At 38.7% G+C, this 60948-nt stretch overlaps 6 protein-coding genes across 8 annotated transcripts; 2 read left to right on the plus strand and 4 right to left on the minus strand.

Annotated features, from left to right (window-relative positions):
• Positions 1-1004: 1004 nt before the first annotated feature.
• LOC137190651 (SLA class II histocompatibility antigen, DQ haplotype D beta chain-like) lies at positions 1005-2442 on the minus strand. The gene is made up of 4 exons (XM_067600172.1): positions 2274-2442; positions 1748-2029; positions 1203-1314; positions 1005-1068 (listed from the first exon to the last, which is right to left on the minus strand). Exons 1-4 carry the CDS (start codon positions 2440-2442, stop codon positions 1005-1007), a joined length of 627 nt encoding a protein of 208 aa, XP_067456273.1.
• Positions 2443-5674: 3232 nt separating this feature from the next.
• Positions 5675-10436, minus strand: si:ch73-31d8.2 (H-2 class II histocompatibility antigen, A-U alpha chain). Its single transcript, XM_067600107.1, has 4 exons — positions 10027-10436; positions 9268-9525; positions 7361-7645; positions 5675-6050 (listed from the first exon to the last, which is right to left on the minus strand). The coding sequence occupies exons 1-4, from the start codon at positions 10079-10081 to the stop codon at positions 5920-5922; spliced, it is 729 nt and encodes a 242-aa protein (XP_067456208.1). The 5' UTR covers positions 10082-10436; the 3' UTR covers positions 5675-5919.
• Positions 10437-11915: 1479 nt separating this feature from the next.
• On the minus strand, positions 11916-24815 carry brd2b (bromodomain containing 2b). 2 transcript variants are annotated; one of them, XM_067600681.1, is made up of 12 exons: positions 24676-24815; positions 19904-20192; positions 19502-19639; positions 18403-18547; positions 18018-18181; positions 17276-17773; positions 16841-16969; positions 16487-16732; positions 16116-16369; positions 15634-15950; positions 13767-13895; positions 11916-13662 (listed from the first exon to the last, which is right to left on the minus strand). In XM_067600681.1, the coding sequence occupies exons 1-12, from the start codon at positions 24705-24707 to the stop codon at positions 13532-13534; spliced, it is 2472 nt and encodes an 823-aa protein (XP_067456782.1). In that variant the 5' UTR covers positions 24708-24815; the 3' UTR covers positions 11916-13531. The 2 variants fall into 2 exon arrangements, with proteins under 2 accessions (XP_067456782.1, XP_067456781.1); XM_067600680.1 differs by lacking the exon at positions 24676-24815 and adding an exon at positions 24260-24353.
• Positions 24816-26171: 1356 nt separating this feature from the next.
• On the minus strand, positions 26172-37704 carry tap1 (transporter 1, ATP-binding cassette, sub-family B (MDR/TAP)). Of its 2 annotated transcripts, none has more exons than XM_067600683.1 (13): positions 37602-37704; positions 33169-33501; positions 32549-32777; positions 32050-32164; positions 31342-31472; positions 30917-31122; positions 30449-30646; positions 29958-30086; positions 29601-29795; positions 29334-29507; positions 27703-27862; positions 27266-27402; positions 26172-27179 (listed from the first exon to the last, which is right to left on the minus strand). In XM_067600683.1, exons 1-13 carry the CDS (start codon positions 37671-37673, stop codon positions 26952-26954), a joined length of 2307 nt encoding a protein of 768 aa, XP_067456784.1. In that variant the 5' UTR covers positions 37674-37704; the 3' UTR covers positions 26172-26951. The 2 variants fall into 2 exon arrangements, with proteins under 2 accessions (XP_067456784.1, XP_067456785.1); XM_067600684.1 differs by lacking the exon at positions 37602-37704 and adding an exon at positions 34399-34574.
• Positions 37231-44473, plus strand: LOC137190941 (uncharacterized). The gene is made up of 6 exons (XM_067600685.1): positions 37231-37457; positions 38351-38458; positions 38562-38711; positions 40517-41146; positions 41946-42848; positions 43040-44473. Exons 1-6 carry the CDS (start codon positions 37412-37414, stop codon positions 43081-43083), a joined length of 1881 nt encoding a protein of 626 aa, XP_067456786.1. The 5' UTR covers positions 37231-37411; the 3' UTR covers positions 43084-44473.
• Positions 43882-56615, plus strand: notchl (notch receptor, like). The gene is made up of 12 exons (XM_067600682.1): positions 43882-44615; positions 45149-45521; positions 46679-46823; positions 47452-47784; positions 48954-49174; positions 50813-51137; positions 51987-52162; positions 52474-52535; positions 52858-52981; positions 54511-54608; positions 54853-55184; positions 55317-56615. Exons 2-12 carry the CDS (start codon positions 45470-45472, stop codon positions 55825-55827), a joined length of 2379 nt encoding a protein of 792 aa, XP_067456783.1. The 5' UTR covers positions 43882-44615; positions 45149-45469; the 3' UTR covers positions 55828-56615.
• Positions 56616-60948: the final 4333 nt, after the last annotated feature.

Raw genomic sequence — 60948 nt, forward strand, 5'->3', positions numbered from 1 at the left:
TTGACTCGGCTGCTGCATTTTCTCATTGGGATTAATTGATTTATCTAGATTTATCTACCTAATATTGTGTTTAAAACCACTTCATAGTGGTTTAAAACACTTCGCAACATACAGATGTGACATGTAAAGATGATGGAGATGATCCAAAACCTGACATAGTTTCTATTATAAAGGACAATTCTGACATCTTAATTCTATAAAATGATCATAATACAAACTTTGGCAAAAAAAAAAAAAGGTACATTTTTGAGGGATAAAATGTCAGTTGAGTCCTTGGTTTACAAAAATGATAAAGGGGGAGCTCTGCCATGTCAGGGGGGGCAATACCATGATGAAACAACAGCATGTCACCTTCCCACGTTGCTGTTTATCTCCTCTCACTGTAGTTCAAGCAGAGCTGACGGCATATTGAGAAGGACTATTTTCTTGTTTTGAAGGCTGAAGGGTTTTTGAAGATGGAGAGTTGTTGTGTTTAAGAAAGCTGATGGGTTACCACACACTAAAAATCACTGAGTTAAAATTTTACCCAGTTTGGGTCAATATAACATCAACGCAATACTGGGTTAATGTTACCCAGAAAGACACTCAAGACAAGGGTTGTTTTGATCCAGTTTTAGTGTTATTCTTTATTTTACTTTTGGGTTAATTACCCAAACCAAAGCTTTTTATAATCTACTCTACTCTTTTTAAACTTACATGTCACAGTTTGTTATTGATTGTTAAAAACTTGTGTATCTTGTGAATATTTATGCACATTGTTGGACAAGAAACAATAAATTTGTGACAGTTTATTGTTTGTAACACAGAGTCAGAATAACAGATTGCTGCTGAGTAAAGTTAACCCAGTGTTGTCGCTACTGGTGATATATTGATCCAAACTGGGTAAAATTTTAACCCAGTGATTTTTAGTGTGCATCATGTTCATAAGAGCTCAGTGGTTCATAAAAAATCATTCATTTCAGCATAAAAACAGCCTTTTGTTAAAGCACTTAAAGCACTCCAAATTACAACTCTGAAAGACGACGTTGAGGTGTTTGTCCTTGTCCGACTAATGGAGTGAAGTCAAACCTGAAACATGAAAAGAAAATGTTATAAAAACTGATTTTTCACAGTTTAGTCTCTGTCTCATTCTTCGACAAAACAATATAATGCACAAAAGAAACGTTAATGGTTTCATAGAACCAGCACTGACGTCAACTCACCTCTGTTTCCACCTATAATAAGCAGCTCCAGCAGCAGCTGCAGTGACGCCGATAAAGAAGAAGATGATCCCAACTGTCTTCTTCAGGTACTTGGTATCCAGTGGAGAGGTGTCTGAGTGGGAGAAATAATAGCAGTGAAATCTTAATCTGCTCATAGATCCTGTAGTATAGTAGCATACGTAGTTCAATACAGTTCTAGGCAAGGAGAACATTTATGTTGTAAGGTGACCTGAAGATCTGAAAGCAGGCCTTGGGGACAAAAAATGCTTTAGAAATAGTTAAAATGCCTAATAATGCCATAATAATTTAACTTCCTGCATTCTACAGACCAACAGGTTGTTGGTTGTTGGATAGTATTTTACTGGAGTCTAATGGTCAAAACTTAAATAAATTCCATAAATATTATTAATTCCCAATTTAACTTGCACTTACAATATGTTGTTGAGAAAAGAAGACGCAACATTCTTCAGTTGTGACATTTGTGGCTTCAAATTTGGAAGTAAGATAGTGTTTGAGCCTTTCTCTTCAAGACAAAGCCCCCTTACCCCAGTCCACCTCCAGGCTCACCCTCAGGCTGCTGTGGTCCACCTTGCAGCTCACCCTCTCCCCTCTCCTGAGTGTCAGCTCCAGGTATGAGTGAAGCTGGAAGCTCCAGTCCCCATTGGCCATGACATCTGTAGACCACACATCTGTGGTGACTTCCACCCCGTCTCTCAGCCAGCTCACTCTCACTTCCTGAGGGAAAAAACCCAGAACTCTGCACTCAAGCATGGACCGCTCCCCGTAGTCAGCTGGCTTGGTCTGATGGACCTTGACAATTGGAGGCACTGGAGCGTAGAAATGATTAGAGCAAAAAAAATTAGCTAATTGACCCGCTGAACATAGAGTGCAGAAGAAAAATTCATGGGCTAAACAGTTTTCTTCAAGCCATTTAATTAAAGAATGGGGACAGAAAGATTGTTTCCTTTTATACCAGTGAAGCAAATTAAGCCAATGAAGTGATGTGTAGGAGTATTATAGCTTCCTTCAAAATCTCCAACTTTTTTAGGAGCAAAAATCACAGAAACATACCTTTTCTATCCAGTGTGCTCTTTCTAAACAATCTTGCGTTGTATCTGCAAAGAGTCTCCACTTGACGTTTTCTTAAAGCCATTTTCCAAGCCTGGCTGTTATAATGGTCAGCATTTATCATGCCATATTCTCCAAAGCCGACATACTTTCCAACTCTGGAGTCATACATGGTGACAAGCTTCTGGTTAAATATATTTTTCACAAAGAAGACCATGTCTGTGGTGTTGTTGCCATACTCACAGTCAGTTATCATCTGATATACATAGCAACCTGCAACAGTAAGGAAACATGTTCAGTCTTTTTTTTACTGCACGTTTATAGCACAAAAGCAGTTGTTTTGTGAAATATCTCAACATTTATAAGACTGGCATACAATTTGGTACAGACTTTCATGTTCCCCAGAGGATGAAGCCCACTGACTTTGTGATACCCTGACTTCTCCATATTAGGTTCACATTTGTGATTTTTGTCTGAACAACTATTGGATGGATTGCAATAACATTTGGTGTGCTCATTCATGTCTCCTTCTGGATGAATTGTAGTGAAAAATTTCAATACTTTGGTTTACATGCAGCTCTAACGACATTCAGCCTGAGCTGTACTTTGTGTTTAGTGCTAATTAGCAAGTGTGCGCATGCTGATTAACAGTCTAAACCAAAAAGATTAAACACGACAGACATTATATGGTTTAACACCAGCATGTGAGCATTGTGAGCATTTTAATGTTAGCTTTTAGCTCAGCACTACTGTGCCTAAGTCAGTGGTGGAAAACTAAGTACATTTGCTCAAGTACTGTACTTAAGTACATACTTTACTTGAGTATTTTCATTTTATACCACTTGATACTACCACTACATTCCTCCTCCTCTACATTTATTTGACAGCTTTAAAATTACTTATAAATTACACTGCATTGTTAAAGATTAAACCAGTGGTTCCAAAACTTTTTGGTCTGTGGCCCCTTACAAAAAATTAGTGTGTGTTTGTGTCATTTTTTTGTGTTTCAGATGTCTTTAAGTTGTTTGCGGTTACACCAAAGTGACATTTCCCCTCACATGGTTTTGAATAAATAAATGATTGAGGCCCAAAGAGGTAAAACTCTCCAATGTTTCACAAAAAACACAAAGATTAAAGAAAAGTTTTTAAAAATGTATCCAAATTTATGTAGCAGAACTATGTCTTTCTCACCCAATCTATCATCTCAAGACCCCTGTGATTTTTCTTGTGACCCTGACAAAGTTGTTCAAACTAGCTCCATCTTGAGCAGCTGCAGCAATAAAATGCTGCTTATGCATTGACTCATCAGTATTAATAATGTACTTTGGGGTGGCTGTGGCTCAGAGGTAGTGCAGGTCGTCCACTAATGGGAAGATCGGCTCTCCAGCATGTCGAAGTGTCCTTGGGCAACATACTGAACCCCAAATTGCTCCCGAAGGCTCTGCCATCGGTGTGTGACTGTGTGTGTGTGTGTGAATGAGCAGGTTGGCATCTTGTATGGCAGCGACTGCCATCAGTGTATGAATGTGTGTGCAAATGGGTGAATGTTGACATGTAGTGTAAAGCACTTTGGGTGGTTGGAAGACTGGAAAGGTGCAATATGAATGCAGTCCATTTAGCAGTCCATTTTCTTTGTTAAATTAATTTAGTCACTGATTTTCTGTAAAACATGTGCTTTTACTTAAGTACTTTAAGAAAATTTAGCTGGCAATACTTCTATACTTTTACTTAAGTAGGATTTTAAATACAGGATTTTTACTTGTAATGAAGTATTTTTACATTTTGGTATTGATACTTTTACTTGAGTAAAGGATGTGAGTACTTCTTCCATCGCTAGTGTGGCTATAGACGTCATGTCTTCAACTACTTGGTTGAGAGACAACACAAACTTACACTTTCTGTGACTAACCAATGACACATGTCACATACAGGCACAATAAAATAAACACCCTCCAATAACATTATAGTTCTGTTGTGTTTGAGACAGTCAGAGGTGGTAATTCAATTCAGATGAGTAGGAGAATATGTAATATTATACGCAAATATCCAGTTAAATGTAAATAAATTCCCTTAAAAAGGGAAGCAGAAACTTCTCAAAATGAACTGTAAGCAAACAGAAATACTTTTATAACAATATGTGACATTTATTGCCTGATCTACACACAAAATATGAAAAACACATATACTATTTAAATGTTACAGATGATTTGTTTTTTGCCGGTCTCAAACAGAGCAAAGTTATGTGAAAAAAATCATGATGACATATACAGAACAGAATGTCTGTTTTGTGCCACTCATTAAACAATTCAAAATAACATAATAGTATGCATAAATAAAAGCTGAAACACAAGATGCGAATACATAAAGAAATGCAGTACCTGCTGGTGGAGTGCAGAGTAAAACAGTAGAGACTGCAAGTGTGCACAGAAAATAAAGTCCCATCATCTTCATCAAACTGAAAACTACAACATAAAGTTCATTTCCTGCTGCATGCAGAAGCCTAAAGACTCAGTAATGCTCCTAAATCTGCTTAAGCTCAAAAACTAGGTGGCATCCCTACTGTACTTTCTCATGATTAAATGTCACACACATTAATGCAAGTGCAGAGCTGAAGTGAACAGGTTTTTCAGGTTTATCATAGCTGTGGTTTTGTTGTCATGCTAAAATGATCTAATCTCCTGCACCTTCGTAAAGTAAATGAACAAAACAGAAATGAGGTCAGTCGTTTGACTAGTTTGACTCTTCCCTTAAAGCCATGCCTATTATTGTGCTTCTCAACACTGCCTGTAAATTAATTTGTCACTCAACATTTGTTCTCTATACTCTAATAATTTGTGCCCAATTGCAGTTTTAATCTTACTTAACAGAGTCCAAGGTATGAATTATTTTTTCATCATTCAATATATACTGTTACTGCAATCTCAAAGCTGCAGTATTTTCAGTTTTTGAGATTTTAAATTCATCCCTCAGAAGCTCCACACACTTCCATATTAAAATGTGGCAGCTATCTCATCCATCACTGCGAAAATAATTAGATTCAGGCCCGCGCCAAATAAATTCGGCAGAGAAAAGAGGCAGGCTGGAGCATTGCCATTCTGTGCCGGTATTAAAACACAAGCAGGCAGACATGACAAACATCATTTACTGATCCTTTGTGTCAGGCATTCGCTGCAGGAGCAGCAATCTGCCCAAAAGCGGTGATAATTGATGGTGACTCTGTGAAACGTGCCAGTGATCACACAGGCTGCTGTGATGAAGGGTTAATAAAACACAAGGAAGAACGTAATGGGATTGTTTTCTTTCATTTTAATGTGTTTTGCATGTACTTTGACATACAGTATAAAATACCGGGACAGACATTTTCAACTTCCCTTCATGTGTTTTATTTATACATGACATACACAATGAGATACAATGCCTGAAGCATTACATTTTCTTATATATTAATACATTCTATTGCAAAATGAAGGCAAATGTGTTAAACTATTTGTATCATCTGTTGATAGTCTTTTAAAGGACAATGTTGTTGCAGACATAGAAGACATAAAAAACATTACAGGTATTTCTTTTTTCTTTTTTAAATGACAAATCCATCTGGAAGATGATGACACATCTGACATCGAAATTTAGGTGTTTGTCTTGATGATTGTTACGCCTGGCAGAACTTGTTGGCTTTCAGGATGAACCAGAGCCCTGTGACAACTCCAATCAGCCCCAGGATCACACCACAAACACACACCGCTGTCTCTACAGCCTGCTGGTCTGTGTGTTCTTCAACCTCTGTGGAAAAAAGATAGCACAAGAGTTTTACTGATGATACCAGTATTATTTTTGTAGCCAACATTTTGCACTAATAACATGCTGCCTAATATCACTTTCTGATATTTAATATACAACAAAGCTCCTGAATTACCATCTATCACCTGAATGTCTCAAGCCCTATTTTCTACAAACTTATAACATATCAGAAGTGGACAGTAATTGTTAAATAAATGTTTATAATATTTGATGAATCATAAATATTTGACATGGATGATTGATTTGTTTTCAACACTCTAGCTTTATTTTGTTTTAAGCCATAACAATCTATTTCTGCTGTGAGCTAATATCCGATTTTGAATGGATCGAACTTAACTATCTGTGCACTTGTGGTACTTGATATATATACTATATAAACAGTTGTCAGTGTGCTAACATGCTCTTTATGTACAATGTTAACACACTGATTTTAGCAGCTATAACATTTACCATATTCACCATCTTAGCATTCTAATATTTGCTAATTAGTGCTAAATACAAAGTACAGCTGAGGATGATGTCATTAGTTAGTTTTTAAAGATATGTTTTTGGGTATTTTTGCCTTTATTGAACAGCTGATAGTGAAGAGGCAGAGATAGAGGCATGACATACAACAAAGGTCCCCAGCCGGACCATTTGTCTACCAGTGTGCTCCTATATCATTAGTTTTGCAGGTATTTGGTCATAAACCAAAGTATTGGACAAATTAAAATTTTGACCTAACGGTGGCCCTATATGAACTGTCAGGAGATCACAAAGTTATAACAAATCCTCCTGAGGGGTACATGTCTGAACCAAATTTCATGGCAAGTTCACTTGTCAAAACCACAATGTGAACCTCATGGTGGCGCTAGAGGAAAAGTCAGGGGATCACTAAATTCATTTGAATGCATCCTTTAGGAACTGTGGGTATCTGAAAAATATAGCAATCTATCCAATAGTTGTTGAGATATTTCAGGACCAAAGTGGAGGACTGGCTGACGGACCGGCATGACCATCCCTACAGCCACGCCACTGGCTGGCCTTAATTTGTGCTCATCTATGTGTATCTATACACATCAATCATCTATATACCATATCAAATATATACAGTGTTTGAAGGAAATGAATGGTTATAGCTGTGAAAATTTCAATATCATGCATCTTCCCTTTTCTAAATATTTTGGGTATATTTTTCAAGTGCACCATATTCACTCCTTTTCTTCTCCTGTCTCAAACTCAAAATATTCCCTCTGTTGCTTTAACCACTGAGCATCTCATAACTGGGACTCATCTTAACATGACTCGCTCACCCCAGAACCTGATGAGAGGCTCCTGCAGGCTGACGTGATCCACACTGCAGGAGTAGATGTCGCCCTCCTCAGGAGTGAAGCTCAAGTAGGACGAGATGCGAAAGCTGAAATCCTTGTTGGAATAGTATTGGGTCTGACTGATGTCACTCTGGTCCACCGGCAGCCCGTTCCTGGTCCAGGTGATCTCAACTGTAGGAGGATGGAATTCATTGACAAAGCAGATGAGGATGTTGGGGACTCCAGGCTCCATCTCCTGCCTTGGGTAGATCAGGGAGGTAGGACTAACTGTGATGTTTGACAGACACAGACATATAAAGTTATACTAGCTCTACATCTCATTCCAAAATGGTCATTTATATGCTGCAACAACAGCCTCCAAACCTCTCAGAGGGCTTTCCATGAGACAAGGCCTCAAATACATCCCGAAGGTATTGTTCTTCTACACCAAACTCCGGAAAACATTTCTTTATGTGCACAGGGGCACAGACTGTTGCATCAAGGTTGGAAGCACAATATTATCTAGGTATCATTATTTTTTGGGTGGATTAAAATTAATTGGGACTAAAGGGACATGACCAAACGTATCCACATATTTTTGGCCATGTAGTGTAACTAAAAATGAACACAATGTCTACAAAATCTACACCTTTCACAGTAACCTTTAAAAGTAAAACTTTTGCACGGTTGTACAAGTGGCCCAGAGCCATAATTCATCCCAGGGAGTGGACAAACAATACTGCAAAAAATAGGTTTACAATTTTTCAAGTCTGTCTTAAAACAACTAGGTCAGGTGCCCACATGAACGTTGAAATAGGTTTTGTTTACTGTAAACATTCCTCCTGTTCATACTGACTATTAGAAGATCCCTCTAAACATGCTTACAATGTAAGCAATGGGGAACAAAATTCACAGCCCTTGTTTGAGCAAAATTATATTATATTTAAAAATGTATTCATTTTAAAAAAAGGAGATAATATGAGGCTTCAGCCATAGGGTTAGGGTTAGGGTTAGTCAAATAAAGTGGATATCTTCCAGAGTTACAGTCTTTTTAATATAAAAAACAATCCCTCTTTGTGTCTCGACAAAGAGTTTTTTTCCTGTTCAGCCACAGTGGAAGGATTGTAACAAAAAGAGGGAATTTGACACTAAAAAGACGGTAACTTTGAAAGATATATGAACTTGATTTGACTAATTTGGATGACTTGATCTCATATTAGCTTTTAAATACATTTTTGCACAGATAAAGGGCTGTTGATTTTGTCCCTGTTTTCTCATTTTATAACAAAGATAGTTTTAGTCTAAATTTAAACAGCCATAAATAAACATATACCAATATCACTGAATGTATGCTAATTAGAGGGAACTCCCAAACGTGGAGATACGCAATGTACAATGACAGACACCTTAACCCTCACTGATAATACAAGCATGATTATACACCCAGAGAGGTTAATTGAAGCTCAAAGGGATTTTCTCTGCTGGTACCTGTTCTTCTCTCACAAACACACACACACACCAGAACACTCCTCTCATTAACTTGTGTTTAATAACACAGCTTACTCCCATTACACTGAGGTAGATTCACTAACATTTAGTGTTGGGAATTGGCTATAATCTAATTTGTGTAGTTTTGTTGTGATGGAGCCATTAGTGTGAGTCTAGTTGTTTACTGATGTTAGCTGTGTTCTTGTCATTTGACAGCTTTTATTTGCAGCCTCGGATCCTCAGGCAGAGATCTGGTATGAAGTATAAAAAATATAAATATGGAAGTATGGAAAGGTTTAGATTCTTATAGAAGATTGCGGTGAAAATGGTGCTGAGTAATGTGAAGTATGGTGAATGACAATAGGGGAAAAGTCCAAGAAAGAGAAATTCAGTGTTTCAGCTACAGTTCAATCCCACTTCACCTATGACCTCTGGAGGATTCTTTTCTCCCTTTATGGCACGTGGGATGTTGTACTTGCAGGTACCGACGGACACGTATGTGTCTTCGCCCAGTCCAGGATCAGGGGTCCACTGCTCTGCAAACTCGGGCAGACGCTGAACTGTCTTATAGGTGACGGGGTCAACGAAGAGGAGCTGATCCCCATCGAATTCAATATCGTACTGGCCGTCTCTGGGCACGTCCCTTTGACAGAAGGTCAAAAAGCGAAGCAAGTGTCCACCTGCAGTTTATTTAAAAGTAAGAAAGACATATATGACTGGTATATACTGGTGTTTGCACTGCGCAGTCAAGTAGTTCCAAATAGTCTTTGTGAGCAAAGTTGGTGTCTATGCTTGAGCTAAATATGGACTGAGGTCTTGAACAATGTGGGGAATTAACACTGGACATCACCCAAGTGAAAATTGCTAAAAATTTTGGCTCCATCAGCCACACTGGCAGGCAACCAACCATGATGATTTTTATTGTAAAAAACATAATTGACTGGCAGTAAAATGGACAAAATTATTGACGTTTTAGAAGACAAAAGCAGAAAGGATAAGTCTCTTTTATACACTGGTTATAATATATATCTGATTAAAATGTAATATATCTTGACTATTGACAACATTTGCCCACTTTCATAACCTACTGCATCCTCAGTGTAGTAATTAATTTACTATCTTTACAAATCTGAAAACAAAAACTCATCAATCATGAACAATACACTTTTACAAAGACCTACTTTGACTGCATTGTGGAAGACAAATAAGCAGCACAGGGAACAGGATCATCCACATGATGCATTACAGGTCCTCCAAACACCAAAATGAGCAGTTTTCACCGCCTGTAGTTCTTCCCTCTGATACATGAAACTATTGGATTCATTTTCTGAAATGACTTCCTGACACCACAAACCATTCAATGTGTGTAATTCGATGACAATGTTTCCACCCTGAAAGCATGGAAGGCACAGGTGAGTCAGATTTTAAAATGATTAACTGCTGCCCCCTACTGGAGGAAAGTGATCATCATAACCTGTGGAAAAAATTTAAAGTCCCTCTCCAGTAAAAAATGTGTTTTTCTTTGTGTTTTCTTCACTTGGATGTTTAAGCTTCATTTGAGTTTGAGGCGTGTACCTTCTAGGGATGTGCAGAGATCCCAGTATTTGTATTTGTATCTGTATTTGTTGAGGCAGCAAAATTATCTGCATCTGTATTTGTATTCCAATAAAAATGGAAAGAGGCTTAAAAATGTTTTTTTTTTTCTGACACTTTTAATTTTAGAAAATGAAAGTGTTACAATGAGTGTCCATGAATAAACTACCTTACGAAGGAGGTCCCCACATCGGGACTTGAAGTGGAGTCTCCCAGATCATAGACAACTCAGCTGATTACTGAACTAAAACTTTATTCATTGCCTCATGCAGACAGACCTCTACCTATTTATACACTCATAACACAGAGACAGCACATTGTGTAATGTGTAGGTAGGAAAGTTCAAAGTTAATTATTGCTATGCACTTTTCATCATCTATTTTTTACAACCTAACTTTGTGGAAATGAGAAGGGGAACAACAGTTATGGAGAGTCCCTTGGGAGCACTTTGCTTGTGTCAGTAGCTGAGCTTTATCTCTGGGGAACACCCCCAACTAATCATTTTAAAAATATTTGTATGAAACAAATATTCATATAAAACCCACTATTTGTGCTTTGCTGAATAATGTATTTGTATTCGGGCACACCCCTTGTACCTACAAACACGATTTTTGACATCACAACAACTTCTGAGCAAATCGTGCCCCAGTGTGCAACCCACATGTGTTATATGGAAACTTGAAGTCTCCATTGCATATACACTGAGAATAAACTTTACAGTGAAGTAAGAGACATTATGTGTCCAGCAGTTAAACTTTTAAATGAAAAAATATTTACATATTCATAGAGTCCAGATTTTTAATGACGTAGGAGTAGATGTCAATGTCAAGGATTTTAAAGAAGTAATTAATTTAATTTGTGGGAAAAAACAACAACAAATTACTAGTTGAGCAAAAATGTCTGGAAATCTTTCAGTTGGACAGACCATAATTGTACCAAGTGTGCAGCATTTATGTTTGTTTTTAAAGCTCTGGCATGCCCTATTAATCACGCCATATTGCAGTTTATTTTAATATTTCAGTTAATAATTTAATTCTAAAAGCAACAAAGACAAAAAAATGAATAAATTGTGCTCTATAGTGTCATCGTTATAGCAACCATTATTTTCATTAGCAATTACTACTGAATGATTAATAATTTAGTTAATATAATTTCAGGAAATACTGGAGAAGTCTTTCATAATTTCCCAGAGCATCCAAGTGATGTCTTTAAATTATTAAAATAAGTTGTTTTGTGTGACCAACAGTCAAAAATATATAAAGTTTTAAAAAAAGAAAGATATAAAACAGACAAAATAACATTTGAGGAGCTGGAACCAGAAGATGTTTAGCAAATTTGCTTGATAAATGACCTAAATGAGTAATCAGTTATCTAAACCGTGTTGATTAATTCTCTGTTGTTCGCTAATCACTTGAGTCGAGCTCGACATAAAGTTTTAAAATATCAACATGAAAGATATCACACAGTCAGACAAAAATCAGTGTTTTTACAGAACATACTATTTTAATAAACAAAGCTGTCAAATGAAAGGTATGTCTCTGAGAGGCAGCGACGCTCAGGAGAACATTCTTCAGGAAACAACTAAGACAGTTAACTGGAATGAGAAATAATAGCATGTAAAAAAGGATACAAGCTAACTGAAACAAAAGAGACTGAACAGCAGAAATACAATAATTTGTGCAACAGCAAATACAGTTTAAGTATATACAAGCGTATCTTCTTTCATTGAACATTTAACAGCTTCAACTACACGTGGACTATGAGGACTCTATCGTCTCTGTATGGGAATCTTGTAGCGTTATTCAGCTCACTTTTTGTTCCAGTAAGTGCCGAAAGATTTCTTTTTAAGAAACCTTCACTGTGTTTTCAAGTGCTACATATGTCTTCAAGATACAGTAATACAATACTTTACAAGTTCAGGACAGAATTGTGGAAATTTGAGAGTTTGACCGGCACTATAATCTGATCGTTTTCAGCAGCCTGTGTTCAGCTCTTAAGAAAAAGATACACACTTACTGTCATGAGGAGAAATTTGAAGAATATCAAAGCTGAGCTGTATGAACAGATGGCAAAATACTGAAGACAGTATTTTGTTTAGTGTCATATTAATAAGACTAGACAGTCTTAAAATGGCTGGTGGGCTTTTTAGGAGTAAAGTGCATCCATAAAATCAAAAACCAACTTTTTGAATATGTTACTTAATTGCAAACTTTGTAATTACAGTATGTTAAGCCATTTCAATACTGTACTATAAACCCACCTTTTTAAAAAAAAACAACAACCAAGAATGACAGGCTGTAAAACAGACAGCAGCATAAAGCTCACTGTCAAACTGAGATTTAACATTTGTGTAAACATAACAAGAGATGATCTACAACTCAAACTGTAATCAACTTCAAATTTGACCTGAACAAGGCAGATAACCATACAGTCGGTTTGACTTTATTCACTGCTCAATAGCTCTTGGACCTGTGACCATGAGAAGGAATCTTGGAGCTTCCTAACAATAATAATCTAACAGCTATTAACAACAATCTGGATCATTAAGGCTGAGTCTAGGGGTAGATCTAAATTAAGCGAGGCGGAAGGCCAGATGTTAGAAAAACAAGGCTTGTGACCAAAAAGCTTGCTGGTTCAAATTCCAGTAACATCTGAGGAAATATGGATGAAGAAAACAAATAAATAACACTCTCCATTCCCTCGCCACAGAGGACACAGCGTAAGGCCAGCCAAAGTAGATTTGGAGTAAGGGCCCCGTCTTTCCACATCCTTTTTTTATTACTCCACTTCCCTCTTTGGGGGATCACCATAAAATTCTTCTTTATAAAAGAAACATACATTTGTACATGTATTTACAAAGGGGAGGATGGAGAAACCAAGGCATTTAGTGTTTGGATTCTACGTTTATCCACGGAGACGTTTTTTCACATCCCTCAGTCCCACATTCAAAACATTTTAGTAGTCCGCTTGGAGTGTTTTTCACTGTAATATCTAATATCTCAGCCCACTACTGTTTTCAGGGTGTGTTTTGTCCTGGGCCAGCCCAAGTCCCTGAGTTATTAGTGTTTTCTCTCTTATCCAGCACTAAGGATCTCAACCAGAGTCCGAATCACTGGTGTCTGAGGACGAGGAGGAGGATGAGGATGAGGAAGAGTCGGAGCTGGAGCTGCTACCGCTGAGGCGAGAGGGCTGGGCTTGAGTCTCTACAGCGCTGGGCTTCTCCACTGAAGAGGGAAGAATAAGTAAGAGTAAATAAATAGAAGTATTACAGACCCACCAGGTAGAGACAAAACAGCAACCAACATCTAAAGTGTCACATGTGACTAACCTTTAGGTTTCGCAGGTTTCTTGACAGAATTGAGTTGTCCGCTGACATCTTGCAGCCTCCTCTCCAGCTCCCTCCTCTTCTCCAGAGTCAGCTCCTCTTTAGACTTGGCAATACCGCCTTTCTTTGCAGCTACAAGTGGAAAATGACAACAAGGCAGTTATAAACTTGCCATCCACACTATACTACAGTGACCTGTGTATTAGGACAGTATATCGGTGTAAATGAGCTGCAATTAGTGTTTTGAGTGAACAGTGTCAATGTCAGAAATATCTTTGACAGTTACCAGTTGATCTGGTTCATTCCTGGGCAAAACTGTTTTCAGGAGTAAACAAGTATTGTTTAGGATGTGGGCACCCTTAGCCATATGTTTTGGTCCTTTCTGTGGCCAGAGAATTAATGGACAGGGGGCTTTAATACCCTTTCAAATGTATGTGGAACAATAATTGATCCCAATCCTTTGACGGCCATATTCAGTGTGGTCCTGCAACACTTTAAGATCACCACAAACCAAAACTGCAGTTGTGGTCTTCTCCACACTGCTTGTTCAACAAATGATTCTCCTCAAATGGAAAAAGACATCTAGAGCTGCAACAATTAGTCGATGAATCGATATGACTGCTCATCAAAAGTACCATCTTATTACAGCCAGTAGGTAGTGAGATTGAATTAAACCTTGCAGAACATTAGTCTCAGAGACATTAAAGCAGTGCAGTACAGTATCTGGTAAACTCGGTTTCGTGACATGACGAACAACACAACCTTGCATGACATATCATTGATTAAATGCTTTATGCTATAGTGTAAACGCTAACTCAGCAAATTTATTCCTTCAGGAGCTTATCCAGCAGTGTTTACTCAGGAGGAAAACTAGCCCTTCACTCACTGAGACACACTAAGGGCAGAGCTGAATAAAAGATGTGGGTGCAGGACTGTACCAAAGTCAAGTGCATTAACTGGCTGAGAAGACAACATCACATGCCTGTCGGTTTGGTGTAGTACTTTGGTTACAATTTTATTTCTTTAGTAATTCATACAGGGAAAATATTACTTTGATATCAAAGTACAGAGCTGTTATATTGCTTAAAAGGATAGCAAGTATGAGCTGTGTGTTACCCTACATGCAGGTGAATCACATCACGACTGTCAGCTGTTATAAAATCTAGTTTGAAATAAAACAAACAAAGCCTTACAAAGCACCACAGCCTTGAGTTACATTGTTGCTAGGGTTCAAAACAGAAGTGCCCTTTTTTGCAACGACGCAGCTCATTAATCACAGCCTGTGTTGAAATAAAACAATAATTGCAGTATTTGAAATTCAGTAATGGTTTAGCACTTTGTTTGCACCTAGTCTGCACCTATAGTAAGCTCTCTCCCCAAAACTAGCCTGAAAGCGTATTGATAAACTGTGACCATATAAATATCAATAATAAAAATAACTTGTCTGGGGCTGCAACCAACAGTTATTTTCATTATTGATTAATCTGTGTGTTATTTTCCCGATTAACTGATTGGTCGTTTCAGAAACAAAATGTGAAAGATGTCGATCACTGCTTTCCAAAGCCTAAGATACAACCTTAAATGTCTTGTTTTGTCTCCATCAACAGTCCATAACTCAAAGATGTTCAGTTTACTATCATAACAGACTGAAGAAACCAGAAAATATTCCATTTAAGAAGCTGGAATGAGAGAATTTTAGTATTTTTCTTAAAAAAAAAAAAAAAGAGCAATTATCAAAATAGTTGGCGATTAATTTCCTGTTAATTGACTAATCGTTGCAGCTCTAAACTTTTCAATGAGTACAAAGCTACATACTAGACATTATTGAACCAAAATACACTGGTAAATGCTTGGTGGACGTTTAACTTACCTTGCTCAGTGTAGGGCTTACGGGGCTTCTTCCTCAAACAGGTCATGACGTAGCGTTCCAGCTCTTTCAGTGTCGATGGCTTCAGTGTTTCAAAGTCAATCTCGATCTCCTCGGGATTGGTGTCCCTCAGTGAGGGCTCCCTGGACTGGATGATGTGGACCACACGACCCAGCTTCTCGCCCGGCAGCTTGTTGATGTCGAGGCTCAGTTGGCGCTTCTCATCATACGACATGGGTACAATCTCCTCCTCTTCCTCCGAGTCGTAGTGCGGCAGCATGGAAGGGGCCACTGGTGGGTAGAACGGCTTCTTTGCGGTTCTAAAGAATGAAAAGGAAAATAGAGGCAGGAAAAAAGTTATCATTATATCAGCAGCTTGATAGTTTAAATGAGTAAATGGAGACACTAGGTAATCTTTATATTACTCATTATTGTGAAGCATTAAAACCTTCAAAATAGTGTGAAGAGGTAGCAAAACAACTAACTTGCTGTTCTTGTTACTCTTCTTCCCCTGGCTCTTCTTGGGCTGGGATGCTCCTGCTCTGGCAGACTTGCTCTTCAGTATCTTGCCAGGCATCTTCCATTCCTCAGAGCCAGCTCTGCTTCTGCCACCTCGACTTCGCTTCTCCACTTTCTTCTTTTTCTTCTTCTCCTTTTTATCCTTCTTCTCTTTCTTCTTCTTGGGTTTGATGATGGGGCCTTGGGAGAGGGCAGCCAGCTGTTCGTGCATGGCCCGAAGCTGTGAGGAACATTTTTTTTAAGATGATTACTGTAAAAAACATTTTTTTATTTCCACATGAAATTTGTTATAATAAAAGAGACCTGGTTAATAAATAAATAGTAGTGGAGGTCTTACTTGTGTGCACACCTGGTCCTGTAACTCAGCCAAGCGATGTGCTCGCTCCTCCTCGCTGTCTGAGCTGGGGCTGCTCTCGCTCTCTTCGCTCTCACTGCTGGGCTCACTCTCAGAGGTGGAGGAAGATGAGGACGAGGAGGAGGAAGACGAGGAGGACGAGGAAGTTGGGTGGCCACTCACTGACATGGCGGTGTGATCCATATGCGGTTCATCTGGCATCTTGGCAAAACGGAACTCAAACACATCCTGGGACAAAGATCAAAGAGCAACAATTGACTATTATTTTCACATTCTGCAGATATATTATCATTTCAGCTTAAGTTCAGAAAGTAGAATTAGACTGCTAAAGCTTACCTGCAGCTTCCGTGCCATGCCGACGACATCATGGTCAGGTGGGTTGTACTTGTAGCAGTTGGAGAACATAAGCCTGACGTCACTGGCAAATTGCTGAGCATCCCTGTATTCACGACAGTCCATCTTCCTCTGATGAAGAGTTAGGAAAGGAAAACATTAGTTCTTTGACCTACTATACACATACATTTGGATTTTTTGGAAGCTTCCCCCAGTTTAATCAGTGTTTCAACATTTCTTATGTGACAATTTGCATTTACAATACCGATTTTCAGCCCCAAGTGTTCTTTATCACAGTATGCTATCTTCACAGTGTGATATATTTAAAAGAAAGACATTCAGAAATTTGAAACTTCACTCATCCCTTGACTATGTAATAAGTAGGAGCAATTTGATTGTCTATTAGTCTTTCCCTGAGTTAAAAGAATGAGATGTCACCTTGATAGTGCTGAGATCCATGGGACACTTGATGATATCATGATAGTCATGAAGTCCCAGAGCAGCTGCGTCCACAGGTGTATAGAAAGGCCAGGCGTAGGCAGCATGTTTCTTTGACAACATGTCCTTCAGCAGCCCACTGCAGTACCTCAGCTGCGGGCTTAGTTTGCCCTTCCTCGAGGGCTGAGGTTGGACAGAATCCGGTAAGTCCTTCTTGGGGGGTTTGATGGGGCGTCCGCTGCCCACTCTGCGTCCAGTGCCAGACATCATAGGCTGGAGCAGGACAGGACCTCCGGGGCTTCTGACCAGGCCCATCCCAGGTGGAGTCTCTAAACTCATGCCTCCCATGGAGGAGATGCTGTGCATGGAGGTGTCGTGGACTTGGCCCCCGTGACCTCCCTTCCCTAAGCCCACCATGTGTGTTGCTCCCGACATGCCAACGGTCAAGCCCATGGTGGAGGGTGTGGTGGTGTCTGCCTTACGTTTCACACCTTTCTTCTACAATGAGAAATAAAAAGGTTGGAAGTCACTATGATAGGCTACAAGACAAGTTCATCATTATTTTGCAATAAGGATAAACATTAAAATCTGTATAACTTCTGCCTTTTAAGACACTTAATTGTGTCAACGTTCCTGTTTTTGCAGAAAATGTCTATTAAATCTATTGTGTGTGCAGCAATAGACAACCACTTTAGAAATGTCTGCACAAATCATGCTGATTATCTGTGTTTTTTGCATGTACCTTGGTTGTGGGCTGCGTGGGGGGTATGCCCATGATGTTTGCTGGAGGCAGGCTTTTGGTCAGCACAGTCTGGGGAGAGTTGGCCAGCATAGACTCCCCAGTGTCTGAGGAAGAGGGGGAGTAAGCTGACTGCGACACAGCTGGCACCTGCTGAGCCCTCGATGCTGAAAAAGGTATCATTTTAGAAATATGACTCAGAATGACTGGTGACAAAAGTGAACACGAAACAGTCTGAAGGAAGCCTCTTGTCACTGGAGACATACAGAGGCTGATAAATGGGACTGAAAATGTGTACAACTTGCGTATTCATGACAAGAACTTCAGAACGCCTCAGAAGATTCATTCATTCAAATTCTGCAAGACGTGTGCTGTCACTTATACTCACAGCTAGATTTGGAACCTCTTCCCCTGCTGTTTTTGTTTCGAGGAGCTGGAGGAGGTAGCTCGATTTCCTCCTGGGGCATCTGGGCCACCTTCTGGAGAAAAATCTTCTCTAAAGGCTGGGCCATCAGCACGATGTCGTCTGTCGGCTAACCAAGAAAACAATTTATGAACACCCTGCATACTACAAAGAAGCCACCATGGTCAATTATGGCAGCTCAGAGTACCTGTTTCACTACTTCTGTAATGATTAACTGATTAATTTGTGATAAAAAATATCAATGCAATATGATTTTGTTATGATTTGTTAGACACAAATTCACAAGATGATCTGACATTACTTCTTATACATGAAATAACAAAACAAAAATAGTGATCAAACGATGAAAGTGATGATGAAAATAATCTTTAGTTGCTTTAGAGATTCTCAACAGCTACAACTTGGACAGAACACTTGATATAGGCACATTGTTTATACCTAATGAAACTGGAATTTGGTCTCTTGATAACTTGATATTTTCATTTTCCCTCTTGCCAAGTTCTACTGTACAGTGTTTGCAGGTCAGCACATGTTCTTTTATTATATAAGATAGGAGAGTATTCCAGACAAGTTTCTATTTGCAAAGTGTTAGATGAACATTTCTCCACGGGAAATAGAGAAAAGGTTTAAAATTGCACTTTCTCACAATGTTCTGAAAATTCCTGGGTCTGCACCTGGAGCCTGGATTGGTTTTATTGGGTAAGTTAAAACAACAAACTAGATTACATTAAATTTATACAAATCTACATTTGGTCATTTTGCAACACTTCTTAGTAAGCATGTTAGTTTCACAGCTTTGCACTGGTACAGTGAAAAGCTTCAGACACTTATTGTAGTTTGGATGAACCTCAAACCTCGAATACATATTTTCAATTTAAGCCCTTTCCTGTGCTGCTCTTATTGCCTTGTGCTTAATATAATAACAGTGCATTATCCCTGCTGTGAGTGAAGTCCACCTGATAATAAACATAATCATGAGAGTAATGTAATGAGTAAGAGAGAGAGAAACTTAAAAGAACAAAACCATGATGGACAAAGATCTGATTTTTACCTTTTAACCTACCTTGTTGTAGATGTAGCAGTTGGTGAACATTGTGTTGAAGTCCTGTATGCACTCACTTGCACTACGGTAGAAGTTGTTTTCCAGGCGCTTCTTGATAGTGCCCATGTCCATGGGTTGTTTGATAATTTTATGGTAATCCTGCAGAGGGGAGAATGAGAGACAGAAGGGAAAGGGACAGTAGAAGAGTGAGACATATGGAGATTTTATGAAAATGAAAATCAGCCAAAACAGACTTGTGGAGCAGGATGAACATTACAAGTGAACAATAAATTAATGTCTAACAATAGCAGCATTTTTTTTTCCTTTATCATCTGAGCCTAAGCGCTGCCATGAGTTGCACAAACATCAACTTAACAAAATGAAAGTGAAAATCTCTTTGCTCAAGCGTTTACTGTAACCCACCGGTAAGTTAAGCCTGTAGGCGTCCACAGGCTCACGAAAAGGCCAGGCAAAGTGATGCCTCCACAAAGACTTCATCAGGGTCTTCTGGAGGTACTGCAGCTGGTTGGTCATGCGGCTTGGCCGAGAGGGATCCTTTACTGGGGGCTGTGGTGGGGCAGGGGGACCCTGGGGCATGCTGTGTGGCAGAGAGGGGCTCTCAAAGTCCTCGTACAGCAGGGAAGGCTTGCGGATGCGTTTGCCCGAGCTGGAGTGTTGGTCCATCCCGCCACCGGACAACCCGACCAGAGAGCTGAAGTGAAACAAAAAGGGAAGAACAGAGGATGGGATAAAGACAACAGGAAGAGAAAAAAACATGTACTGATGGGACGATAAAATAACTCTGGATTCAGACTGCAGGAAGAGAAATTCTACTTTAGATAAATGGAGTGGGAAGAAATGTACAAACAAGACTCCTTTATATATGATAAAAGTGGCGTAATAAATGATTAATAAAAAGGGGAAGAGTGAACCCATTTTTGTGTGGGAATACAATAGTATAATAGTGAAGGAAATGGTTCTTTTAAGTTGACTATGATGATCATTGCCACCTTTATTGATGCTAAGGCTGCTTGATTATGGAAAAGATCACGATTATTTAACACAATTACTCTTTGACTCACAGAACTGAAATGCTTCAGTTTTATTAAATGTACAAATCCACACTGACTCCAAGCACAGGAGTGTATTTAGTGTAATCTGCACAGACCGCTGTTTAAATCGCAGAAATATCCTGCTGTATGTGTGTTTTCAACTTACTAACTGTATCTATATTGACTGATCAGCTACCAGTCTGTCTGTGAGCTTGCTGGTTTCACCACAGGCAGATTCTCCTCACTCGCTACGGTGAGCAGGGAAATAAAAATCAATGAATCAATAAATACAAACACTGTTGATTTCTTCCCGTGGAGATGACATGAAAAGTATTTTGGTTCAGTCAGTCAGCCAAGTGAAGCTTAAGTAGACAGAGACGCTGAGCGCAGGTCAGAGGTTTTTAGGGAGGAAAGTACACCGCTGTAAAGGAAAGGGGCGCGCTGGATTTATAACACAAGACAAAACGAGAGCATCACTGCGAAACGAAAAGCGGCACAATAATCGCTTTATCTCGATCTCTTGTTTTCCAATCGTAATCATTGGAAGCCAAAAATTGAAAATTAACTTCGATTAATTGCCCCTAATTGATGCAACTATTGATTCACTGATCTGCTGCTCCCTCTCACGAGCACATACGCTCTTGGAAAATCTACTGATGTCAAAAGCTGCAGCCTATACATGATTCATTCACATTACCCACATGACCAGTGCAACTATGGCAGTGCCCTCCCTGTCCGCCGCTTACCATCATCTAGGAAACTGGGATTCTATCAATAGGATGCTACTTTTAGCACAGTCCTGGGAACCACCACTACATGGATCCTCCCCAGCTAAAGAAAATAAACATTCACTTATAGTAAGGCTGAGTGATATATCGTTACATTTACATCAACGTAAACATTTAAAACTGTGGTGTATAACTTTATTATAAATCATGAGAAAATACTCAGATTTATCACCAATTGCATGTATGTAAATGGAAGTTCAACTGAATGTCTTACATTGTGGTATTAAAACTGAAGCACTGACTAGCAGGCTCTATGTTTGTCTTTGACACTCGCCGTGCTCAGTGAGTGAATTTGGAGACATTTTTCTGAAAAAAATATCCTTTTGAAATTGCAATGAATTGCAATAATGTTGAAAAATTGCAAGGCTAAGTAAGGCTGTTGCGTTACCACAAGAAAATGTCTGAAATTTGTGTGTGTGCTTTCAAATTCAGTAGTTCACCACGGTCACCGAGGCGTAAAGATATAACCTTCAATACCTTTCAAATGACTGCTTGTATCCTGTTTACAATTTACAAAAATTGTTTTATCCGTACATAGACATAAAATTTTGTTGTCCATTTATTATTTCTATAAGTGTGTATTTTTTCACATGTTTGCTTGAACATAACAGTAATATGTTTATGTATCATTATCTTTGATCAGCTTCGTTGTCTTTGTTTTGGCTGTATGTCTATGTGCATCTTCCTGAACATTGAGAGCCAATAGAAACTGGAGTCAAATTCCTTGTATGTTAAAAGCTGATTCTGATTCTGAAAATGTGCTAAAAAAAAAAAACAGGGCCTAATAATCACAGATACATCCAACCCTGCACTTTCTGTGTTAAATTTGTGTGCTCTGGTTTCCTCCCACATGCAAAGGAATTAGGAATACTCCCCAATGCCCTCCACTGATGCACTGGTCCCAGATTTAATGTTGGTCTCTTGGCAGTACAGCTGCCCACTACTCTACAGTCAATATGAAGAATGGTTCAAATGCAAAGGACAACTTATCCCAGCAGGAGTTAATAGTGTTAAGTAAAAGAAACAGACAAAAGAAACATCTCAGAATGCTCTACAACTCACAGGGATCTTCAGTCTTGGCTTTAGTCCAACTAGACTAAATAGATCATGTTCTATATAGCTAAACCAATTCAGGACACCGAGAGATAAAGACTGGGGTCTCTCAGTTTATGCAGTCACAGGAAGCCACCATCTCACCCTAAACCCCCATCATTCATCTTCACTTCCCTGTGAGAAGAGCACATGAACCAGATTTAGAAGAAGTTAAATCTCACCCCAGAGTTCAGGACACTTATCTGCCCCACTGACACACAAACTGTGGCAAAGCTTGTGAGCTTATTTCCTACATCTGTCAAAATCCCAGCAACACAAGGAACAGCTGAACCACATTAGCCATGAAAAAAACAAAACAAAAACATGAGCCATTCTTCACAATATACATGGAGAGTTAAACATATTTGAGCTTTGAGTTACATAAGTAATGTAATTGTAAATAAACTGAAATAATGAGTTGAAGTGACTTGAGATGGGAGGGTGATTCTCTGGATATTTTTCTTGGATATTGATCAGTGTAATTATGCTGACACACTATTTGTCTCGCAGTTTGTTTTTATATGGGTCTAAATAATTGGAATTTTCAATTCTGCTCTGGTGTCCAATAAATGGCTAATTTAGGATCTGTTTAGAGCTGCAAGGATTAGTCGATCAACAGAAAATTAATCACCTACTATTTTGAGTCTTTCTTTTAAAATGCTTAAATTCTCTTGTTCCAGCTTCTTAAACGTGAATATATTCAGTTTCTTTAGTCCTCTGTAATAATAAACTGAATATCTTTGGATTATGAACTGTTAGTCGGTTCCCTTGCGCGAGAATCCATCCAGTCAGGCTTCAAGTTATGCGCTTGTGGTTGAACCAAAAGTGGTTCAGACCAATCAGCGAGAAGTTAGCCTGTGATAGGGAGATGGTCCATCTGATCCCCTGCCAAGTATTTTCTTTGAAACTACTTGCACTTTTCAAGGATGACTTCTCGGATGGTTCTGAAACCATCTGGCGCGTTAGGCTGCTTAATCAGGGGGAAATCTTGAAATTTTAGGTTGCATCTTGGGCTGTGGGAGACATTGGTCATCTTTTTTTCTTTTTAAACCAATTTCTGACATTTTAAAGACCAAATGACTATTCGATTAATCTATAAAATAATCAAGATATTAATCCGATAATGAAAATAATTGTTAGTTGCAGCCTGAGATCTGTTATTATAACCAAAATACAAAGTTAAGGTTTTTGGTGGAAAATGCAGGATTATTATATAAGGTATGAGCATAGCACTGATACTTGGGGGCTAAAATAATCCGGTTGAGTTTATTTTTCTATGATCTAATTGTTTATTATTAGGACAGCTCCGTGCCTGTGACTAATGTGACTGTTTCAACTTGCCATTAATCAACTTCTGCTTCTACTGAACAGCAGTAGCACTCACAATAAAACCTATACATCAGCTTCCATTTTAAATCAAAGAGGTGAAAGATAAATGAGACTCTCGGGTTTACAATCCAACAGCTGGTGATCGCGTGGTTGGGACGCCCCGCCCTCCGTGTTTGTAAACACTGACTCACAATGACAGTCACGAATAATGGATTGCGATTTTCTGTGCCCCCCCCCCGCCCCCCCTCCAAAAAAACCCAGAACACACAACGTTTAGTTAACGGTGTTGCTTTGGAAAATGTCAAACCATTAACCTGTCAGTCGATTCCCGTCATTCTGCCGCAGCATAATACACGTTAGCTCACCGACACAGAAGCTGCGAGCTGAAAGCTAGGTTAAGCTAACAGAGGTACTGCAATAATGCCTGCCAAATCTAACGGTTCATTGAAAGCTGCTACTTTCTTCCTTGAAATCTACTGCGTGTAAAAGCACAAACACAGAGGCACGATATTTATTACCAGCTATCGTGTGTGACGGTCACATGAGCTGCCAGATTAGCGTTAGCAGGGCGCCTGAGCGATGAATGACCCGACTGACAGAGAGCCGGCGGGGAGCAGCCGGCTGAACCTGCCGGTGGGGCTGCAGCTGTCATTTGGACTTTTTGTGCCAGCTCCCCTGTAAAGCAAAATGCCACAAGAAAAGCTACAATTTAACTGACGTTGAGTAAGCCGTGCTTAAATAGTCTGCCATAAACTAGCTGGCTGAATCAGTCGATGTCTTAAAACAACCGTTTGCAGACAAGCTAGCGCTTTTAACGGGCAGCTAACGGTAACACTAACGAATAACTGTTACAGTACGCTGACATTAAACGTTAAAACGCTTCATTTGCACGAAACCGATCAAATCTTCTCCCCAAAAACTCTGCTGACATTACCTGTCGTGAGGCGGGTTGGCGGCCGCTTCCATCGGGCTGAAGGCGGAGTGTTATTACAATCCAATTATTCCACCGCTGTTGATGCTATTTCTTCCACCGATACAATACCGGGCGACGCCGCAATGAAATGGCGCCTAAACGCTTCCGCTTGACTCTATATAAACCCACACGTGGCAGTGCCGCGTATTTCCTGTGACGTTATGGGTGATTCTGGACACTGATTGGCTGCAACGACACGTCTGTCACAATACAAAGCACACGCCCAACACTGCCAACGGTACATCTTGTTCTCTGTCATGTTTGCACACAATGGTGGCAGCAGGCGTCGTACTGCATTAAACCTATTCATATTTGAGCTTATGGCTTCGAATTATTCACCATTAGGGTGCCCCTTTGAAAGATGGATGTACTGCTGTCTACAGGAAACGGTGTAACTATGTGTTTGTGTTGTCTGCAGTGCCGGATGTTTCCTCTGTCTATAATACTCCTTCGGTTTATTGAGGTAGTAGTATTTTCATGGACATCTAAAACGACTGACAGTTATTATGGCCTGGAGTATTTGTGTGGGCAGTACTTAGCCTCTTGTTCGAGATACTGACAGACATTAATCTGGTAACAGGTTCTTGAATTGTGAGTCTGTATTTACCAGTGGTGGGAAGTAACTAGGTACATTTACTGAAGTACAATTTTTAAGTACTTGTACTTAAACGTTACTTTCCATTTTACTCCACAACATTTCAGAGGAGGATATTATACTTTCTACTCCACTACATTTAGTTAACAGCTGTAGTTACTTTTCAGATGATGATTTGACACAATGGATAATATAACAAACGTTTTAAATACAACACATTATTAAAGATGAAACCCCTCTAAACTTCTCACATGGTTTAATTTCCTAGCTGTTCAAGTGAGCCAATATTTCACCAAAAATCAAAAAAACTGAAAATACAGATCAGAACTTTATTTTTTTCTTCACTCCCACTTATTGTTTCACAATTCCTCATATTCATCTGGTGACCCTTTGAAACTGTGTAATTCTATATGAAGTACAGTACCAGTCAAAAGTTTGGACACACCTTTCCCTTCCTTTGAATTAAAAAGTGACCAAACTTTTGACCAGTACTGTAGTTCAAACTAGCTCCACGTCCAGCAGCTACAACAGTAACATGCTGCTTATACATTGATGCATTAGTATTAATAATCTAATGATGAACACCCTTTCAACAAGCTGCCAGCATCAAACTACACACCCACCCTGTTAACCATACCATAAAATGTTGGAACCATAGAAAAACTTAAAAAAACAACTCTTAAGTCAGTAAAGGTTGCTACCAATGCCCCTTTACAAAGTATAACAGTGTAGTCACTTTGTCACTTCACCTGACAAAATCCCAACAACAATTTCTGTGCAAAAATATTTTTTCCATGAAATGAAACACTTTCACAGATATGGTAAAGCTGAAAATCAAAAAAACATGGAAGGCAAGAAAAGATTCATGGAAAATGTTTATTCTCTTAATTTTAGGTGCACACACACTAGCTTTAAAATACATTTAAGAAGGTAAAAAAAAATCAGCAATAGGAAAAAAAAAAAAAAAGTTCAACATGAAAAATATATACCTTTATCTTTATTTAGAAACACTCAATCTAAAAACGTGCAGAATCTAAAAGCAACGTGCAGAGTCTACAAAGCAATAAAGTGTGTGATCATCATTAACTCTCCTCAAGATGATTACATTGACATAACTGAGCTGCTGCGTAGGACATAGGGTTGGGCTGGTAACTGGTTGGATTAGATGATTGTGGACAATTCTGCAAATCAATGAGCAGGACTTGATTTTTGATTTTTTTTTATTTTCCAGATAATGTACTGTATTGTGTTCTGTCCATCAATATTGCAATATAAATTCAAATGTCCTTTGATACAGGATTTGATCCATATTGCAAATAGGACTGTAAGATCTTCCTGGAGCAGTTGGGGGTTAGATGTTCAGCTCAAGTGCTGTTGATTGAAGGGAACCTTAACTCTGGAACTCTTCTGGGATTTCTGGCACAACTTCCCCTACTTTCAAGGTTCATGGAAAAGGGAAACGGTCTTAATGGGCCAAAACTCTCAACACTTGCAGTATTAAGTATGGCCTCACAATGAAGATGTTTTTTTATACTACAAGTGTTGCTGGAGTTTTGACCCCTCAAGTCTGGAATCATAGTTGGCAACATCCTTGTCACTCGACTGCTTCTCTGGCTTGAGGGCAAACTCCCGCCCGCACATCTTAGTGTATATCATTCTCCTCTTCTTTGCGTTGGAAGCCCCTATTTTGCTTTGTCACCAGTTCAGCATAGAGGCCGTTTTTCCTCAGCAGCTCTTCATGACTGCCCTCCTCCTGTATCGACCCCTTGTCCAGGACAAATATGTGATCGGCCTTCTCCACAACACTCATCTTGTTGGATATCAACAGCACAGAGCAGTTGTTGGTTTGGTTTAACAAAGCTTGGTGGACCTGTTAAGTACAATCATGACTTGGTGTTACATGAAGAAAAACAAAGGCAAATAATGAGAAAAAGTTTAGACTCAAGAATTTCCTACCTGATATTCATTCTCTGTGTCCAAGTCACTGGTAGCGTTGTCCAGTATCAAGATCTTAGGACGTCTGATTAAGGCTCTAGCAATGGCAATGCGCTGCTTCTGGCCTCCAGATACCTGTCCTCCCTTCTCCCCGGCATCTATCCAAAAGAGGGACATACTGTTATTGTTTATGTACATCCTCAGGGAATAGTTTTTATTGCATTGTTGCATTCATCATCCTTTCACTACTGTCACACAGCCTGACAGAATGAGTTGCCTAAAAAAAATCCATCCCCCTTCTAAGAGATGCACCATAGCAGGCATTCATTCTGTAAGTGTGCAAACATCTAAGAATGAAAATGAAAACGAAAAATAAATAAAACATTTTCTATTGAGTTCCCAAAACCCCCATGTTAGACCCAAATTTATGATCCACTACGCAAAATTCTGGGTCGAACCTGTGTCATATCCTTTTGACAGGTCCTTGATGAAAACGTCGGCACTAGCCAGCCTGGCAGCTCTGTACATTTCCTCATCAGAGGCATGCTCGTAGCCATACTTGATGTTCTCCCGCACTGAGCGAGCAAACAGCACACAATCCTGGCTCACCACAGCGATCTAAAAACAAACAGGATGAGGAGGAAAAGTCAGTGGCTGCTTAACTGTCAGAGCTGACACAGCAGGGTTTACAATGAAGGCAACAGCAGAATAAAGCTAGGCAAAAGTGTCCTTACAATATTCCTGTAACCAGTGTGTGATAATACAAAAATATAAATATTAAGTTGAAAGATAAAAAGCAGAAAATTAGTGAAATTAAAGAGAAATTTTGAGGATTCAGAGTAGAAACTTTCAATGAACTGTGCTTCACCTCCCCTATGTCATTATTGCTGTACAGCTCAGGGCTACTTTAATTCATTTCTGTTTTATGGCCTCAGCTGCACAATACACCGTCATATTTTTCATCTTGAATTTTAGTCAATTTTTGTGGTACAATGACTTGATGAACCCCTTAGGGTGTCAGTACCTCACCAATACAATTTGTAGTTTATTATGTCTTTTTTCATCTGTATCACCAAATAAAGCAGATTAATCCATAGTGTCTTTACTGTTGGCTTTTTTCATGATGATATAGGAATTTAAAGCTAAAATATTTTGTTTTTATAGTGGAAAATTGCAAATGTTGGGACATTAACTCAATCAACAGAGGTCAAGGAGCATAGACCTTGCAATACACTTGATTGCAGTTACAGAACAGTTACTCCTGTAACCATTTCTCTTCATTCTTTGTTGATTGTGTAGTTGTGTTATTCTGTTTGCTGATTGTGTTTTTGTCTTATGAATGTTTCTTGCTCTAAGGTCTCTCTTGAAAAAGAGATCTTAATCTCAATGGGACTGCCTGATTAAATAAAGATTAAATGAAAAAATGCTTTAGGACAACAGCTTGTTAAGTGGACCTAACAGTGTGTCAGGGTGGTGTTTCTCTGATTGTACACAATTCTTCCCCCTAGTGGACAAAATCACTTACTGCAGCTTTAAAGGTACCCTGCAGATTTTTCTGGTAAACAAAAAAACATGTATATTTACATTCAGAGTTTCTCACCAAAATGTACTGTGTGTGTACTTTAGCTCTAATAAATCTATTAAATGCATTTCCTTAGCTAATTTAAAAAAATATTTTAAATTGTACAATGTTTGCATTCATGTTTGCCATTGTAGGTGCATTGCTACACTTCTTGTCTCATTTTCGTCACCAACTGTGGTTCAGTGGAATAGAGTAAAACTAGTGGTAGAAATATGTATTACATTGCCCACATGCTCCAAATCATCATGTCCACACCTTACTCATAAAAACATTGCATCATTGCACTACTAGCGATGAAAAACTACTCAGGGTACCTTCAAGCTTCCCATTCTTGCACAATGTCAGCTAAATGCTCAAAATTTCAAATACTAAATTGAAAAAACTGATAGTCTACCCATGCACTAGGAGAGACTTTTGTGTCATATCGCTCTCAATTACAGGAAGCACTCCCTCGTTTGTTTTTATGGTAAAAATATTGGTTGCATATTCCTACTGTTATCCACCCACCTTGTCATGAAGGTACTGGTCTTTGTAGCTTAGCAGCGGTTTCCCATCCAGTAGGATCTCTCCTGCTTGGGGCTGGTAAAACCTCTCCAGCAGCTTGACACAGGTGGACTTCCCTGATCTGTTTAGCCCCACGAGGGCAGTGATCTGGCCTGGTTTCATCTCCAGAGACACATCCTGGTAGAAGAAAGGAATAGTGTGGATTCGTACAGAGTCATATGTGATGACAAATATTGTAAATATAATAAACATACATAAAGACATACATACCTTGAGCAAAGGATTGCTTTTTTCTGTCCCACTGGGATAGGAAAATGTAACTTTTTTGAATTGAATGTGTCCATTAAGGTTTTCAGGGGCCAAAGTGCCCTCAGGAGGTACTTGAGGTTTCCGATCCAAATATTCAAAGATCTTCTCAGAGGCACCAATTGCCTTTTTCACTTCTGGGTAATAACGCATGACAGCCTGGGAGAGAGGTAGTAGAATGAGGCGCTTTTTAGTTTGACACATTTTGGTTTAAAACAAAACAATCTACTGCTCATTCATCATTCTGCAGTAGGGGAAACAAGTGCAAGGATATAATATTTTATTCAAAATGATATCCCTTTATCTTGGCCTGTGGCTCACCTCAACAGCAGAGGCAAACTGCAGCTCGTACAGGACGAATGACACCAGGTCTCCACTGCTAACAGCCCCTCTGGTAACAAGCGTCCCTCCATAGTAAAGAATAAACACTTTCAAGGCTAAGGTGGTCATCTGGAGGGACATAAAACAATGGTTTACATGACAAAATAAACTATTCATCTACCTTACAGGAAGTTGGTCAAAAAATATTCCAAAATTATTCCAAGCACTTCGATGAACATGCAGATTAGTAGCCTTTCAAAATAATTAAGGTTACTGGTGTATTTCTGGCTGTAAACAACTGACAACTGAAATAGTGGAAAGTGTACATATATATACACACACACACACATCTTCTAGCTTTAAAATCACCAGCCAACAACCAATACCTGACATTATATTTTGCTGTATTCTCTAGGTTAACTCCCACTATCTCATACTCACAGACAAAGATATGCTAAGAAACACATAATCCAGGTCAGTATTCAACTCACGCTGCTGGCCCAGGTAGAGGCTGCATAGGCCGCTGCTTCCTTTTTATTAAGGGCATAAGTATCCTCCAGCCGCTTTCTGTACCTCTCTGTCTCGCCATCCTCGTTGGCAAAACTCCTCACTGTCTTCATGCTGGAGAAGGTCTCTGTGGCCACCTGGTTGGCCTTAGCCAACGACTCCTGAACCTTTACCGAAATAGTCTAAAAGATGGATAGAAATATAAAATAGATTGTTTATGTGACAATTCGATACAGTATTTTAAGAAAATAAAAATCACCCTTTGTTTACTGATGGAAACTAATCAATTTGATGCTTAAGGCATTTTTTTGTAATGATAATTATGTAGCTGCACAGGAAATACCTTCACAAGATGTTACACTCTCATTTGTTTTTTTTTGTTTTCAGGATCAATTGCTTGTGGGTAAAATTTTCCTTGAAGAATATGGGATATTTAGGGAACTCCTGTTTACCTGGTGGAAGTGTCCAGTGAGCTCCGGTATGACCCAGATGATGGGCAGTCCCATGCAAGTAAGCAGGGTCATTTTCCATGACTGGCTCACCATGAAGAATAAGAGGAAGGCAAAACGTGCTGTGTACCACATCACAAGACTTAGCTTCTCACTCAGCGCCTCGCTCATATCGTTGGTATCCGTGGTAATACGGGACACCAGTTCACCTGAGATAAGAGTTGAAAGTTAGCCTTATTTTTTTGCCAGCCCAAACTTATACTGTCAAATATATCTACTGGCAAATTCATAACAATCAGGAAAAGCGTACACTTTAAGTGCATGTAAAAATGGTTTAAGATTTATTCATGATGGCCTACTGTGTACAGTGCATTTTCATTTAAAGATGACTCTCCGTCAGTCCTACGTACAGTCTGTACATGACTTACCGGTTGAAGTGGACTCAAAGAAAGCAATCTCCTGTTTCAGCACAGCCTGGAAGACGACTCCCTGCACTGACGTGTGTATGCAGCTCATGGTGATGTTGTACATGAGGTCACATACGAACTCAAGCACAGCACTAAACAGACAGCAGAGCGCACATTTTAGTGTAAAGTACACAAAATGCCACTACAACGATATTACTACTACAACTACTGTTTTAAATATTGTAATGGAAAAACATTTTAAGAAAGATACAGTTATGATTGATTTGATTTGTGTACAAAACTTCAAAAGAAATCATTACCTAAATATCTTCTTTAAACCCAGAATTGGTTGATTTTTATGTGAACTACAACGTTAATTTCAGCATAAATCAAAATTCTACAAGAAAGATGCAAATGAAACCATGGATCAAATACATCCATGTTTTAGGACTACAAACTATACCACTAAGGTTGAAGACTGATAATGTTTAATGAAGCTAAATTGAATCTGAATCCAGTATAAAAATACTTATTGAAATCCTAACCCAAAAACTAGAAGTGAGGTTTTGCCAATCACATATTTGCAATTTAGCTACATGATAACCTAAGACATTGTTCTTTGCTAATAAAAAAAAGAGAAGAGATAAATATTTGAGATTTGAGATTTCAGGTATTTTAAAAACATTGAAACAGTAATGTTTAACTACTATGTGACAAAGCTTGTATTACCTGGCAATAGTCATTAGTGTCATGATTGTGATGGCCTCTGTGAATGCATCAGGTGCTTCTTCGTTTATGATCCAGTCAGCCACACGACCAGTGTATTGAGGAACAGCCATCTCACCTACGGTCAGAAGATCACACTATTATCACTTTTATCATAACACTTTCTTTGACCTTTTGGCTACTGCAAGCACAGAGATTACCAACCATTTAGATTTTGATCGATTATAGTCATTCAAAACTTCCAAGTTCTCTACTTTAACATGAAAAACTATGCAAATGTTTTCGTAGCTCTGCCTGAAAAATAGTTCATGCCCTAATTGGTGCAAATAGATGCATTTGATTCTTAAATGTAAACTTTTGATTAATACTACCAACTTTGTGCTTGAAGCTGCTATCAACAAGCAAAAACATATCTATTCAAACTTTGTAATGGCATGAGGACATTATAAAGCTATTATAATATCAACTACATAACCTTAAATTAAGGTGCTGGCTCACTTACCATAGGAAGAGAGAACCACAAGAACCAGCACAGCAACAAAGCGCCAGAAATAGGGCATCATGTATCCCATCAGTCTCTTCAGAGAGGCACCGGTGTCCTCTTTGGGCTTCTCAGAGGGCTTTCTCGTCAACAGAGATGAGATGTATTGACCCCAGGAGTGCAAAAGAGATGACACATATCTACTCCAGTAGAGCCACGCCACCACTGTCACAACATAACCCTGCAACACCTGCAAAACAAACAGCAGGTTAAACACACACAATACCATATCCAGAAAAAAATAACTCACATGAAATGCATCACCTGTTGCTTCAACAATGCAAATGAGTCTGTGTTTGGATAAAAGAAAATGTATTTAAATACCTAATAGCATTCTTTTTTTTAATCAAAAATGTGTTTGTATGTCCACATTTCTCAAATTGAGGATTTCTCGTTCTCTTCAGACTGGTTTGGTTTTGGTTTCACTCTTGTTCCTGCTCTAGACTCAGTAGCTTGAGCTATGTATGAGCGATGTAGGACAAAGATACCTGAAAAAAGTGTTTGGAAAAGTGCCTACTTCTGCCTTTACTTGGATGGTATCCATCCTGGAACTAATCATGAATAAAAACACAGCAGCTCACCCTTTCCCAGGAGTGCCATCCCCACAGTTCCTCCATGGTGGACTGCCCCAGCACCCAGAGAAGAGTTGTGTACACTGGGAAGTGAAAGCAAAGGACCCCTAAGCTCTGGAGCCCCTTGAAGCTGCTCATCCATGGCAGGCTTCCAGGGTAGGTGAAGGTGAGCAGGAGAAGGAGGCTAGCCCTGATCAGCCCTCCTCCCCACAGGGCGATGAACGGATGGGAGAAGAGGAGAGGTGAGAACTGTGCCAAGCGGATAGTGTGCACCACACACATATCCAGGCACACGAAGAGCAGAGGAAGAGAGAGGCTCATTTTTTGCATGATACACAAGTTCTGTAAAATACAAGAAGAGAGAGTGAGGGTCAGTGGCTGAGTATTTAAGTTGACACACAAAGTAAGGTTAAACAGAAACCTCCAAAACAGAAAATGGATATGTTTATTTATATTATATTGTTTATATTACCTGTAGGCTGAACCTTGTAGAATATTTTAGAGCTGCAACATTTAGTCCATGAGTTGATTGACACAAAATTAATCGGCAACCATTTTGCTAATCAAATATTCATTTACGTCATTTTTTAAAGGAAAATTGCCAAAAAAAATTGCTGGTTGGAGCTTCTCATAAGTTTTTGTGTGTGTGTCACATGATAGTAAACAAAATATATTTGGATTTTAGACTGTTGATCAGACAAAACATTTTAAGACATCAAACATACATGTATCAAACATATATGTTTGATACATGTATGTTTGATATATATAACAAGCATATTTCATTATTTTCATTATTTTTTTCATAGACAAAACAATGAATCGATTAATAGATAATGCAAATAACGTTAATCATTAGTTGCAGCCCTAAAATATTTACCTACACCTCTGTAGGTACCTTAGCTAGGACTACAGTTTGCACTTATATGCCTTTTACCGACATTGATACGTTAAGAGTTTAACGTTACTTTCTTTTTTGCTGCAGGTGGTATTCAATGTTAATATACTTTCATTTTCATCTACACTGCTGATTTCTTTGAAACCGTTTGAGGACAGTAAGTCTGACCCAACCCCACATGGCACTCGGAAACACGAACGACTTAGCAAAACACTCAATATTATAAGTATTATCAGGTCAAACTGTAACGTTAGCTGTATTACAGTTAACATACAGTAAATAACTTACAGTTGCTAGCCGGGTTTAGCTAGCATTATTACAGCTCTTAAAATCCAACTTACACTTTCTTTCGGCGAGCCGAGTTTGCTGTGGACGTTTAGTATGAAACTGAAAACTCTCCGACTCCGATATTTTGGTCAGCAAGCTAAAACTGTAACAATTAAATTAGTGAATGTCAGACAGCAGCCTGTCCTGACTTTAGCCGAGCTGCAACTATCAGACTGAAACCGAAACTAACTATTTATACCTCTTCTTTTTTTTTTCTTTTTTTTTTACAACGGAAAGTACCGTTCATGTCGGTCAGAGATGGCGAATAAACACTGGCGAGGGTTATAAAACACATTTTGCTTTAAGTAGTACCGTATTTATAGATATAAGATGTTTAAGAAACATTTTTAAAAACATAATGTATGTTGCATGTACTGTACGAGGGTAATGTCTGGTGTAACCTCGGATCTATCTCCTAACAGTCCAACAGCGACATCATGTAACGAAACGCTGAAACTGCCACAGATCAATAATCTCCTTAGTTTATGTCATTAATTAGGCTAGTTTAAGAATATTTTCCTCTTCTTTCTTGGACCTTTTAGCTATTTGGCTTTTCTCTCTCTCTTTTTTTTTTTTACTTAATAAGCTGTATGTGTCTTTCCAAATAAATTATTTATGTTTGGCCTATATGTTTTACATCATCATGATCGATTTTATGTCCTTACTAATTTTAAAATGGAAACTGTTAATTAACCCCTTGAATGTAAGCCTATGTACAGTATGTAATGTAGTTTAATTTAAATTTTCCCCTGTTATTTGTTGTCATAGCCTTGCTTGTTTTCCTTGGGTCTTGGTTTTGATCATGTTAAATAAAGTTATATTTATGTATTATCTATCTATTTATATCTGTCTGTCTGTCTCTCTGTCTGTCATATGAACATTTTCAAGGTTTATGGGCCAAACCATTACTCATCAAACCAGTGTAACATCAGTAATAAGTTTTAAGTATATTAGTATAGTATTATATTTTTGCCTTTCTGTGCCCAAATCAGATATTACAAAAAGACATTGCAGCAATAACAAAAACATACAGTTTGCTGCTTTTTCACAACAGACATTTTAACTTGTCACAGTAGGAAAAATACAGGTGTTACTAATAATATTAACGTCAGCTTTCAAGTGTCCCAGAAAGACAGTGTGACACTGAGCCAACAATACCAGGACCCTGAAACTGAAGCAGCTAAAAGGACTTATTTATTATTTACACCTGTGCTTTTCCTACTGTGACATGTCAAAACGTCTTCTGTGAAAAAGACCTATTGACCCCACCATCACCATCTTTCCCCTGCTGTGCATTGTGTGTGTAAGCTATTGCCTCCAAGTGTATATTAAGGAAAATGGTGCAGACTATATACTGTACATGGCAGCTTCATTATTTACCCCTAGATCCTACTGATGCAGCCCCAGGTTTTCAGTGTGTCAATTAGTTTGTTGTAATTTGTAGAGCTGCAATGATTAGTCGATAAATCGATTAAGCAATTGACAGAAGATAAATCACAGTTTTTTTTATAATTATTTATACAATTTTTAAACAAAAATTCCAAATCAGTTTTTCTGCATGTCATACATGATAGTAAACTGAATATCTTTGGGTTTTAAACTGTTGATCTGACAAAAGCTTTGAGCTTTTAATAAACTATAAAAGGTATGTTTCTCTATTTTCTGACATTTCATTAACAAAACAATTGATTAGAGAAAGTTGTAGCCCTAGTAATTTGATTCAACCAATCTTTATTTAGGCAAATGTACAATGTGAGCCCTATATACTAAAATGATAAAACTTGTGTTGAAACCAGATTTTGACACAAAAAAATAGCTAATTCTGCCTGCTTTAGTTAGTGTTGTATTTTGGTGGTCAAAATTCTTTAAAAATGTGCAATTTATTACAGTAAATTACCAAAAAACAATTGACAGGCTGTGAACCTAAGACTTTTGGGGCTCCTGATGCACCGGGGCACATTGCCCACTTTTCCTGGTTGGTAATCTGGCCTTGTGCTGCAGCCGATGAAGACAACTGAGGGACTGAAACTTTGAACTTCCTAATAGCTTCCTTCCTTTCCCTTCCTTTTCATGTAAGAAAAATAGGATGAGCAAAGCTATAAATATCCTCACTATTTTAAGTACTATCTTCACACGCACCTATAAATCACTTACAATACTTAGAATATGTTTCCTTTTACGTATATTCAGAAAATACAATAAAATTTAAATTTGATAGATTTACAGTGTAGCCTCTTTTCATCGCTCAGATACAATGCTGTGCAAAAGTTTTAGGCACTAAAAGTAAAATTTAAAAAACAATGTCATGAATAGTTTTCATTTATCAATTAACTTAATACAAAGTCCGGTAAACAGAAGAAACCTAAATGAAATCATTATTTGGTGTGAGCACGCTTTGCCTTTAAAACAGCAGCAGTTCTCCTCAGTACACCTGCACACTGTTTTTCAAGGTACATGGCAGATAGTTTGTTCCTGCATCCTGGAGAAGTTACCACAGTTCTTCTGTTGATTTAGGCATCTCAGTTGCATCTGTGTCTTCATGTAATCCCAGACTGACTCCATGATGTTGAGATCAAGGCTCTGTGGGGGCCAAACCATCTGTTGCAGGACTTCTTGTTACATCTGGGATGGATCAGACGCCTGCCTGATGATATTGCATAATAGATAAGAATCTAAACATCTAAAGTGCCTCAAACTTTTGCACAGTGCTGAAGGATAGATAGATAGATAGATAGATAGATAGATAGATAGATTTGATGTAATAGATATTATAGCTAGATTAGATATCATTATTTAAGTAGTTTTGACTTTTAAAAAAAATCTAATTAGCTATTGCAGGACAGAGACCTTGTAAGCCAGTGCGCATGCTCAGACATGGCAGCTGCCAGTGAGAGGCTCCTCCGATCCATCAGTGATATTTAGCTAAATAAAACCTGAGCAAACTGAGCTGACAGATGTTGGGTTTCACTGTCAGAACCGTAATGGAGTAAACAGCCGACAGCGGTGGGAACTTGTGATCTGGTCTGGATGGAACCGACGGGTCTACGAGACGTTTTCAAATGTATAACACTATGTAAGCAAACACGGAAGCCTGAAGTATATCATTTTAAAAGGGGTTTGTCGTAGTTTAGCCTGCACGAAGAGTTGCTTGGTATTCGCTATATATAACATTAGCGAAATATCTATCATGAGCACCATTTCAGCCTTTTAAACTTACCTTTTCTATGTCAGACAGGCCTGCAACGCCTACTTCTACGTAACGTACAAAAACATCTGGATTAGGACACATGGCGTTGTTATTGTTCTTGTCCACAGTTAAATATGGATGAACTGTGCTTTTAGATTACGTCTGAATGGACAGTGAATGCGACTGCGCCTTAAAGGATAGGTTCCCAGTTTTTCAAGTCTGTCTTAAAAAAACAGTCAGTTATGGACGCTGAAAGAGGTTTTCCTCGCTGCAATCATTCCTCCTGTTCATACTGGACATTAAAACATCTCCTTCAGTGTGTTTTCAATTTCATTTTGTGTAAAAATGCATTTAAAAGTTTATCTGAAGCTAATATTAAGTTTCAGCAGTCATATAGTAGTCATATCAAGTGGATATCTGCCACATTTACAGTCTTTTTAGCATCAAATTCCCTCTTTGTGTTTCTTCGGGAAGTGTTTCCCTGTTGAGCTGCGCTGGAAGCAAAGTAACAAAAAGAGGGACTTTGGCACTAAAAAGACTTAAACGTTGAAAGACTTATTTGAACCTTCATATTAGCTTCAGATAAACTTTTAAATACATTTTTTCACAGAAGGAGGCTTATGGATTTTTTGCTTGTATGAACAGTAGGAATGAAAATGGCAAGAAAGCACCAGGCTATTGTTTTAAGACAGACTTGAAAAATTGTGAACCCATCCATCAAAAGCATGTTGTGTAGCTTGATGCAAAAGCTACAATAACTTTTTAAAAAATATTTTTAGCCATTGCAGCAATGGAGGATATTGGTCTCCTTCCCAAACCCACGAATGACCCCCCACTTCACAGACCCACAGTCTCTGAGACTTTTGGGCTGCACCACATGCCACCAGGTGGGTATGAGATCCAGCAGTGTCACTGTCACCAGCAGTGTCTTAATAAGACATGATGTCAATTATTGTGTGTGTGTCTGTGTGTGTGTGCTGTTCTACCCAGACCATCTGCACGTCACTGATGCAAGCAGGAAATCTGACATGGAAAAAGATGGACCGTCCAAAAAAAGGTCCCACTCAGCAATAATAACAGAGCCGCAGATGATTCCCCACTGTCCGATGCAGAATACACTTCCTCTGGGTACTGACACAAGTAAGTAATAGCGTATTGTTCTTTATACAGTTAGTCACCAACTATTTTGGTAATATGAGTCATTTTCTAAAAGAAAAAAATATGTGGTTCCAGTTTATTAAATATGAATATTTTCTGGTTTCTTTAGTCCTCTTTGATAGTATATCTGAATATCTTTGGGTTGTAGACTATGACAAAACATTTTCAGTTGCATCTTGGGTTTTGGGATACAGTTTTACAATACAATTTTTAACCATTTTCTGACATTTGATAGACCAAACAACTACTGTAATCGAGAAACGACTATCGTGACAATAATTGACAGATAATTCGATAATGAAAATAATTGTTAGTTGTAGCCTTAGCATACAGTGTATTTAACTACATACCCACATTTTTAGAAAGTTTCTCTTGTCTGCAGATTTAAAAGAATAATGATTTGAGCCCATTTTAATTGTCAGCTGGCATTTAACTGAAATTGTTGGGATTCAAAACTGTCACAGTGCAGGTGGATGCAAAATTTTATGAATGCCAGCACATACATCCTGTTAAAGCCTATAACACATTTCTTTCTTTTTCACACATTCATTCATATGAGTCCAATAAGTAAATATAAATACATGCAAATATCTGATATTAATGTGGATCTCATGACACAAGGATGCCTGTTTAAAGTTGACTAAAATAAAACATGATCCACCCAGATTATGATAAACTTTTGAACACCATACAAGCTAGTATGTAAAAAAGTTAAAATATGTTTCAGACTTATTAAACAGAATGACCATGATAAATAAGTTGGGCTTTTAGTATTATACTTTATATACAGTAGTATTCTTCTAATACATGTGTGTAGAAACAAGTTACACAGGAAACAGAAACTCGCAATAAGTGGAACTAAGTGTGTAAATGTATCAGTACACCAGTTATTTTCACATGAGTACATGTTCAAAATAATATGGATTTTTTAACTTTTTTTCAATTCCAAAATTGTCATCCTTTAGTGTCCAGCTCCAGATCAATATCAGAATGTTTTTTTCATTCAAAAAAAGCTTGATTTTCATTAGTTGTCACTATAAGTGTAATTGCAACACAGGGCCAGAAAATACAGCTTTCTTGCAGTGACTACAGCCTCTTTTATACAGAGAACCTGCTTTATAGCCATAAAGAGGTTCCACCTTTGAGCTGCCTTTGCTTTTTCACACTGAGCCACACAACGCCGGCATAAAGCCGCCTCCATGTGTGCTTTTACACAGCATGCCAGCGCTCCAGATTCAAAGGCATGACTTATAACACAACAGTGTCAGCTCCCTGTCCCGCTGTGCCAGCTGTCCCTTTTACACACACAGTCCATCCGGCTCTGTGACTACCTCCGTAGCCGGCTTATTGGCAGAGAAACTCTGCCCCCCCACACTCTGTGTTCATACCTTTTATACAGAACAGCGAGGCAGATTAAAGGCACAGTATTCCCTCCTTGAACGGGTTTTGTAAAAGGTGCTATTGACATCTGACAATGTCTGTCCCTTTTGATGGGATGTGTAGATTCATGTCCTTTGTCCAACAAAGTGGTGTTTATTATTGAAAATACCCGAGATAATTTAGGGTAAAAAGGATCATTAAAAAATAGTCCCACCATTTTTAGTCTGTATATCCACAGATTCAAGTTTGTCAAAGTATATTTATTTCTATAACTTGTTGAAATTGTTCACCTAAACTAGGAGTAAAATTGCTTTATTGTATTTGATAAACCAAAAATGTTATTTGTGTCAGAGCCTATGTACTTCAGGCCACTGCCTCCAATAACGAACACTTTTTTTTTTTAACAGCATTCCTCAATACAGCTGCCAAAAATGGAAACACTCATCTGGATAAGGCTGCCAGAAAAAAAAACAAAACCAAAGTTGCAGATCCATCAAAGTGGAAGCAAAACAAGCAGAAACAGCTGAGAATGGAGGGAAAAGCATACGTAAGCAAACGAAAAAAAGACGGCGAGGTTGTGACAAAACAGCCAAGAGCAATGGGACCAAGATGCACCTCGAATGCATGCAAAAAGGCATCAAACCGGCTTTGCAATGAAATCAACGAAGACACCCGAAAAAAAGTGTTTGATGAATTCTGGCAGCACATGAACTGGGCTCAGAGAAAGATGTACGTGGCAGGACAAGTCGATCGCAATGCGGTGGAAAGATCTCGAGCAGTGGGATCGCAGTCGAGACGATTGGTTTCACTACGTTATCACTTGATGGTGGATGGCAAAAGGAAACAAGTGTGTAAAAACATGTTCCTGTCCACGTTGGGGATTGGAGAGTGGTCTGTGCTCAACTGGGCACACACAGGAAAAACAAGAAAGACTGAATCAAATGAAAACAGATTAGAAAAGAGGCAGGTTGTCCCTCAGTGTCCACAACTGAACTCTGCTCCTTCTACATTCAATAAAACTGTGGCGGTAACTCAGGGTGAGTGATTTTTATTTCATCTTTACACTTTTCAGCTACTCTCTAAACTTGAAACAATTATCTGATTCATCAATTAATCAAACAACACAACAATTCCGATAACTTGTTGTGTTGAGTAGTTCCAGCTCCTGCTTTTAGGTTTATAACTGCTGGTTGGACAAAACAAACTATTTCAAGATGTCACCTCGGGCTCTGGGCAATTGTGATGGGCATGTTTCACTATTTTCATATATTTTATAGACAAATTAATAATTTAATAGGAATAATAATCAAGAGATAATTTATAATGATAATAACTGTTAGTTTCAGCCAAACTTAGAAGTGCACTAATGTGATGATGTCACTGCAATGTTAGAACATCTACTGTCATTTTGACATTTTTCTGCTAAATTCAGATATTGGCAAAAGACCGCTGTTTTTGCTTTAACACAGAAGTGCATCACTGTAGAGCTGCAACAACAAGTCAATTGACAGAAAATTAATCAACAACTATTTTTTATAACTGATTAATCATTTGAGTCATTTTTTTAAAGAAAAATGCCAAAATTATTTGGTTATAGCTTCTTGTATGTGATTATTTTCTGGTTTCTCTTTTTGGTTTCCTCTATTATAGTGAACTGAATATATTTGGGTAGTGGACTATTTGTTGGGGACAAAACAAGACATTTTAGGTTGTATCTTGGGTTTTGGGAAACACTGATCAACATTTTTCTGACATTTTATAGACCAAACAACTAATCAAGAAAATAATTTTCATACCTGTCTCATGCATGCCAATGACATTTCCCTGTTTTTGCAGAACAAGAGAATGCCACTGACAAAGACAGAAACAAGCCTTCAGAACTAGAAGGACCAGCCAGAAAGAAATCCAGAGTTGCCAAACCTTTAACATGGAAGCAAAATCGACAGAAGCAACTTAGGATGGAGGGCAAACCGTACATCAGCAAAAGAAAAAAAGATGGTGCCACCATAACTAAAGCTCAGAGGGCGATGGGACCGAGATGCACATCCAGTGCTTGCAAAAAGGCATCCAACCGCTTCTGTGCTGACTTCAGTGAAGACTCAAGGAACAAGCTGTTTACTAGCTTTTGGCAGTGCATGAACTGGCCTCAGAGAAAGGTCTATGTGGCCGGACTAGTTGATTGCGACCCGGTGGAAAGAACCAGAGCACCATGGACTCAATCGAGAAGATCTGTCTCGATGCGTTATCATTTGATAGGCGACGGCGACAGAAAACAGGTTTGTAAAAAGATGTTCCTCTCTACTTTGGGGATTGGAGAGTGGTCAGTGCTTAACTGGGCACAAAATGCATCCCAGCAGGACAATTCAGAAGAAAATACTAAGAAGCGAATGCAGAGAAAGTCCCGTAAAGCTTCAGAGCACATATTCCTGAAGGAGTTCCTCGACAGTTTACCCAAAGTGCTCTCTTGCGGGACATCAATCTCTAAGCTGTATCTGGAGCCAGTCTTCTCAAACATGTCTGAGGTGTATAGGCACTACTACAACCACTGCTTAGAGAAGAAGACGACGCCTCTGTCCCGGCAGGTTTTCTGTGCTGTATTTAAAAAGATGGATTTGGGATTGTGCGACCCCAAAAAGGATCAAGGTTGTTCTTTTGGTGCGACAGGAAACTTGTTCAAAGATCTTTGGGAGGAATACTGCATGGAGAGGGGAGCTTCAGGGCCACAACTAGAGAAATCAGGTAACCAGTAAAGAGGGACTGAGGACATAAATGATCTACAGTGGATCATTCTGTTAACATCAGCTGTGTAATACTCCATTACTCCATTTCTGATGGACACTTTGATTCTAAAACTTTGCCAAAATGACTGAATTTAACAATCTCACATTTCATTAAGTCCTGTTTAAATCCTATGCTGTCATGGCCTACAGAGCGACAAGGCACAGTTCCACTGGATTCACCTCCAACTTCATGATGTTTGGCCGGGAAGTGAGTGAGCCGGTAGACCTGGTAACCGGTTTGCCCCCTGACTCTGAAACCGCTCCCTCTGCTCCTGAGTATGTCCAACGCCTCTGTGAGCGGCTGGAGCTGGCGCATCAAATTGCCAGGGATGCACTCGGTGAATCTGTGAAACGTGCAAAGAGACAGTATGACAAGAACTGCTGCCACACACAGTATCAAGTCAGAGATGCTGTGTGGTATCTCATCAAGGGCACAAAGAAGACCAAGAACAGGGTCAGGAAGTTCCTCCCGTCATATGAAGGTCCCCTCTTCATCGTAGGGCAGCTGGATTACCTAGTGTATCGCATCCAGAAAGGCCCAAGAACCAAAGTGAAAGTGGTTCACCATGATCAGCTGAAGCCCTATCGCAGCCGTGAGCTGATGGACAACACCTGGGCCATGGAGCAGGCTCAGGGCTGGGCACCGTTGGAGGTGTCACCTCCAGCCTTGGACAAGGATTCTGCAGACCCAGACCTGGAGCTCTCTGGCCTCTTCTCCAACGCAGACTCCGGCAACACTCCACCAGATCCAGCAGGGCATACCCCTGCAACTGCTAACCCCCCCCCCCCCCCCCCCCCCAAACCTTCCTCACCTGGACTTTCCTTCCCCCAGGGACTTTCAGGATAGTGGGGGTGGAGAGGTGGGTCGTCGTCCTCGAAGACCAAGCTGCCGACGTAGGCCCCCAGCCAGGTATGGTGAGTGGGTGGCTCATTAAGGACAATTGATGCACAGTTCCAAGGGTTAAAGGACAATTCCCAGTGTTAAAAGAAAAAGAATGAGGGGAAATGTCTTGTACTGTTTGCTACTGTTGGAGCTAATGGTCATTTTATATGTTAACTACATTTATAAAAAAAAAGAAACTTGAGGAGTAGGCCTATTTGTTTGATAATAATTATCCACTGTGATACAACTGTATTTTTCTGTTGAAGGAACACCTTTATGCCTGTATAGTAAGTGTTATTAATGCCTTTTCCAGGGTTTATAATGCTAGGCTGTGATGTGTGCACCCTATAAGAAAGATTGCTACATGTTCATATTTGCACTGAGAAACTGCACCTTTCGCTATTTCCCTCCTACAATGGACTGTAAATACACTGGTTACACAAAAAAAAAAAGAGGAAATGAAAATGTTGATGTGTATCATTGTGCTGGAGTGGAATTATGGGGATATGCCATCCAGAGTGGGGGTAGTGTTATACGAGTGGCGTAGTGTCTTTAAGAAATATCCCAGTACATAGGAAGTGCGCATGACGCATGTGTATGGTCGAGCGAGATAGCGGTTAGCTGTAACAGTAAGAGTACAGTGTATGTACAGTTTGAGCTGTTCTGACAGAGAATAAATGCTGCAACTCCTCAAGATTGAAGCTGAGTTCCCGTTTCTTGCTTGCTACCTGTTGATAAAGTGGAGGGAGTTAACTCCGAAGTTAGCGGTGACTTCGGCCCTGGAGTAGTAAACAAGTCTCCCCTGTGCTTCCCGACCACGGTCTGGACGCTGAAGCAGGAAAGGTTAACACTATGTTGTTCCTTAAAATATAAGCTCTTTTTACATTCTTTGTCAGTGTTAAACATCTGTAAAAATATATATATTTAAACATAATAATCTGTTAATCTGTTGTTTTGAATTTCAGTTAGAGTTGTGTGAGAGTTCGAAGTGTCTGAAAAGACTCTCAAGACTAAACTATTTAAGTCATTTTTTCTCATCTGTATCTGTCTGTACTTGGCAAATTTCAGTCTCTAGATGTCCTATTTTCTTTTTTTTTAATGAAATAAGCACAAACAACAGAAACAGTTTACTGTGTTCGAGTCCTTTTTAGAGTCAGAGCACACAGTTACAGCACAGTTTTGTTTCTTTGAAAAGGTCAGATTCAAACCACGCCGTCTGCTCGCACCCCGTAGCTTTTTACATATAACGGTTCTTCCAACAGCTCAAATAACCTCATACTGTGTTTTTTTTCAAGTTGAGACACACTAAGAGCACACACACACACACAGAAACACATGCACATTCGGTAATCGCCCTCCTATTCTTCTCCACACAGTGGCAGGAAGTTGTCCAGATATCCGCAGGGCCTCTGAAAAAAAGAGCGAGTGAACAAAGTGGGCTGGGTGGTGGAATTGGAAGGTGTTGGTGGTGGCGGTGGTGATGGAATTGGTTGACTTCACTCAGAGTTAACTGTTCACTGTGAGCAGGCGGACTGTAGCTACACCACAGAGCTACAGATTTACAACCGTCCAAAAAAACGTTGTGAGCTACTGCAGTGTCAGAGGCAGTTTATGGTTTAGTGGTACAATACAGCTAGACTGGACTGCTGATCTGTGTGAGCGGAGAGAAGGAAAGGCCCACAGCTTATGACCTGAAGATGTTGGCTCTGAGGACGTTTGTTCTGCTTGGACTGAGCTGGACGTGTCAAGGTGAGTCAGCCACCCTATCATCCTCAGATTTATCTTTCTTTTGAGCATACATGAAACACGTTACCGGTTCAAAATGTGCCTAAACTTCACCCTGTGACTGTAGATTGTAGAAAGAAAAGTTGATTCTGATGACCAGTTTGAAAAAAAATATGGCGTCTACTCTTATCCAATAATTAATGTTAAAGTGTGTTAAATTAATAATTACTATTTTTAAGGTCTCTTTGACAACTTAAGACTTATTCAGATTAAAACCCTATAGTTTTAAGACAATAAATAATGAACTTAAGTGAACTTTTTCCTAAATGTATTATTTTGAAATATTTCGGTTGGAAAAAATGGATCTTATCCTTGATAATATTCTGTTAAAGACAAAGTGAAAAGTCTATTTTATGTAACATCGTCATTGTTTTCCTCCACAAGGAAAACTCTCTTTGCTGCTCAAATAAAACAAAAGTGTAAAAAAACTTAACACGTCTAATTTCAGCTCTATTGTCCAGGCCTTTTTTCTGTTATGGTTTTATGGCCCCCACACACACCTGCCAAGCCCATTGTCCAACTCCATCACATTCCTCATTGCCAAGGTGATGACCTTCGACCTTTATCAAGTCCCAGCCCACTCCATTTCCTGTTGCTATTCACTTCTCCTGGAAACTTCCTGTTTATGTCGGTCCCATTTCCTGTTCCCTTTAACGGTCCGTATCAGGACCCACCTTTCATGACTTGACCTGCATTGTTATGAATTGTTGCTAATGCTCTGAAACAATGAGTTGGTTTTGATATGTGGTTAAGTTGGTCCTGTGATAAAACTGTGAAAACAGTTTGCGTGGTCAGTTTAATTACTGCAGCTGTGTATAGTGTCAGGTTCAAGAAGCATTAAAAATAACTGCAGGTTTTACTGAAATAATACTCATTTTGAATTTATACATTCAATTTATTTGTTTGAAAGTGTTGCAAAGACTATTTGCCTTTGACACATCTCACTGCTGACAAAATTCACCCGTAATTTAAATAGCACACATATACCTAATAGAGACTGTCTAGATCACTCTGCAAATACACCATTATTACATTTTAACCACAACAACTTAGACAAAAGTATATGTGTGTCTTGGCTCACTTTTACCAATTTTTGTACCAATCTGTGTTTGTCTCAACAGCTGCACCTGTTGATCCGTGGGGCCAATGTCCTGTCAACCGACAGTGTAAGGAAAAGTTTGGGAACGGATTATGTGAAAAAGAATGTACGGAGCCTGAATGTCTCCGAGACGGCTTCGACTGCGGGAAGGACAGGGGCCTGTGCAAGTAAAACTCTTTTGTTGTCATTTTCATTGTCAGAAACCATGAAAACAATTTCAAGATTAATATTGACTTTTGTGTTTTAGTTGGCTTAATTGTGCAAGTTACTTTGTTCTTTTGAATTGTCTTATGTCGATTTATGCATCATTTTCATTTCTTATCTTATTTGTATTAATAGCCTATTTGAAACTTTTTACACATAAATCACTCAGACTGGGTCAAGATATCTAAATAACAGGCAATTTAAGAGTAACTGGCTTCATCATGAATATTATTATCAAATTGCAATAATTCTGTATTGTTCATTTTCATTTTTTCAAATAAAAATGAAATAGAAATAGTTAAGTTTGGTAGAAGGTGCAGCCAACATGATATTTATACTTTAAATAAAATTAAAACAATAAAAAAAACACCACAATATCAAAGTCACGATATTAAATCAAATAATTTAAATCACATAAATTCACATAGTTAAAGAAATGAATAATAATTTAGAATCCTTCATAGTCACTTGCTCCTTGTATTTTCATTCTGTATTTTATTCTGAGTATGAAAGTTTAAGATGATTTTTTTCATATCTCTTACTCTTCCTCTCCTTTTCATTCCTTCCATCCCTCCCCATCATGGCTCTCAGTCCGGGCCACATCCAGTACTGTCGCGATCACTACGCCAACTCCCACTGCGAACAGGGATGTGACAATGCCGCCTGTGGATGGGATGGCAGCGACTGCTTCACACATCAGAGCTCTATATGGGCTAAAGGCACGATAGTGCTGCACACCAAAATCCCACTACATCGTGGCACTTTCTCCAATAGCTCCCTGCTCTGGGCGCTTAGTGTGCTCCTCCAGACACCACTCAAACTGAGAGGCTCAGCCCCCCTTAATACTAACAAGGACTTGTTTGATTTTGACCCTCAGCAGCTCACCGACCTGCTGGCTCAAGCATCACCAGCTGCCTCAAATGGGTAGGTACACAGTTACATGTTACTGGCATTATGATTAGGAATGTCCAGAATTGTGAGTGTAGTTGTACTTTACTTAACCTTTATTTAATCAGGTGAGTCCTTTTTGCAAGGGGGACCTGGCCAAGACTCCTGACAAAACAACACAGCAGATAAAACAATATTAAAGAGAGATAATAATACTAAAATAAGACAACAAGTAGGCTAATACAGAGACATTTAACAATGGACTCATTTGTCATTAAATTTATAGTCTTGAAAGTAGCTTGTGCAGAAAACATGAATTTTTCATGTCTTGTGATTTGAGATAATGATTATAAGATGAGCTCTTATGGACAGAGATGGCCAGCCAACTCTGGAATACAAAGTCAAGTCAATTTATTTTTTTATAGAGACGAATAAAAACACAGACATAATTATGAGAATAAAAGGTGAAATTAATAAAAGCATAGAGTAAAATAAATAAAATGTGGCTAAATCCTAAAAACACAACAGCATTGCACAGAGAACAAATAAACAATAGAAAATAAATAAATAAAAACAGAGTGTGACCAGTCGTGTCTTCATGATGACAATTAAGAGCCTAAAGAAAAGAGATGGGGAATAATAATAACAAAAGTAAAAATTATGAATGATGTTTTAATTTGGTAACAAATCTCAACATGCTTCTATAGTATTCCCCTGAGTTGTAACAATATAGTCTATGGGCTTCCTCCTAGCATTAGAAAATATAGTTTTCTATTATTTGTCTGCATTCAATATAAGCTTGAGTTGAGACTATTAAATATTAAAGATCCATAGCTATACAAAACTGCATCATCTGCATGACAATGGGTATTAGTTTCATGTGTATTTACACCTAAATTATTTATGTAAAGAGCAAATAAAAGTGGGCTGAGCACAGAACCCTGAGGCACTCCTTTTAGTTCAGCAAGCCAGTCCAAATTAGAAGTAAATATTTCAGGACTTTGTATTGTTGATTTTATGCTTGTTTGGTAAGAGTATGTAATTTTTTGTAAATGGTGAATGTCACAATAGGTCTTTTATGTCAGTCAGTGTGTCAGATTTTATTCAGCAAATGTATCTAGGCAAATCTATTCCTTAGAAACGGCCTCAGAGATGACATACCTGCTGTTTCCTACTGTTTCCTTCCCTCTCTCTTTCTTTCCTAGCTCCCTCCTTTTCCTCCAAGTGGACAACAGGCCATGCTCCCGTCTTCCCTCTACCTGTTTCCCCTATGCCACCGAGGCTGCCAATTTCCTTCGTGCCGTAATGTTACTGAAGCCTGACTCGTTCCCCAACCCCTCAGAGCTGAAGGCCGTCATCAATATAAGAGGTGTCCGAGAGGAAATAGGAAGCAGAGAGGAGGAAACGGTGAAAAAGGAAGTCAAAGGTAGGCTGACGTCCTGTCTCCTGCATAGGCACACATCCAACTTTGAATTTCATCCAAACAAAACAGTTTATAACACCTTTCCGTTTCCAGTGTGTACATGTGTTGGTCACTGTTGCAGGGTTAAGTTTCAGTTGTTCAAACATAAGTCTCTCAGAGGCAGAGGTACTCACAAGCTGAAATTACAAAAAAGGATTTCTTGTCAAAATATTATTCAATTCAATTCAATTTTATTTATGTAACGCCAAATCATAACAAAAGTTATCTCCGGGCACTTTTCACATAGAGCATATCAAGACTGTACTCTTTAATTTACTGAGAACTGACAATTCCCCCACGAGCAAGCACTTGGTGACAGCAGCAAAGAATAACTCCCATTTAATGGGAAGAAACCTTGAGCAGAACCAGGCTCTACGTGGGCGGCCATCTGCCTTGACCGGTTGGGTTAAGAGAGAAAGAAGGAGGGAGGGGAAGAGGGGGGAGAGAGACAAAGAGAAGCATAATAACAACAATAATAACAATAACAATGATAGTAATAATAGAGATATGACTAGTAATATAATAATAATAAATATTAATAATTACTATAAATGAAAATGACATTACATTTATTTATAATAATATTCATGATGCTGGTAGGTCAATAGGCCAGCTAAGTGGCCTCCCCATGTGAAAATAGGAAGGTTAGCTCTATGTAAAACATATAAAAGGTCTTTTTTTTTTAAAATATTAAAATTAAAGATGAGTTGGATTAGATAAGGTTCATTTGAAATGGGAGTGTATTTTTTTCTTAACACTGCACAAATAAATATTTTTATATTGACAATATTATTTGAAACGTGAAAGGGGTTGCTTGTAGTGACGAAACCACAGAGAATTATGACCTGACTGTGCATTTGCTCTTAGCTCCATGGAGCATTTTAGTGTTAAAGCTCATCGTTTTGGTTTTACGGCCTGAAACTTCACTGTTTTGCTTCACTCTTACTGCTGTATGCTACCTGCCCAGCTCCAAATGGCAGACAGGCAAAATTAGCGACTAGCCAACGGACACAGTCAAGCATTTAGCAGCTATAGAGCCATGAGTTAGTGGAGACCAAAGTAGAGCTAAAAGGAGAGTGAATATAGGACTTATTTTCACCAGGTGACCAGAAACACTACTCTAAATGAATGCTAACATTGCTTTGTGTCTGATTGTTGTGTAAATAACAACTTTTTAAAGTAATAATATGTCAACATTGTGTTTACAGTTTGTTCCACTGCTCCCAAGAGTCCAAAAAATCTTCTTCTGCTTTAATATTGTGTTTAACAGTAGTTAAATCTTGTTCCAGTCACCTGCAAAGTCTAATTATATTTTCAGGTTTAATTGAATGATAATATATTGAATCTCAGCGAAATCTGTCACAAAATGACACCCTAAATTCGTCAGTAGTTATTTATTTGTGTATTTTTTGAAAGTTTAGGATCTATGTTTACCAAAACATAAGATGTGAGAAACATAACCTTTTATCAGATTAATTTGAGTAATTTAGTAAATAGGATCACATATCAATATTATCATAATATTATCCATCTCATGCAGCCCTAACAAAAAACATTCTACCTGTTAATAATAAAATTAATTTTCCATTCTGTCTTTTATAGAGCCGACCCCTGTGTGGCTGTGGGCTGTGGTTGCCGTAGCAATAGGCCTGCTGCTGGTGCTGACCCTGGTGGTGCTCCTAGTGGTGAGGAGGGTGAGGCAGCAGCGGACGGAGAGAGAGAGCAGTAATAGGGTGAGACACAGGTTCACAGTCCCTGACAACGACAGCAAATCCAAGGCCTGGCCACCGCACATAGCCCAACAAGAACAGAGGGTCAGATCCAGCAGGGAGAAAGAGAAAATCAGCTTGAGGAAAAAGAAGAAAGCAAAGGAAGCAGAGAAGAAGAGGAGGAGGGAACCACTTGGGGAGGACGCAATTAGAATGCGGTGAGGGGAGCTGCTTTGAAAGATGTGACAGGATGTTTTGTCTGCTGGAGGAATGATGTCATGTAGACAAATACAGTGAGAGTTCATAAGTTTGAATGTCACTTTTTATTGTCAATCTGGTGTATTTTGCCCTGGAACTATAGTCTGTAAAAAAATCTCTGCTTCACATTTATATGTTCACATGGTATTCACAGCTTCACTATAGCAGGTGAACCGTAGTTGCAGAAGAAAGAAAACCAATTGCTCATTAAGTTTTCCTACTAGTTTTATTACATTTATAACATTATGAGGAACAATATAGGAAAACACAGTTTTAATAATATAAAATACACAGTTTTAATAATATAAAATGTTTTATAAAATGTTTTTTTAATAATATAAATATTTGTATACTGCTTATAGATGCTAAATAAGGGGACATTAGACGATCACTTGTGCTCTGGGAACTTGGCATTGGCAATTTTTACTATCTTGTGACATCTTATACTTTAGACTTAATTTGTACTTGATTAATCTAAAAATAATAAACAGGTTAATCACTAACAAAAATAAAAATAGTTGCAATCCAAATTAATCAGTATGGAGATTGAAAGTCTGGGCGTGATGATAAATATCTCTAATCCCTGGCACGTTCCAGGGCCCTGGTCCACTTCCTCACCAAGACTACCACCCATAAAAGTTGAAGTTTTAGGAAAAATACCCTAAATGGCAAAGCTGCATTTTTGTGTTTGGGTGTGTTGCAGAGTTCTTTGGTGACTAATAAATTAAAAAGAAAAGAAAAGAACACAATGTGACTACAGGCAGACTGCCACAGTCTTCTTAATATCAAAACTTTGCTTTGGTTTTCAGACCTCTCAAAAGGGACCAGGACATAGGAAGTGACACAGACTTTACCCAGAGTTCAATGGAAGATATAAATGCAAGGTGCTCCAGGCGACAGGAGGATGCCTCCATCTGTGACCACAGGAACCAGGAGCAAAAACACTTCCGGGTTGGAACTTCACAGCCCCGCAGGCCTATACAACGTAAAGAAACTTCTGTGTTGTTTGTTTCTTTCATTCATTTACTCATTCACTCATTCCTAACGCCTAACATTTTTATTCACTTGGGAATCCAACACATTTTTTTTACTATGTCCATCTTTACTATATCATGTCTACAAAAATACTTACACACATTACTTAATACACACATTACATGGTGCAACATCTAGTGCCACTTTATTCTTTATTTAGTTAATATAAATAGCATTTGTAATTGATTATCACTTTCAATATCAAAATCCTTGCATGTGTCAGTTAGATATCCACCTTACATGATTCTTTCTCTCCATCAGCTCCACCTAGAGGATGGGAGAGAAACGCCATGCCTCCTCCATTGCTCAGTCCTCCTCAACAGGTCTGTCTTGTGTTTTGTTTTTGACAGTGTTCATTTTATTTGATCCAGGTTGTGCAGAGTCATTGTTATTCATTGTTATACTACTGCTATGACATTGTGCTATTATTTAGATTCATTTATTTGACTTTATCTGAATTTCTTTGCTTGTTATCCTGAGTTTTTAATTTTGTTTTGTTATAATGATGCATTTGTGTAGTTTTTGATATTAGTGTTTTTTTTGTTTTTATTTTTTGTCTAGACTTAACTATTGACCACCATAGATATATGTGGAATATGCATAATGTGTATGTATGTTTTCATCATGGCTTGGTTATGTTGGCAGTCGGCAGAGTGGTGTGGCCCGGATGGGTCTGTAGTTCTGATCCGAGCGGTCCGTAGCGGGCTGGACAGAGTGGTCTTGGAGCTGCTGAGAGCAGGAGTGCCAGTTAACAACACTGATCATACTGGTAATGCTTCCCTGTCACAGATACTGATATTAGTTTGATACCTGAAAGCCTAGCTCAACCCCAAACCTCAGTCAGATAGTATTTGCATGTAATTCTTGGTACCTGTTTTAACATACTTGTAGTATGAATGATATGAATGCCAGGTTTTCTAACAAATTTCATTTAAATTACAGTTCAGGATCAAATAAACTCCATCCATCTTATAAGACAAGAAGGATAAAACATTAATGAAGAATTATGTGCAAATGCAGTTTCACCAGTGCCTGCGCAATTCACTGGAAGATGCAACAATTTCCCTGTAAATGTTATGTCATCATTGAGGTCAGGAGGGGAGATGGAGTAATTCTGCTTTAACCCCTTTCATTGGTTTCAATTGGTTTTGGTATTGGCTGGTTTTGTGAATGGTATTTCGGGGAAATTTCATAAACTTCCACATTTTCAGCGTAGTTGTCATATTTAATAATTTAGTAGATTCATGCAAAATGTCTTTGGCTAATGACTGGGAAGGTAATAATATTTTGTTCACTAAGAGTCTACAGCCATACTCTCTCACAGCTGAGGCTCTTAAGAATGCAACTAGTTTTGTGGTAAAAGTGACAAATTAAAATTTTTACCCGATGATGGCATTGGAGTGAAAATGAGGGGATGAAAGGACCAAAGTGATTGATGCTGAGGAGGATATGGATATAAGTACCATATTTCATGTCGATCCATCCAATAGTTTTTGAGAAATTCTACTAAATGCTAAAATGTCAACTTGCTGGTAAGAGTCAAAAGTTAAGGGATCACCAAAGCCAGTAGGATTCATATTCTGGGGAACATGAACATGTGTACAAAATTTCATTGAAATCCATCCAACAGTTGATATATTTTAGTCTGAACCAAAGACCAACCTGCGGAAAAAATTCCTATTCCTAGAACCACGCAAGCAAGTCTTGAATTTATAAATGTCTTCATGCCATATTTGGATGCCATGCATGAATAGGTTAAAGTTCATCTTGGAGAAGAATAATATGTAGAGGTGATGAGCAAGCCATTCATTCTGTGATCTGTACACTGAGGGGTTGAGTAACTGGTGTAACTTACCCCTTTTCTCTCACGTCCTCTTTTTGTGTCCCTCCTCTCCCGTCCTGTCTTCTTCTGTCCATGGCTTCCGTCTCTTCCTCTCTGCTTCTCCAGCTCCCCTGCTGCCCTCCTCCGACTCAGAACAAAGTTAATGTGCTCCAGTGCACAAACACATGTCGATAGGCATTAACTTTGTTGCTCATCCTTTTCCTTTGCAAGTGCTGTCTCTGGTCTCTCTATCTTCATCCCTCTGCATCTCTTCTTTTTTCTGTTTTTGTGTCCTGTCTCTGTTTATCTCTTTCTCACTTCTGGCTGAAGCAGTTCATCTCCACATCCCTTCATTCCTCCTCTCTTCACCATCTGGGCTTGACTCTGTTGTGTAATGGTTGTTCATTGGCTGACTTACTCCCTCCCCTCTTCCCCCTCACCTCCCCTTTACTCTGAACACACACTGTCTCTCTCAGGGAGATCAGCCCTCCACTGGGCATGCTCAGTTAACCACCTCTCCCTTACAAGGACTCTCATACGCTATGGGGCCGCTGTGGACCTGCAAGACAACAAGGTAAGCTCTGACAGTTGACAGTTGCCATTGTTACTATTTTTAAAGCTTCACAGCCTGCCTGTTTAATTTAAGTAGGTCTTATTGGTGTTTTAAAATGTCTTATGTATTCTTATATAATAGTTAAATACTCTGAATGATTGGGCATGTTGGGCAGACCACGGCAACACTTGTACTATAAGATGAATTGGATTAAATATCCTCCAAACATCACAGAAGTATATTATATTCATGATTTCTCTGATAGGGTGAGACAGCGCTTTTCCTCTCCGCCCTCCATGGCTGTTATGATACCTCCAGACTTCTCCTCCTTCACGGTGCCAACCTTGAGCTGCATGACCGCAGAGGACGTCGTCCGATCGACGTGGCCAGAGAGGGCATGCGTCACCAGGTACTGGAACTCCTTTTAGCCCACCAAATCCAGAGAGGGCCTGTTCCCGTGGACTCGGCTAATGACATGATGTGGGAGGAGCGTACTCTGATGTACTCGCCATGGGTCGGAGCACAAGGCCTGCCTGGAAGAAGCGCCTCCTTCTCTGGGATCATAGCCCATCGAGATGTAACCCCACCACCACAAAGGTAATGATGCAGAAGTATGATACATGATATGATATGATATGATATATGAGAACCAAAAACCATCACTATTTTTGTCATCATCTCTGTTAATGTGTTGCAATCTGATATTGTGATAACTTTCTGTCTTGCCAGTGATTGGTCGATGGGCAGAGTGCAATACCCCTCCCCTCAGATCTGGCGACCACAGCTCAACCAATCAGCAACAGCGCTGGTCCCACCAAGAATCATGGGCCGCTCTCCACGCCCAATCAGCACCTTACAGGAGGTTACCTCAGAAGATGAGGATCGGGAAAGGCATCATGAAGTTCCAAGAGCTGCGACGCCACACTTCCTGTCACCCCAGCCTGCTCCTCGGCAGCGTTCCTTTTCCTGCACCCAGCATGCTTTGCAACGTCGCTCCAGTGCCCATCAGCCAGAGCCCAATTATGGTATTGTGACAGAAAGAACAGCCAATGAGCACATAGAAAGAATGATTGTTTCACCTCCCACAGATGCTGCTGTCCAATCAGATCACCAGCCAGTTTTAAATGGCGACAATCCCAGTAGAGCAGAACAAGCAGCGGTGAGTTCCTCAAATTCAGAGCAGAAATCCAGAGGTGAGAGGTCAAACAACACGACTGACTCCACACAGACAGCCTTGTAGAGGGGAAAAAGCAATACAATTTCAGCTGCTTTTCCATTCAGCCAATAAAAATAGTTTTGATGAACATGTGAATAAAATAATGACTTATATTATTTTATGAGAGCCACTGAGTATAAAATTGGCATAAGGCACAATTTCTTCTAAAGCCCAATACAAAGCAGAAGGCTTACAAGGAGGCACAAAGCTGAAGAGGGTCCAATCATCATTTACATTTTGGGACCTTAATTATTATCTAATGTGCATCTGTTTGGTATTATTTTTTATATTCCTGTCAAATTAATACACAGAGTCAATTGGAGATGTTCTTTCCTGAATCATCTTACCAGTTCTCGCTCAGCCTTGCCTAAATTATTATGTTTTGTTTTGTTTTTGTTTTTGTTGGGAGGGCTGATTATATTACTTGTAAATTTTCTCTTACAATGTACAGTCAAGTATGTAATAGAACATGTCTGAGATGAATGCCAGTGAAACGTGATGAATGTCAAAGTCACTCTGAAAATGAACTCCAGAATATTCACGTTGTCTTGATATATAACGGGTTGTATTCTGATTATTGCACAAATTATCAAGTAGAAAGGATTAAAAAATAAATAAATAAGAGTCAGAATCCTTGCCGATTCATGCAATAAAGTGACTTTTCATGCAAATAATGAATTTAATGTATTTTTAAATTTATTTTCAAATTCTCTTCACTCACATCATACCACAAGTATTTACATTATACCTGTAGATATTAACAGAAGCTGATCAGCTCTTTCATCTGTATCAATAAACACTTCATTTACTCACTTCTTTTTTTCATCTTCATTAATAAAAATGTACAGTGATCAGGCACCTTGAACAAAAGGAAAGGGAATTGCAAATCAGAATAATTTGTAAAAATACATCAAATAAATACTACCAAAATACCTCACAAACATTAGAAATAAATAAATAATATAAACAGTATAAGTGCAAAGAATAATATATGAATAAATAACAATAAATAGAAAAAATGAAATGCTAGAGAGGCTACCTGTGATGTTTGGCAGGGCAATTTTCATGGTTCAGACATTGTTTTTTACAGTTTAATGCTCTCTAAGAATCTTTGTAATGAGATCATTCAAGTGCAGAAATTTGGGGGAGACTTTGAATCATTTATCTATATATGCAAAATCTGCCAAACAATATAGTTAAACTAGAAAATGCAATTTCTGTAGAAATTGCATGTGATTGCTGAAAGCAGATTCAGATTGCATAACGGGAAGCTGAAGAGTATTGAAAAATCTACCAAGATTAAAATTAGCAAAGGGTGGAATTGAATCTACACCCTCATGTTTGTAAGACTGACATGCTATGCATTAAGCTAACATGTCACACAGCAATGCCAGGCCAGATTTTGGTATTTAGTCTGTCAATTGCATGAATTTGACAAAAAAGCAGTTCAGTTCAGCTCAGCTCAGCTCAGCTCAGCTCAGCTAATTAAGCAGATTAACATCAGCTGTGCACTCCTGCATCCTTTGACTCTACTGAGTTCTGCCCTAAGTGGGACTCGAACTCACAACCTTTGGATCTAAAAGGAGTTGAGAGGGGATATGAACTTAAACCACTGGACTACTTAGACTAGATCTAGCATTGGAAAAGATGTATTTAACAAGAATAGCAATCCACACTTAAGGTAATAATGTTAAAGTAAGCTAGAGAGGAATTGACTTATGGCACATGATAGAGATGGAAAGCAACATTATGAGTAGCACTGCAGTGAGCAGGTATCGAACACACAGCCTTGTCATCTAAGGTGAAGCTGATCAGAGAACAGTGTTCTAAACCACTGAGCCAACAGACATTCACAAAAATAAGAGGAAAAAATCTCCATTTTGATGAGGAAAATGTATCTGTCTCAAACTAGAGCTTGAAGCCCAGAGATTTGTACATCATTAGTGAAAGCAAGACTAGTTTAACATGAGGATGAATGATACGTGTAAAATGTGTTTGAAGGAAGAGAGAATCCATAAGTTGAAGAAACTGGAGTGAGAGGAGACACACATCCTGCAGACTGTATTGCAGTCAATGAGAACATGACAGCGACTCTCTATCAATTAAGGTTCAGATCTCAAAAACTATAAGTTGTGGTGTATTTTCATTAAAAGTCATTGGTGTGCTTAAAGACAATATTAAGCTATGCAGATTGATTTTATAAGTTTATAAGTAATAAGGGCTAGTGTGATACAATTTGTATTGGTGTAGTTATAATCTCATGAACCATATTTAATCACACTGTACGTATAGAGGCACGATAGAAGAATTATAATCATACACTGGAGAAATTTGAGTGTGTTTGTATTACATGTCACTTTGCTTGGGTCTGCTAAAGTCTTCACCTTTCAAACATACTCTCTGGAGGAGATCAAGAAATAAGGGTGTAAAATGACTAGAATAACTTACAAAAAATAAAAGGCCAGAAGACAACTTGGCAATAATGGTGTAAAATGATTCCCAATACTTATATAAAAAATTGAATATGCCAGTACATATCCTCAAACACCTCAAAACCTGTTTTGAAGAGTTTTGACCAACAACGAGTGACGGAGATAAAAGATACATAATAATTGGTCAAAAATTAGGGAGGGTGGATGATATGGTGTGACCTAAGCCGACCCAAGGACATAAAAACAATGCCCCAAAGAAAAATCTTTGGAGCGATTTGGTTCTTTGTAAAAGTGCTACTTGCTCCCCTTTTATTTGCCGGCAATAAAAGAACACTTTGCTGCTTGGACCTCTGACTCCCTCTTTATTTACAAGAGAGAGTTTGTTGCTCTGGTACCTTTTTCTGCAACAATTTGATACAAAAAAGTCCTATGTGAAATGTATTTACATTGTGAGAGAGAGGAGGCTTGTGGCAACATACCGAGGCAAGATATGTGCGTGAGGAGTTAAAATTGTGGGAGTGACAGCAGTTTAGAAAAACATTTCTGGCCTAAAAATATCTGTGCTCTCCACTGTGCCTGATCACATGACACACTGGTGAGACCTGAAAAAGTCTGAAAAACCCCTGACTTTGGGCTTAAATTGCTGAAAAACTACAAAAGATATCACTAAACAATCTGATAACTTTGAAAGTTCAAAGTTTTGTGAAAATTTTACAGTTTGAATGGCGTCTGTGCGATAGGGCCTTCCGAGCAGTTGAGTGTCAGGGTGACTAAGGTTCCAACTCAGTTGGACAGTTCGTCCCATAGACTGCCATTATAAATTTTAATGTTTTAAAATATTATATAAAATTGCTGAAACATGTTACATTTCAGAAAAATACAAGCACACATCTGCTGAATGAGTTGCACAGATTGACAGTTGAATGGTTTTTATAGCACAAAGTATGCAGCAGTTGAAACGCAGCAAAAGACATACGGAAGACGGAATAAGAATAAAGAGTGAGAAGAACAATGTGTGATTGCTTTTAGCAATCACAATCACACAATTAGTATTGTATATACTGTATATACCAACTAAACTTGGCCTTCCTTTGGTAGATTTGATGGGTAGTGCAGCAGTGCAATATCACATTTCACCACACAGGCTGACTCACATTTGCCTGCCATTGTGATGCAGAGGGGCACTGTTTCACTGATTTGGAGAAAGTCAATGATTAGGGCTGAGAGATGGTAACATGGTACACATACAAATCATGTGATATGGCAAGAAAATTGATTTGTCTTTTTATTAGGATGTCACTGCCCGGTTTATCCTGCCAGCGGTGAACCGTTATAATAAGGAGTATGGACATTTTGCAATCATGGTGGTGGCTTTATTGTTGACAAAGTACAGTATATCTGAAAAATAATGCAGTGTAGGAAAGTTTCAGAGTTTATTTCAAAATGCTCTCCACTGACTATAATAATACATTATATGATTTGAAATTAAATTTTGTGTCTTTGTTTTATTTTATGGTCTCTCTCTGGCATGTACAGATACAGACGGGTGACAAATTAAAGGAAAAACCAGTACAGGTCTGAATGCTTGACCCCTACAGTGAGGGGATCTGGTGGCTCTGTTATGCTGTTTGGGTCGACTTGACCCCTTAGAGGGAAGGGTCACTGCAAATCAATACAAAGTTGTTCTGAGTGATCACCTTTATCCTATGATGAAACATTTCTATCCTGATGGGAGTGGTCTCTTCCAGGATGACAATGCCTTAATTCACAGGGAATGAGGGGTCACTGAATGGTTTGATGAGTATGAAAATGATGTGACTCATATGCTATGGCCTTCGCAGTCACCAGATCTCAACCCAGTTGAACACCCACGGGAGGTTTTGGACTGATGTGTTAGACAGCGCTCTCCACCACCATCATCAAAACACCAAATGAAGGAATATCTTTTTGAAGAATGGTGTCCATCCCTCCAGAAGAGTTCAGAGACTTGTAGAATCAATGCCAAGGCTGAAGAACAGCATTCTTCAAAAAGATATTAATAATGGCTATTAACTCATGAACTGTTAGGAGTAGAAGAAATATATTTGCATCATGTGTTCCTTGGATGAAGCTGATTCAACTGATATGCCCATTTGCACCTATAAAAACTTTCTGCAATTTTGGATTTTTTGGTAAACACATTTCTTTTGCCTCACATACAGTATTTCATCAGATCTTCACCAAATTTGGTTTGAGTTCTTTTTTTTCATATCACTCACCTTTTATCTGTAACTGCTTACCAAAACTACGAGCCATAATTCTTTAATGCAGAATTCAATTGCAACCAAATGTGGGAATGTTGTACAAACAGCCACACTGCACAAGTGTGCAATATTTGATACAATTCTACACACAGGGATGCTACTGTAACATTATAACATGATATTTCTACAATTCTGATGTCTTTAATAAGATAAAACTTCGTACACAGCCTCAACATGAGCATGTACCTGATTTAAAGAATCATGGCACCAATAGTTCCAACTTGTGACCATTAATAAAACACCATCATAACTCTTGAAGGCGTGATTCAATTATCACCGTTTTTATCTTCACATTTAAATCACCAACACTAATTGCTGTGACTCTTTCAGAAGCTGGGCCAGTGAGCAGCTGCTGCAGCATCACAGGCATTTTCTACATTGAATGCAGATATTCTAGTTAAACATAGTTT

The sequence above is a fragment of the Thunnus thynnus genome, chromosome 10 (assembly GCF_963924715.1).
Source record: "Thunnus thynnus chromosome 10, fThuThy2.1, whole genome shotgun sequence".
Classification (NCBI taxonomy): domain Eukaryota; kingdom Metazoa; phylum Chordata; class Actinopteri; order Scombriformes; family Scombridae; genus Thunnus; species Thunnus thynnus.

Bases quoted from the DNA above. Each gene is read 5' to 3' on its own strand.
- LOC137190651 (XM_067600172.1), bottom strand. From the start codon at position 2,442: ATGTATGACTCCAGAGTTGGAAAGTATGTCGGCTTTGGAGAATATGGC. The intron at 1,315-1,747 runs GTAAGGGGGCTT...TCTCCCACTCAG, and splicing joins GAGCCTGGAGGTGGACTGGG to ACACCTCTCCACTGGATACC. The intron at 1,069-1,202 runs GTGAGTTGACGT...TTCATGTTTCAG, and splicing joins TATTATAGGTGGAAACAGAG to GTTTGACTTCACTCCATTAG.
- si:ch73-31d8.2 (XM_067600107.1), bottom strand. From the start codon at position 10,081: ATGTGGATGATCCTGTTCCCTGTGCTGCTTATTTGTCTTCCACAATGC. The intron at 9,526-10,026 runs GTAGGTCTTTGT...AATAAACTGCAG, and splicing joins TCTTCCACAATGCAGTCAAA to GTGGACACTTGCTTCGCTTT. The intron at 7,646-9,267 runs GTGAAGTGGGAT...CAAACATCACAG, and splicing joins GAATCCTCCAGAGGTCATAG to TTAGTCCTACCTCCCTGATC.
- brd2b (XM_067600681.1), bottom strand. From the start codon at position 24,707: ATGGAAGCGGCCGCCAACCCGCCTCACGACAG. The intron at 16,970-17,275 runs GTGACATCTCAT...ACTCTTCATCAG, and splicing joins TGGATCTCAGCACTATCAAG to AGGAAGATGGACTGTCGTGA. The intron at 16,370-16,486 runs GTAAGACCTCCA...TGTTCCTCACAG, and splicing joins AGGACCAGGTGTGCACACAA to CTTCGGGCCATGCACGAACA.
- LOC137190941 (XM_067600685.1), top strand. From the start codon at position 37,412: ATGGAACCGACGGGTCTACGAGACGTTTTCAAATGTATAACACTAT. The intron at 38,712-40,516 runs GTAAGTAATAGC...TTTTTTTAACAG, and splicing joins TCCTCTGGGTACTGACACAA to CATTCCTCAATACAGCTGCC. The intron at 41,147-41,945 runs GTGAGTGATTTT...CTGTTTTTGCAG, and splicing joins AACTGTGGCGGTAACTCAGG to AACAAGAGAATGCCACTGAC.
- tap1 (XM_067600683.1), bottom strand. From the start codon at position 37,673: ATGTGTCCTAATCCAGATGTTTTTGTACGTTACGTAGAAGTAGGCGTT. The intron at 31,473-32,049 runs GTAATACAAGCT...CTGTCTGTTTAG, and splicing joins ACACTAATGACTATTGCCAG to TGCTGTGCTTGAGTTCGTAT. The intron at 27,863-29,333 runs GTGGGTGGATAA...GTTTGTTTTTAG, and splicing joins ACCAGTACCTTCATGACAAG to ATCGCTGTGGTGAGCCAGGA.
- notchl (XM_067600682.1), top strand. From the start codon at position 45,470: ATGTTGGCTCTGAGGACGTTTGTTCTGCTTGGACTGAGCTGGACGTGT. The intron at 47,785-48,953 runs GTAGGTACACAG...TTTCTTTCCTAG, and splicing joins TCACCAGCTGCCTCAAATGG to CTCCCTCCTTTTCCTCCAAG. The intron at 52,163-52,473 runs GTAAAGAAACTT...TCTCTCCATCAG, and splicing joins GCCCCGCAGGCCTATACAAC to CTCCACCTAGAGGATGGGAG.